The sequence below is a fragment of the Humulus lupulus genome, chromosome 1 (genome assembly GCF_963169125.1).
Source record: "Humulus lupulus chromosome 1, drHumLupu1.1, whole genome shotgun sequence".
In the NCBI taxonomy this organism is placed as follows: domain Eukaryota; kingdom Viridiplantae; phylum Streptophyta; class Magnoliopsida; order Rosales; family Cannabaceae; genus Humulus; species Humulus lupulus.
This window is the reverse complement of record NC_084793.1, coordinates 216804140-216876228: the sequence shown is the minus strand read 5'-3', so window position 1 is coordinate 216876228 and position 72089 is coordinate 216804140. Positions and strand designations below refer to the sequence as shown.

The following is a 72089-nucleotide window of genomic DNA, read 5'->3' as shown; positions in this document are numbered from 1 at the left end:
CCTCGTGTATCACCATGGCCATTGGTTCTCGTGGTTTCACGGATGCGCGGAGGGAGGTGTTGTAGCACTCCCTCGCTTCTCTCTGTTCTCCTTTCATACTAACTACTCCTCCGAGAGTTGGGAACTTGACGAGCAAGTGATATATGGAAGTTATCGCTTTCAATTCTCTCAGGGATGGTCTCCCCAATACCGCATTGAAAGCTGACACACAATCCACAACGACGAAGTTTTCCATGACTGTAGTCTGTCGGGGTTGCTCCCCCATGGTTAGTGCCAATTCGATCATCCCTAGGGGTTGTATCGAGTCCCCCGTGAATCCATATAGGGAAGATTGGCAGGGCTTCAAGTGGCGGATGCCCAGCCCCATCTTTTCCAAGGCGGGGCAATATAGGATATCCACTGAGCTGCCATTGTCCACCAGAACCCGATGCGCCCGCATATTGGCCAACTGAACCGTCAACACCATAGGGTCGTTATGGGGTTAGTGCACCCCCCGTGCATCCTCCTTTGTGAAGGTGATCGAGTCATTTTCTCCCTTGAAGCTTTTCGGGGGTCGTTGTTCCAAACTCATGACACAGGGTGGCGGACTTCGCCTGGCTTCTCTAGCGTACCGATCTCGTCCTTTCCGGGAGTTTCCCCCGAACCTCGGACCTCCGAAAATAGTTCTCACTTCTCCCTGAATCTCTGGAGCTCCTCTTTGCGTCTGAGACATCACTGGTTCATCCTCTGACTTTGGCCTTTCTCTCCTGACATATCGGCCCAGGTGTCCCCTGCGGATGAGCTCCTCAATTTATTCTTTCAAATGAATACACTCTACTGTGGTGTGACCAATATCCTTGTGGTATTGACAGTATCTACTAGGATCCCTCTTGGACCGGTCTTTTCTCATTGGCGGGGGCTTCTTGAAGGGAACCCGCTTTTCGTTGGTGAGGTAGATATGCTCCCTTGTATCCGTCAGGTTCGTATAGAAAGTATAAGTTGTTTGCCTATGGTCACTTCCCCGCTTGGGCTTTCTATGTTGATCATCCCTCGACCCCTCGTACGCCCTCTTCTTCTTTGCTCCATTCGACCCTTCATTAGTTGGGGGCTTTGCAGTGGACTCGCCTTTTAAGTTCGCATGGCCATCCTCTACACGAATATACTTCTGCGCTCTCTCATAGAAGTCATCTAGGTCAGTGACTTCCTTTTTGAGCATATTATCCCGTAATTTGCTTCATGGACGCACCCCTGTGGTGATGGCCATTTTTAGCTCCCTGCGGGTCAAGCTCCCCACTTTGGCTGCTTCCATGTTAAACCTGTGGATGTAGCTTTTTAGACTCTCATTTTTGCCCTGTTTTACATTGGCGAGGGTGGTGCCAGGCATTGTATAATCACGCACGGCATGATGTTGTTGGAGAAATTCATCTAAAAACTACTGCCAAGACCTGATGGATCCCGGTCGAAGTCTTTTAAATCATTTGTACGTGGGTCCTTTCAACGTGACTGCGAAACAGTGGCATCTAGCCCCGCTACTAATCCCCCTTAACTTCATCAAGTCATTGAATGCGTCCAGATGGTATTTGGGGTCTGTGCTTCCTTCATACGGGGTCATATAAGGCTCCTTGAAGTTGGCTGGGAGTCGGATGGCTTGGATTTCTTTGGTGAAGGGCGATTCATGGTTGAACTCCTCCTCAAGGCTTTGTCCTCCAGACGCGGTGACAATCTTACTCCGCAGGCTCCTCATCTCTGTATCGAGGTCTTGCCTCCTCTTCTTCAATGAGTCTCTCAACATGGACGGGTTAACATCTTCCTTTCCTTTGTCGTCCCGGGGGACAGTAGGAGGGGTAGTCCTCTTATCCGCCCTCTTCTTGTTGAGCTCTTCTTGTAGATCTGAGGGCGTCCTCTTTGAGGTGACCTCGATGTCATTGCGAGAGCCAACATTTTTCCCTTGCATTGGCCTCTGGGGTGGCCTCGATGGTCCGGGATGCTCATGCGGCTTCTCCCTGGGGGTATTACTGGTGGAGTGTTTGGTCCTCCCATCGTCTGCCGAGACAGTGGTTTCCTAACCTTTCTCTTTCCTCTTGGGTAGGGTCACGTTTGACTTACCTTGCAACAGACCATTCAGCACCTCTTGCATGTTCTCCAGGGTGGTCTCCAGCCTTTGGTTCTTACGGTGCAGCTCACAAATCTCCTCTTCATAGAAATGAGATTTAGAACTCGAGCTCACGGAATGGACCTGGGGATGTTTATCATGTCTACGCGTCGAGGGGCCCAGGTCCTGCCGGTCGGAGTTCGGTACCTGAGGTGGTTTGGGAGGCAGGAACTCGTTGGCATTCCCGGGTGGTGCGGTAGTTGTCCTTGGAGGATTCTCACCGGGCGAGATGGTCGGTGATGAGACGTCCCTATCATCCTCGTGAACCTCAGGGTCCCTTGGGGGCTCCATATCCCTGGGTGGAGGTGGATCCTTCATGGAGACCTTCAGCTGAACTCCATTAAGGCGGATTTCCACCTCCCGTGGCTCCCTGAGTCGCTTTGAACGCCTCGGCATTTCTTCCTGCTGGGAGTAATGATAGAACAGTAGCTTGGTGCTTAGCTTCCCACAGACGACGCCAAACTGTTGACGGTAAGAACTTGTCAACGATTAAAGGTTAGAAAACTTAGATTTCTATACTACGGAAAGCATAGAATCAAATGGAAAGAACTTGAATCAACAGAAAAAACCAGAGCAACAATGAAACAAGGATCATGTATTTCTTAAGTCTCTTTCATAAAATCTGTTTTCCCACCCTTTAACCAGAGCGGTTGGAGCCTATTTATTGGTGGGCTCTATTGGCCCCTGATACAAACAAGTCCCAGGAGACAAGGACGTACGCGGGTACTCTGATAGTGTAGTGGCTCAGGGCGTAGTGGTGTCTACCCTAATAATGCCAGAGTCGTGGCCTAGGACATAGTACTGTCGGCTCTGGTGTATGGTCGGGGGTGTTCAAGTGGTACCACTACTCTTCGTACAGGTCTGTACTGCCACTACTCCTTAGATGCAGATGACAGGGTCGTGCCTCTATTCTCTTCATAACCGTACGCCCCGTGTCAGTACACGTGTCGTGTACCCGGTCGTCCTCATCAATCCCTGTTTGATGCCTAATGTTCGCTTGGCGCACCCATTAAGTGTCTCTAAGTGCTCCTCGTGCCAATGTCAAGGAGGCTTCAACCTATATGTGTCATGAGAAGCCAAGGCGCTAGGAGTCGAGGCTGGCCTATGTAGGTCACATGGAGGTGAGGCTGAAGACACGGGCGGTGCAACGAGGCCACACCCTTGCATAGCGAGGGTGTCTCCCATAGCGAGGTTGAAGACACGGACAGTACAACGAGGCCACACCCTCGAATAGCGAGGGTCTCTCGCATAGCTAGGCTGCCCCTCTTCTCTCGTGTGCAGGTGAGGAGGGGCTCGATGCTTAAGGGGACGGGGCGTACGCAGATGGCCAGCCGGGGACCCTCACATAGCGAGGGTGGCGTTCAGATTGGCAAGCGGCCGAGGTCCCTCGCATAGCGAGGGTGGCCCTCTTAGCCCAATTCCCTCAACATCGTGTGACATCCTTGTCCCCTTGTGCGGGCAATAAGTAGCCTTTAGGATGTCTCGTAGTGTAGAGGTTCACTTATGAATAGAATTCACAAGGGAAGAATTCCCACATTCACAGTCATTATGGACCAGTATTTAAGTTAGCTCATTTCTATTAGATAAGGACACTACTATTATTTCTAGGTCTTTGGAAAGGTTACAGAAGGCGATGAGTATACAGTTGGAATTTAGTACATTTGATTATCTTCAGACTGATGGTAAATCAGAGAAAGAGTTATCATGTATGGGAGGGGCACCTTATGAGATGTTGTATGATAGAGAATGTATCACCCATTCATTGGAATGAGATGGGTGAGGTGCTATTTGGATCCTAAGGTAGTTCAAGTAACCATTGAGGTTATTGAAAAGATTAGAGCTTAGGTGCTCGCTTCTCATAGTAAAGGGAAAAGTTATGATAATCTGAAATGCAGGAACATGGAGTTCTAGGTGGAAGACTGTATCTTCCTTAGAATATCACAAAGGAAAAAGAGGTGAGGAAATAAGGGCAAGTTGAGCCCTAGATTAGTACTATCGTTTGAATTCTGGATAGGACCGGTCAGCTTTCCTTTGAATTGGCCTTATCTTTGGCATTGTCAGCAGTATACATTGTATTTTGTATTTTCATGTTGAGGAAACATGTGTGAGATGAGACTCATGTGTTGATTTATGAGAATCTAGAGATTGAGGCTAAGTTATCCTATGAGGAATAGCCAGTTCAGATTTTAACAAAAAGAACAAGGTTCTAAGAAGCAATGCTATACTTTTATTTAAGGTATGATACAGAAACAGTGAGGTCGAGGGAGTGACATGGGAACTGGAATTTGATATGCGAAATTTATATTCCAGGCGGTTCAGATAAATTTCGAGGATGAAATTTCTGTAAGGAAGGGTTAGTTGTAATGACCCAAATTTCTTAATAAGGCTTAGGACCATGATTAGGATGTTGGGAAGGCCATGATTGAGTTATTATGCCATTAAATGATTACATGCATGATTATGTGAGTTATATTATTATATGATGATAAATGCATGCATATGGATCCACTTTTCATTATAAGGATGATTTTGCCCTTGGGGGCTGTTAAGGAAATAAATTGGGCTTGGGAGCATTTTGGTCATTTGACCTTAGGTTATATTTAAAATGGAAGGCTGTAGAGAATAAGGCTGAAGCAAAAACAGAGTGGTCTTCTTCCTCTTCCCCGATCCTTCCTTTTCTCTCTTTTCCTTTGGATTTTGAAGCTTAGATTGAGGGTTCAAGCTTAGGAATTAAGGTTTGAGGTTCTAGGATTTTGTTCAGCCATTGAAGGGGATGCAAACCAGGGTTTTAGGTAAGAATTCTGCCATTAATTTGTTGGTTTTTGCTCTATTTTAAGTTAGTTTTTGAGCTACAAGTTTTGATTATAGAAGTGGTTGTTTGAGGTGATTTTAAATCGTTTAAAGCTTGGGTTTTGTGGTTAAACTAGTGGATATGATGTGTTGATGGTTGGTTTTGATTTTGGGTTGGTTTAGTGGAGGTTTGATTAAGGTTCTTGGCTAGTTTTAATGGAGAAAATGGAAAGGGGGCTCTGTTTGTGGCGTCAAGTTGCGACTTGGCTAGGCAAGTCGCAACCCGCCCTAGTGCCCAGGCTGAGTGTGCTCTCTGACTTGGGGCGTGTCGCGACTTGTCCCTTCCTTTTGTGCCAAGGAGGAGTTTTCAAGGGCTTAAGCTTGGGGGTTCAATTCCTAAAGCTCAAGATCGAATCTACTAACCGTTTTATTACGATTCACGGTCCCGGGAGCGAGGTTTTAGATTATAAACCTTTTATTATTGATTTTATTGATGGGATTCCATATTTGGTTATGACTAGGTGACCGCTAAGGGACCAAAGGATTGATCATTCTCAAAGGTTTTTCTTTTATTATTTCACGCTCGAACTAGAGGTAAGAAAACTGCACCCATTATGTGACATGCATGGTTAATAATGAAGCATGTTGAGTGTTTTATATGTGGACATTGATTGCATATTAAATGCTTAGTAATCATGCTTATCTATGAATGGTACTGACTTATTAGTCAGAATCGGCAATGGTGTCAGTATTGACTGTGAAGCTGTGACTTATTAGTCAAGTTCGGCAGTAGTATTGAGCACTGGTCGTATGGGATTGATTGATGAGTCAAGAACGGTTTTAGCATGTTTAATGCAAGCCAAAAATATTAGATCTAATTGACATAAGCATTATCAACAGAAGCATGAAATGCTTGACTGACCTTAAGTTTAATGAAAAATGAAAGCGCTTGTCTAGTCTAAAGGCTAGTTATTTAGAGCCAGAGCCAACCTACACATCACATGACTAGGAGGGTATGGGACCTCAGAGATAAACTTATCAGTCATCTATACAAAGATAGACTTATCAGTCATCTATACAAAGATAGACTTATCAGTCATCTACACAGAGATAGACTTATCAGTCATCTATACAGAGATAGACTTACTGGTCATCTACACAGAGATACACTTATCAGTCATCTATACAGAGATAGACTTATCAGACATCTACACAGGGAGAAACTTATTAGTCATCTATACAGAGACACTTATTAGTCATCTACGTCAAAGAGACTTATTAGTCATCTACCTCAAAGCGAGAGACTTATTAGTCATCTACTCAGACCACAGGACTCCACAAACATTTATTTGTACCTGCTTGCATGCATGAGTAGGTTATTATTGCTAGGCATGCCTATTACGATTCACCGACATGTTATTACCTGTTCATGAGCATATTGAGTTTTCTTGCTGAGCCTCAGCTCACGGGTGCTATGTGGTGCAGGTAAAGGCAAAAGAAAGCTAGACCATCCTTGAGTTGGAGAGCTTAGGTGACGATGTGTACATATGTGGCTGCCAAACCACCACGGCCGAGGATTTATAGAGGAACTAGAGTTAAACCCTATTTTTCCGCTTAGGTCGATTGGTTGTAAATCTTTTATTGTAATTAACCTTTAAAATATATTTTCGAGATCCCAATGTATATAGTAAACATTTTAATGAAACGTTGTATCTTAACCAAAAAAATTAACCCTAAACCGTAATCGCACTTAGTTGCACGATTATGGCCAAATGGCTCGGTTAGCGAGTTTAGCGTTGTTTAAAATACACAATGTAAAGGTCCCTGGCTAGTAGGGTGTTACAATGCAGATCTTTATGTACAGGAAATTGTGAGACTTCATGGAGTACCGAAGTCAATTGTTTTTTATAGAGACCAAAAATTCACATGTAAGTTCGAGGAAGGATTACAGAAAGCAATGGGTACTAAGTTGAAATTTAGTACAGCATTCCACCCCAATACAGATTTTGGAAGACATGCTTATAGTGTGTGTGTGTTGGATTTCAGTGGATCATGGAGCAAGTACCTTCCATTGACAGAGTTCTCGTATAATAATAGTTATCAGTTGACCATCGAAGTAGCACCATACGAGATGCTCTATGAAAGGAAATGCAGATCATTGATTCATTGGGATGAGATGGGCAGAAGTAAGTATTTAGGTCCGGAGGCAATATCAGAAACAAACGAAGCTATTGCCAAGATAAGAGCTCTCATGATTGCCTCATGGGATCGTTAAAAGATCTATGTTGATCCGAAGCTTAAGCACGTTGAGTTCCAAGTGGGAATTCATGCATTCCTCCGTGTTTCACCTATGAAAGGAATTAAGAGATTTTGCAAGAAAGGAAAGTTAAGTCCTCGATTTGTTGGACCATTCGATATTTTTGAGAGAATTGGGAAAGTGGCTTATAGGTTAGGCATGCTTCCAACTTTTTTAAGACTGAATAACGTTTTTCATGTGTCTATGTTACGCAAGTATGTTTCAAACCCCTCTCACATTCTTTGTTATGAGGAATTCGATATGCAACCAGACCTATCATATGAAGAAAATCCAACAAAGATTCTTGATAAGAAGGACAAAGTATTACGAAATAAGACGATCGAGTTAGTCAAGGTCCTTTGGAAAAATGACTCTACCAAAGACGCAACATGGGAGTTGAAATCATATATGGAGCAATACCCAAAGTTGTTTAGGTAAATTTCGAGGACAAAATTTATTTATAGGAGAGGATAGTTGTAAAATCTGCTTCTACTTGTAAGGGTATTATGGTAAATTGTATGATATTATGTGTTTAATTATATGAACTATGATATGCATGAATTATGATGTATGTTTATCTATGTGTTATGCCAAGCAATCCACACATTAGTTTCTTCAAGTATTATGGGCCAAAGTGTGATAGAAGTTTATTTATGGGGATCAAAGAAGAATTATGGGTTTTATGATAGGAAGTGTAATTATGAAAAGTTAAAACTATTAGTTTTTTTTGGCAATTACAATAAGGGTCTTGAGTAATTATTAAGGAAAGGTTAGAGGTTGGGGACAGTAATATAATTTGATTTTATACGATTACAATCAAATTAAATAAAAAATAATAATAAAAGAATAGTTTAGATGTCGTACAAAATCTTCAGACATATGGGTTAGCGATATACGAAAGGAAGACAAACCAAGAACAATTCTCTCGTTCTTGATCTGAGACTTAAAGCCTAAGATTTTGGAGGAGATTATCAATCTTAGTTATCGAAGGGCTAGGAGATCTCTTAGACAACAAGGATTTAAGTTTCTGTGGCTGGAGTTTGGTCTGTAAGTATTCAAACGCTACTGTTTAAAGTGTTTATCGAATCTAGGTTTTGAATTTTTGAGACTGTTTTAATTGTTTATGGGATTATGTCCCTGGGGTTTGATCTGTAAGTATTCAAACCCTAGCGCGACCACACTACCTGGATGAATAGCCCTAGTGCTTTGTGAGTGCGACCGCGCCAGTAGCCCAGAAACACGTGCTTTGGGATTTTTATGCATCCTTTTAGAGATAAATTTGTTCCTTGTTGGAGCTTTATGTAGTAGAGTTTTATGAATTCCGAAAGAGTATTGTGGGGATGACTTAGATTTATAAAGAATATGAGTGTATCTTAATATGGTTTGGTTTGGTTGGAGGTTTTAAACTTTGATGTTATGTGTCATGTTTAGGCTCGCTAAGGATCCTTGAAGAGACGCATTAGGGTATGTGGCTCGTTGTTGCTTTTGAGGTAAGAAGAGTGGACACCTGAACACAGGGTGTACGCTTAACATACTTTATGGTATATTTTGTATTTTATATGATATGTTTATGTTAATGTATGAAAATGCTCGTGAATGATTATGTTTAATAAGCTTATAAGTAATTTTGGTTATGTGTTTTGTATGTGTGTGCGATAACTACCTGGCATGCTTACATTTTAAAATGCATGTTGTTGTACCCTAAAATTAGCACAAGTTCAATTACTCAGCTCGGGGTACAACTGGTAGATAGCTATGTGGAAAAATAGCCAAGTAGGATATTTGGTTAACGATGATGTGAGCAAGCTCGAGACTCAGTTCAATTCGTACATGATACACGAGTTATTATTAGACCGCCTCTCAGGATGACAATTGAGTTCGAGACTTATAATGACCAGATCAAACTTTGGACGCTCTGAGTTTACTGCGAGCTAGGGTTCAGATAGACTCTGAACATGGGCTCGGGTGAGATATTCAGCTCATGGAAACTTGGATAAAGCGCACACTGAAGGATCCTAAGAGATTCGAAGGCTCCTTATGTGCTCATTAATGTCCAGGTTGTATCGTATATTTATCATTTATTATCCGAGATAGCAGGAGTATATTCTATTCTGTTATCAAATCATATCTCAATATAAATGGGAATAATCTGTATTAAGTGTATACCTTATTTATTCATGCAGTTACCCAAACCTGTCTAGGAATTCCTCTATAAATATCAAGAATAAAGGACAAGGAAGGAGACGACCATTTTTTGTATTACTAAAACTCTGCAGAAATTAAGAGAGAAAAGTAATAATATTGACTCGCGGACTAGGTAGATTTTAACGACTGCACCACATAAAAATTGTGTGTGTTCGAGAGGGTTATTATTATTAAATTACAGTTTATAATTTAGCACTAATTTACCTATTTGATTTCTTAATATATTGTTGGCAAAAATCGGCGTCAACAGTTTGGTGCTTTCATTGAGAGGAAATTTGTGCTTCACAAGTTTCAGTTGACATTCATCAAGGTGTTCACTTGATCGATGCATGATAATAAGATTGAACATTCTGGTGGGTAGGAAGCCCATCATACCGTTGTTCCCACTGAAAGGGGCCCAGATGTTCAACAATGTCCTGGGAAACAACCGATGGGTCAGGACAACGCTGGGATTTTAGCGTCACTCCCACAAAATCCTAATCTAGGATACTTGACTACCATCGAGATGGAAAATGCCCAGTTAAGGAGCCGTCTCGCTAGGGCAAACAGACAGATCGAGGAGGTCTTGGCTCGGTTACCCCCCCTCTTGCAACCGAGGTTAATGTCGTAAAGAAGAAAAGTGAGTCTCATAAGTCCCACAGGAATAACTGGTTTAAACCTAATCATTATGTCAGAAACGCCACTCCAAGTTCTATGCCTTCAAAGCAAAACCACTGGAGTGCTCAGCCCACCGGTCATCGCAGAGGTCATCATCAGCATGTCAGTCGATCGGTCAGGACTACAACCCCCAGCTCTGTGCCTTCTTCATAGATTCCCATAAATACCCACAATAACCCACGGGGAGGGGCTGGGACAAGCTCATGAAGGCAAAGTGCTCCAGCGAATCCTCCTGTGCCACGATCAGAACCTCAGGCATAGAGAACTAGGGACATTGGAATGGAGCTGAGGCGAGCTTATTTAATTCATCCTGATGGAATGAGGATAGCCTCGCAAATAAGGCATCCTCTGTCACCGATAAGACATCCAACTCCACCTCACCCACAACGAAATGCTTCAGCTCGTGGGAGCAGTAGGAGAAATCCTCCCCCGTCTGTAAATACTTACGCTCCACGGATGCGTGCTGAGAATCCAGGTCCTCGATCTCAACCGCGAGTTGTAAGTTTTGCAAATGCAAGTTACTAGATGGAGAGCCAGCATGAAGGCAGGTCCAAGAGCGACCTGAGAAATCACTTGAGCTCAGCACAAAGTCCTCGATATGATCTGCAGCTCGACCTACGCGATTTGAACTCACAAAGAAGGTATCCAGCTTAGAATGAGGATGTTAGTTATACTCGACATGAGGGAGGTCCGTTGTGTGCGACAATGGGAATGTCCCGCCTAACCATGGTCGAACTTGGAGGGACAACAACCCATCAAACGTGTAAAATAGGATGGGAGCTGTTGAATAGCCCTCAGCTAACCTAGGGACCAAGGACCAAACCCTTGAGAGACTGGCTTTGATGGAGGAACAAATGAAAAGACTCTTATCTGGAAAGGGAATGGACTTTGCAACTTAGATGAGGAGCTCGAACCTTTTGCTCAGAACATTGCAGCGACTACATATCCTATTGGCTTTAGGATGCTAAACATGCGGACATTTGATGGAAACACAAATCCATCTGATCAGCTCGGGATGTTCAACACAATGATGATGGCCCACAATGTCAGGCTCGATCTAAGATGTATTATGTTCCCTGCAACTCTGGTCAGACCTGCGAGGCAGTGGTTTAAACAATATATGAAGCATTCGATAATCTCGTGGAAGAAATTTTCTTCCGAGTTTAAAAGAGCATTTCAAGCTTCATAGACATCTCATGTTGAAGTTGATTCATTGGCCAATGTAAACCAGCAACCTAGTGAAATAGTGAAAGCATACCTGAGCAGATTCGCCAATGTTATAGCACAGGCTAGGAATGCTGATGATAGCTCCAAGCTCATGGAAATGAGAACAGTAATCCTGGTAGGAGGCGACCTGCGACAAGAACTCCAATGAAAAGGAGTTAAAAGCGTAGATGAATTTTTGGCCCGAGCTCAGGAGTGGATAAACCTTGAAGAGGTAGAGCTACTATCGTAGGAACCAGCCACGTCCCTATCCAACCCATTGGAGTGGTGACGGGTGTTGCAGCTATGGCCCAACCCGTTACCCAGAATAACCAAGCACGAAATAACAAGAGGAAAGGGAATGGTGAGGACGACTAGAACAAGACGAAGAAGAACAATTCTAAGGAAAAATTCAAGCTCGTTTATGCCACCTACACCAACCTAACAGACACCCGAGAGCATATCTTCCTGGCTAATTCTAATCGCCTCCCGTGGAAGAAGCCAGAACCTTTAAGGCATCAAAGGGCGAAGAGAGATCCTTCAAAGTTTTTCCAACTCCACAATGACATCGGTCATAACACTGATGATTGCCGGTAGTTGAAGGATGAAATTGAGACTCTCATTCGGGCTGGACCATTATCCCAGTATGCCTGAAATCGAGTAGTTCCCAATCAACCTACCGGGCAGAATCCTCAGCCAGTTCCAAAAGCTCCGACAAGTCAACCTGGAGCTCAAACAAATCAGGTCGACCCACCCCCGATAGTAGGAGGAGATATAACCTGCTTACCCTAAAAATAGCTACTGATGACGTGGCAAGAATTTCTCCTACCCAATTGACACGTGGCAGAAGTACTGCTCGACTATCGACCAGAAGCACACCACTTCGTCAGGGTTAATTTTTAGATACGACCAGGCTGGTCGTATAACCTGATTTATTTCCTTCTTAAACTGTAATCTTATAATAATTGCATTGAATATTTCCTCATTATTATCTTGATACGCGATTATTAAGGAAAGATAGGGCACGTTGGCATATGTAACCCTCCTTGAGCCTATAAATATACATGAAATAGCTCAAGGAAGGGACTTTTGATTCCTGAATATTTTTGCTAAGATAGAGAAAAAGGGAGATCTATAGTGCAATTATCCATCATTTTATTGTATTTCTTCCAAAGTTTGTGAAACTCAAGAACCCTAGTTCTTTGATCATTGCTTTGAGATTCAATCTTAATAATAGCACTAAGTGGACGTAGGTCATTACCATCTTTTGGGGCCGAACCACTATAAATTCTTGGTGTTTTCTTCTCTTCCATTAAATCATCTTTCTTATCTGTCATTTTATCCTTTGTTGTATATTTGACTCCGTGTCGTTGGCCAAATTGTGGGTCAACATAACCACTATTACCGGAGGACCTCATTTGGCAGGCACGAGCAGCAAGGCCCAAAAGAGGTATATTAATGAGTTGAAAACTCATAATGGTGTGGAGTTTGTCCCGGAGCAGTGGTTATCGAAACAACAATTGTTGGAAAAACAACCAATCATTTTCACGGAAGAGGATGCTAGCCACGTTCAATTCCTGCACAATGACTCGCTGGTGGTAACCGTGCAGCTCGTTAACCAAAGAGTACGGAGAATACTGGTGGATAACGGAAGTTCCGTAAATGTGCATTTCAGGTCCACCCTAGAAAAGATGGGATTGTCCATAACCGATTTGAAGGCGACCACAATGAATTTGTATGGGTTTTCGTGTGAAGGTGTGGCAGCCATATGGACAATCAGACTAGTGGTAACATTGAGAGAAGAGTCACGAATTGTCTCTAAAATACTCGAGTTCATGGTAATCGATTGTCTGGCCGCATATAACGCGATTTTGGGTCGACCTGAACTGATGGCATTTGAAGCCATCACTTCGATCCGACACATGGCAATGAAATTCCCCTCAACCTTAGGGTTATGCACAGTAAGAGGAGACCAGCTCACCACCAGAGAATGCTATATGAAGGGAAAATCACAACCCCAGCAACAAGCGATGCTCGTAAGTAAGGGAGGTGAGGAGTCCCAGGTAATGAAAGTCACCCGTGGGATGGAAGAACCTCGAGAAGAAGATGGCAAGGTTGCCTAAAGGGATGACATTGATCCGTAGGTAGGCGAAGACAGGTCTGAGCTTAAAGTAATAGAATAGCTCGAGGAAATAAACACCGACCCAAAAGAACCTTCAAGAGTTGTAAAAGCTGGAGAAAATCTTGAAGTCGAAAGGAAGAAGGAATTGGTCGAGTTTCTACGAAAGAACCTGGATGTTTTTGCCTGGTCGCACGAGAATATGGTGGGAATCAGTCCGAGTATAATAATGCATACTTTAAACGTGGACAAGAATGTGCCTGCAAAGTCCCAAAAATAGAGGCTTTTGGGGATAGTACGATCAAAAGTGTTAGAATAAGAAGTAGCTCGCCTACTTAAATGCGGGTTTATCAGGGAACCAAAATACCAGATCTGGGTTGCTAACCCCGTGCTGGTCCCGAAGCCAAACGGGAAGGTGAGAACCTGTATTGATTTCTCTGACCCTAGCAAGGCTTGTCCCAGGGATTGTTTCCCACTACCAAGAATTGATCAGTTGGTAGATGCCACGGCCGATCACGAGCTCATGTCTTTCATGGACGTGTACTCTGGATATAACCAAATTGTGATGAAACCTGCAGACCAAGAGCATACCAGTTTCATGACTGAGCATAACGTATATTACTACAAAGTTATGCCATTCGGGCAGAAAAATGCCAGAGCTACATACCAATGGTTGGTCAACAAATTGTTTGCTAACCAGATTGGGAAAAACATGGAGGTGTATATCGGTGATATGCCCGTCAAGTCAAAGACTGCTAATAACCATGTATCCGACCTGGAAGAATGTTTTGGCATATTGAGGAAGTACGACATGAAGCTGAGTCCCCAAAACTGAACTTTTAGAGTTGCATCAGGAAAATTTTTGGGTTTTAAAGTCAACACAAGGGGGATAGAGGCGAATCCAAAAAAAACCAGGGCATTACTAGAAATGTCTTTGCCCAAGTCGCATAAGGAAGTACAAAGCCTAACTGGAAAGGTAACGGATCTAAACCGTTTCATTTCAAAATCCACTGACAAGTGTCTACCATTCTACAACTTGCTCAGGGGAAACAAGAAATTTGAATGGACCGAAGAATGCGAACAGGAATTTCATGATCTAAAAACACATCTAGCTAAAACCCCCATACTATCAAAACCGATGTCTAGAGAGTGTCTATTTCTTTACCTGGTCGTGATAAAAAATGCAGTCCATGCCGTTTATTTCGAGAAGAAAATCGGGCGCAGAAACCCGTATATTATGTAAGTAAGAGGATTCTCAGAGCTAAATCACAGTACCCAATGATAGAGAAGCTTGTATTCTGTCTCATTTTGGCTTCAATGAAGCTCAGGCCATACTTCTAGCCCCATTTTATTCACGTCTTAACCGACCAATCTTTAAGGTAGGTGTTGCAAAAGCCTAAAATGTTGGGATGTCTTTTAAAATGGGCCATCAAACTTAGACAGTTTGAGATATTATACATGCCATGAACAGCAATCAAGAGCCAAGCCCTTGCTGACTTTGTGGTTGAGTGCACTGGTTTTCAAGATGAGCTGATAAGGGAGTCAGTGTAGGAATTATGGAAAATCTTCGTTGATGGGTTGTCAAATGAAAATGGATCAGGAGCTAGGATAATCTTAATCTCACCTGAAGGACATCGGTTCCATACAACTCTCAAGTTCGGGTTTGAAGCATCCAACAACGAAGCGAAGTATGAGGCCTTATTGGCAGGGCTAAGGGTGGCGAAATAGCTGAAGGAGAAAGCCATCCAATATTATAGTGATTCCCAACTCGTGATAAACCAAATATTGGGGGAATACCAAGCTCGAGGCATCTAGATGGCGGCCTACCTGGCTAAGGTAAAGGGTGAATTGTCTAAGTTCGAGTTTAGCTCCATTAAGCAGGCACCCCGCGAGAAAAATTCCAACACGGGTGCTCTGGCTCGACTCACTACCACCAAAGATGTTGATACATTGAATGTAGTTCTAGTGGAGTTCTTGGAAAGCCCGAGTATAACGGGAAAATTGGTGGAGGTCAGAATGATTGACATAAAACCGACCTGGATGACTCCTATAATGGAATACCTCGCGACCGAAAGGCTACCTGATGATAAGAAAGATGCGAGAAAGCTATTGTATCAAGCTCCACGGTATGTAATTGTTGAAGGAATCCTATATCGGTGAGGGCATTTGTTGCCCCTCCTCGATGGGTTTTCCCCGAGGAAGCAAAAACTATTTTACAAGAAATACACGAAGGCTTCTGTGGAGATCATGCTGGGGGGCAAAACCTAGCTCTAAAGGTACTAAGACAGGGCTATTTTTGGCCCACTTTAACAAAGGACTCGATCTCGTATGTGCAAAAGTGCGCAAATGCCAGCATTTCTCCATAGTTGCCCAAGCTACTCTAGTTAAGCTAACCATCATTTCATCCCCTTGGCCATTTATAGCATGGGGAATTGACTTGATAGGTTCCCTGGCAATGGAAAAAGGAGGGGTTCATTATGCAGTAGTGGCAATTGATTATTTCACAAAGTGGATAGAGGCTGAACCTTTGGCAACCATCACCTCGAAGAGAGTCCTGGATTTTTTTGTGAAGAATATCATATGTCTATTTGGACACCCTAAAAAGATTGTGTCAGACAACGAAACTCAGTTCGATAGTGATCTCTTCACAGACTTTTGTGAAAAATATGGCATAACCAAGAGTTTCTCGTCGGTAGCATACCCACAAGCCAATTGGCAGGTCGAGGCTATAAATAAGACCCTGAAGGCAAGCTTGAAGAAAAAATTAGATGAAGCCAAGGGATTATGGCCCGAGCAGCTCCCACAAGTAATCTGGGCCTATCAGACCTCGCATAGAACCTCCACGGGACATACCCCCTTTTCCATAACCTTTGGAAGTGAGGGTATGCTTCTAATTGAGGCAATGGTAATGACTCACAGACAAAAGACATCTAATCAAGATCATAACAATGAGCTACTTAGTGCATCCCTCGATCTGATCGAAGAAAAACGAGAGGCATCACAATTACAGCTCGCCCATTATCAACAAAAGATCACTCATTATTTCAATTCAAAGGTTAAGGGACACAGACTCGGATTAGGCGATCTGGTTCTCTAAAGGGTCTTTTTGGCAAATAAATATCCCAAGGATGGTGTGTTAGGGCCGAACTGGGAAGGGTTGTATCAGATCGTAGAGGTCTTGCATTAAGGAACTCTCAAGCTAGCCTAGCTAAGTGGGGAAATAGTCCCACAGACCTGGAATGCCCTACATTTAAAAAAAAGTATTATCAATAGTATTACTATAATGTCCTGGATAACCAAGATCATTACACTGTGTGTTTATAAAGGTGCAAGACTTGCTAATCAGTCATTTAGTTAAAAATGTGACAATAAAACCATAATCGAACTAGGGTTAAAAGATTTTGGTCATAAAAGATAAATTTCATTTAAATAAATGTTTGATACATGGGATCCCAGAAACAGGGTTAGAGAACAGTTTACAAAATTTCAAAGGCTATGTACAACCACAAGCCACTCTAATGGAAAAATAGGCATTTTCGGTTCTCCTATCCCTGTACCATCCCTCGGCAGTGGCGGCCGAGGAGCTGACTATCTACATTCCACCCCCAGAGCTCTCTAATTCAGGGTTGGTCCAGCTTACTCTTGTCTTTACCTACACACGTAGCACCCATGAGCCAAGGCATAGCAAGAAAAACATAATACAGAGCATAACCAATAATAGTAATCAAATAATTGACAAAACATTAACCAGATACTCAACAGACCCATAGCGTTCACATAATCAGTGATATCAACCAATAAATCAACATTCTATTATCCAGATATTCATCATGCCATAATCATCATAAATTAACACCAGTAAACATGTCATACAATATCTAGGGTCAATGCCCTTACACCGCACCTTCTGTTTATCCCACTTACTCCAGCTCACTTAGGTCAAGCTCAGTGATTATATAGTTACCTCGCTCCCAATTGTCGACCTGCGTCCTGTGCGCAAATATCAATTCCGGCACTCTCAGACTGTTTATTTCATGCTCACATGACATAACACAATCATACAGCGTTGTATACAAGTATAGGGAACCCTTAGTCCCAACATAGCCACACAAATGGGTGCAGTTTTCTTACCTTTGATTCCGAGCGGAGAAACGAACTGATTCTGAGCACGGTCATTAGCCTCGAGCCTCGGTGATAAACCTAGTCACAAGGGCCATTAATATCTATCAACTTCCAATCAGAAATAAAATACCTAGGGAACAAAACTAGCCTCTGGGACCTCAATTTCTACTAAACCGGGTAGTAGAACTTATTTAGAGCACCTACGTTCAAACCCCCGAACCCTAACAATACTTAAAACAGTACCAAGAGCAAACTTCCCAGGCGGGTCGTGACTTGGCTCAGCAAGTCGTGACTTGCCCCAAGTCAGAGAGCAAACTCCCAAGTCAAAGGGGAGGCAGGTCGCGACTTGGCCAAGCAAGTCTCGGCGTGCCTCAAAGTCAGAGAGCTAACTAGGCCAGAAGGGCCACACACGCCGTGGTACCCCCAGGCTGGGTTGCGGTGCACTCTACGAACCCAGAGAAAACCTAGGTTTTCTCCTCCTTCTCCCAACCAAGAACACTCAAACTTACCCAGAATTTTACCCAACAACTTTTCCCAATTCAATCATCAATCAAGCTAGGAATTTTAGGAATAAACCACCTATCTTTATCCTCAAAACCTCAGCAATAAACTTGAAGTCACCAATCAAATTCATCAGCTATTAACATCGCAAGAACTTGGTCTAATTCCATCATCCAATTCAAGTTCAAGAGTCGAAACTTACCTAGACAACCCAGCAGAAAAAATCATAATTGAAAGCCAGAATTCTTACCTCAATATAGTAGTCTTCTCCTCTCAATTTCCAGCTCCAACACCCAGTTAAATTCCCCTTCAATTCCCTTTTGTTTTCCTCCAAAAATTCCCAGCCCAAGCTTAGCATACTCTCACCTTGAAGAAAAGCTTCAATATCCCAAATGGAAGCTAAGGAGAGAGATACGTGGGAGAAAGAGATGAGCTGAGAGAGAGAGAGAGAGAAAGTTTTCCCTTTTTCCTTCTTCAATATTTCCACTGCCCTCCATAATAATCTAACAAAATCTGATTATATCCTATACCAACAAAAAGACCATTTTACCCCTCCAAATAAAACTAACAATTTACCTTAATCTAGGGGTATAATAGTCATTTGCTCCCAATTCCTACTAATTCCTCGAGTGTTCCTAATATTTACCACTTAAATCTCATCATCAAATTAATCACCAATTATTTACCCAATGTCTAATAATCCCCAATACATTTCCTAAATTCCTGAAAATACCCCCAGGCTCCCCGGAGCCGGGTTTAAATCCCTGTCGTGACTATTTTTTCAAATCGCTCACTAGGACTGTCTCGAGCCATATGCTGCAAATATATCCTCATAATAATGTGGTCTCATCAATTTATCACATATAATCGCATTTATGCCCTCAACGAGCCAAAATTACAAATATGCCCCTATAAGCTAAACAGGGCCCACATGCATATTAAAACTCATAAACATGCATTTCACATATCCATATAATCATATCATCATGCATATCACAAAATCATGCATTTAATCATTTAATTCACACATAAACCAATTATGCCCTCCCGACACACTAATTAAGGCCCTTAAACCTTATTGGTCATTTTGGGTCGTTACAACTATCCTCTCCTACTGAGAATTTCGTCCTCAAAATTTACCTGAATAACTCGGGATACTGATCCTGCATTGCTGACTCAAGCTCCCAGGTCACTTCCTCGACCCTGCTATTCCTCCATAATACTTTAATGAGAGCAATCGTCTTATTCCGTAGAACCTTATCTTTCCGGTCTAAGATCTGAACCGATCGCTCCTCATAAGACAAATATGTCTGCAATTCCAAGTCCTCTTACTTCAACACATTCTTTGTATCTGAGACATACTTCTGAAGCATAGAAACATGGAATATGTCATGAACTCCTAATAATGACAGTGGCAAAGCTAACCTATAAGCCACCTGTCTGATCCTCTCCAGGATCTCAAAAGGTCCAATGAATCTAGGGCTCAGCTTGCCCTTCTTCCCAAACCTCCTCACCCCTTGCAGTGGTAAAACTCACAAAAACACGTGGTCCTTAACCTGGAACTCCTCGTCCCTACGCTTAGGATCAGTGTAGCTTTTCTGTCTGCTCTGTGAAGCAAGCATTCTAGCTCGGATCTTCTCAATAGCCTCATTAGTCTTCTGAACCATGTTCGGTCCAAAGTACTTCCTCTCACCCATCTCATCCCAATGAATGGGCGATCTACATCTCCTCCTATATAACATCTCATATGGAGCCACTCCAATCGTTGATTGATAACTGTTGTTGTATGAAAACTCAATCAACGGGAGATACTTACTCCAAGATCCCTCAAAGTCTATCACACATGCCCTAAGCATATCCTCCAACACCTGGATCATCCTCTCAGACTATCAGTCAGTCTGAGGATGAAAGGTTGTGCTTGTAATGCCCCGAAATCCCTAATGCGGTTTAATGGCTGGATTAGTAGGTCGGGAGGGCCATAATTGTTTAATTATGCCATTAACTTATAATATGCATGTTTATGTGAATTATATTATAATATGATGTTATATGCATGCATGTAGGTCCACATTTGATTATTAGGGTGTTTTGGTAATTTGGCCTGTTTAGGGCATATTTGTGTATTTTGGTGCATATTGTGAGTTATGAATGAGATCCCATTATTATGGATATATATTCGAGCTATTCGGCATGAGACGGTCTTATATTGTGAATTAGCGGTTTTGTCATAACGGGGTCATTTATTGGGATATTGAATAATGGGAATGTTTATTTGATAATAAATTAGGAGTTATTGAGATCAAGAGGAAATTCTGGAAGTTTTGACTATAATGTCCCCGGGGGTGTTTTCGGGACCCCGAGCATTAGGTTTTATTTGAGGTTACTTAAACTTGAAATAGCTTGTCAGATAGAACCATACATTAGAAAACACTTTCTCTCTTCCCGTTAGCTCCTTTTACCGTTCGAGGCATTTTTGAAGAAATCTTGAGTTATAGGAGTCGGAATCAAGCAAGGATTTAGGCATAGCGATCCTAGGAAAGATTAGAAGCTTCTTGACCGAAGGATTTGATGAGAAACAACCCAATCAAAGGTAATCTAAGCTTTATGTTTTGAGTTTTAAGAGTTTCTAAGCTTTGAATTGGATTTTGTGAATCGTTGAGTTTTTGGTTCGTTTGAGCCTCATGATTTGATGGTTTTGGATCATTGGGATGTTTGGGAACTTTGATTTTTGGATGTGGAAGTGTTTAGGTATGTTTTTGGAGGGTTTGGGATGAAGAAGATCGAGTTCTTGGCTAGTTCTGGGTGGGGGGCCGCGGACCTATTCTTGGGCGCCACGGCCCAAGCTCGAAGAAGCAGCTGGTGGGGTTTGGCCTGTGTTGGGTACCGCGGCCCTGAGTAAGGGGTGTCGTGGCCCTTGCTCCTGCTGTGGCTGGGGTCTACGGCTCAAGGTGCTAGGGTCACGGCTCTTGGGTGAATTTGAGGCCGTTTGAGTGTTTTGACCTCGGGAACATGGTTCTAGGCCTCGAGAAGTTTCCTACTACCCGGATTAGTGGGGATTGATGTCCCGGAGGCTAGATCTTGGTTTGGGAACCTTTGTTATTCATTTTATTGATGGTGTCCCATATTTGGTTATGACTAGGTGACCGCTAAAGGCTTAAAGGTTGATCATTCTAAAGGGTCGTTCTTTTATTCATTTTAGCTCGAATCAGAGGTGAGAAAACTGCACCCTGTGTATATGACATGCAGGATTGTTGTTGAGGAATGTTGGTTGATAAATGTGGAAATTGATTGCATATTAAATGCTTAGCAGAGCTTGCTTACTTGTGTATGGCACTGATTAGTCAGGGACGGCACTGGTCGCATATTACTGACCTGAGAGTCAGAAACGACATAAGCGTCCTGAACGCAGGGCCGATTAAAGATTAGATCTAATCAATAACAGCGTTGAATGACTCTAGGAGCATTAATGCTAGACCGACCCTAAGGTCGATGAAACTTATAAGCACTTGCCTAGTCTATGACTAGTTACTCTGAGCTAGGGCCTAGGTGACAGCTTGTCACATGGATAGGGAGCGGAATCCCATGGTTGTGACTCTATGGTCACGAGGAAGGTTATGTTGGTGACTAGTTCATCAAGCACCTATCCTGTTTAAGCTAGTGAAAGGTTCATTTATTAGTAAATCTCCGGTGACCTTATCGTCACATGGCTAGAGGGAACGGAACCAACCTTAGTGAATTTTGCGACTGTCACTCATCTGTTTTAGACTAAAAGTCCTGAATGATTATTATGATCATTGTTGATATTATATTCATGCTATATTGTGTTTTCTTCCTAGGCTTTGGCTCATGGGTGCTATGTGGTGCAGGTAAAGGGAAAGAGAAGCTCACCCAGCCTTGAGTGGACAGCTTAGGTGGTGATGTGTACATATGCAGCCGCTTGACCACCAAGGCCAAGGAGTTCTCAGAGGAACTAGGGGGTTTACCCTATTTTTGCCGCTTAGGTCGGCGGGTTGTAAATTTAAACAGTAATGACCATTTTGAGTTGTAAATAACTTGTAAATGTTTTTGATGGGCCCATGAACAGTTTTATGTATTAAATAAAATATATCCTTTCTTTTTTATTGGTTTTCCACCTTAGCCTGTTAATAATACCTAGAAGCACGTTTTTAACCAAAGAACTTGGGTAGCGAGTTAAATTTTCGGTTCACCGTTCACCGTAACTGTTCTTGGGTAACCAAGGCGTTACAGTGTTGAAATTCAGCTAAGTCCCCATAGCCTTCTACAAACTACCCCCAAAACTTGGAGGTAAAGATAGGATCCCAGTCTGACACTATAGACTTAGGAACCCCATGGAGACGTACAATTTCCTTCACATACAACTGTGCATATTGATCCACCGTATAAGTTGTCTTCACTAGAAGAAAGTGAGCTGACTTGGTGTATCTATCAACTATCACCCACACCGAGTCATGAAGCCCCACTGTCCTAGGTAAACCTTCCACAAAGTCCATTGTAATATCCTCCCACTTCCACTCAGGAATACCCAAAGATTGTAGCAACCCTGTTGGTCGCTGATGCTTAGCTTTCACCTGTTGACAGGTCAAACACTTGGCCACGTACTCTACCATATCCTTCTTCATCCCAGGCCACCAATAGAACGTCTGTAAATCCCGATACATCTTCATGGTGCTCGGATGAAGTGAGTATGGCACAGTATGGGATTCATCTAGTATCTCTCGTCTAATCCCCACATCAGTCGGAACACAAATTCGACCCTGATACCGTAGCAAACCAACCTCAGAAATAGAATAGTCCTTAGCTGCTCCCGCTAAGACATTCTCTCTAACCTCCTGTAACTGTGAATCAACCAGATGATCCTCCTTAATCCGCTCCATTAGGGTCGACTCCAAAGTAATGTTGTACAACTGGCCCACCACCAACTCTATCCTCGCTCTGGACATCTCATCAGCCAACTCTTTCAATACCTGAGTGGAACTAAATAACTGACCCGGGCCTCTTTGGCTCAATGCCTCTGCCACTACATTGGCATTCCCTGGGTGGTAAAGAATATCACAGTCATATTCTTTTACCAACTCCATCCAACGTCTCTGCCTCATGTTCAGGTCCTTCTGGGTGAAGAAGTACTTCGAACTCTTATGATCGGTGTATATCTCGCACTTCTCCCAATACAGATAATGTCACCACACCTTCAGTGCGAGTACCACAGCAGCCAATTCGAAATCATGGGTAGGATATCGCTGCTCATATTCCTTTGGCTGTCGTGATGCATAAGCTATAACCTTCCCGTTATGCATCAACACAAAGCCCAAACCCAACCTCGACGCATCAAAATATACCACAAACTTTCCTTCCTCTAAAGGAAGACTCAGCATCGGCGCAGTAATAATTCGTCGCTTCAATTCTTGAAAATTGTTCGCACACTTGTCTGACCAGACGAACTTCAAATTCTTCCATGTCAATTTTTTCATCGGTGCAACAATCTTCAAAAACCCTTCCACAAACCGTCTGTAGTAACCTGCTAACCCGAGGAAACTCTGAACCTCTGAGGCGCTCCTTGGCCTCGGCCAATCTCTCACTGCCTCCACCTTAGATGGGTCCACCTTAATCCCGTCTTCACCAACTATGTGTCCAAGGATTTTCACTTTTGGTAGCCAAAACTCACACTTCTTAAACTTGGCTTATAATTGGTGTTCTCTTAACCTTTCCAAGACCTGTCGTAGATGTTGCTCGTGCTCTGCCTCTGAACTGGAGTACACTAAGATGTTGTTGATGAAGACAATTACAAACTGGTCCAAGAAGTCCTTGAACACCCTGTTCATTAAGTCCATGAAGGCTACTGGGGCATTGGTCAAACCAAATGACATGACCAGAAACTCATAGTGCCCATACCTCGTTCGAAAGGCCGTCTTCGGTATATCCTCGTCCTTGATCCTCAGTTGGTGATAACCAAATTGAAGATCAATCTTTGAGAATACCATCTTTCCCTGCAGCTGATCAAACAAGTTATCAATCCTTGGCAGATGGTACTTATTCTTGATAGTCAACTTGTTCAATTCTCTGTAGTCTATACACATCCTCAGAGTCCCATACTTTTTCTTCACAAAAAAAACCGGAGCACCCCACGGCGAGTAGCTAGGCCTGATAAACCCTAAATCCAGAAGCTCGTGTAGTTGTATCTTCAATTCTTTCAGTTCTGTCGATGCCATTCTATATGGTGCCCTCGACATTGGCTTTGTCCCCGGTGCCAACTCGATGACGAACTGAATCTCCCTGTGCGGCAGCAACCCTGGTAGATCCTCAGGGAATACATCCAAGAATTCACAAACCAATCTAGTCTCTCATAGCCCCGTTGGCAAAACTCTAGTAGTATCCACCACACTAGCCAAAAAACCTATACATCCTCCCTTTATTAAGTCCCTGACTCTCAGTGTTGATATCATGGGTATGCGGGGTCCACATACCGCACCTACGAAAACAAAGGGATCCTCTCCCTCCAGTTCAAAGGTCACCATCTTCTTCCTACAATCAATAGTAGCTTCGTATCTACCAGCCAATCCATCCCCAAAATCATGTCAAAATCCTCCATACCCAACTCAATCAAGTCTATTGATAGCTCCCTACCATCAACCATCACTGGCAGTGCTCTAATCCACCTCCTAGAAACTACCAATTGCTCTGTAGGCAATATAGTCCTAAACCCCGCAGTACAGTACTCACTAGGTCTACACAATCTATCAATTACCTTACTAGAAACAAATGAATGTGTAGCACCAGAGTCAATCAATATAGTAAAAGGAGATCCAGTGCTAGAAAGCTGACTTGTCACAATCGAGGGACTAGCCTCGGCCTTTGCCTGCGTAAGGTGAACACTCGAGCTGGAGTCAAGTTGTCCACCTTCCCTGCTTCCCTTTTATTCAATGTTGGGCAGTCCTTCTTGAGGTGTCCGACCACCCCACACACATAATAGGCCTTGGCCTGACATTCGCCCGGATGGCGTCTTCTGCACCTTGTGCACTCTGGGTAGCTCCTCCATATGTCACTGCCTCCGTGAAGACCGCCCTAAACACCCCGATCCCTCCTATCAGGACCAGCAGCAGTCGAAGTGTCAGGGGTCTTCCTCTTCACATCACTGGGGCCTCCGCCCCTACCAGACCCTGAATATGGAGGCACCACTCTGCGAACCTCCCGTCTCATAGCATTCTCCCTCCAGATCTTGCTCTTCGCTTCCTCAGCGGTAAGAGAACAGCCTGGGCATAAGTCGTCCCCCCAGGTATTGTAATTCTCACATTTCGGGCTATCATAGCCTGAAGCCCTCTGATAAATATGCCATGCCTAGCTACATCGGTAGGCACAAGATCTGGTGCGAACTTTGCAATTCTATCGAACTTCATAGCATACTCTACAACTTTCATGTTGCCCTGAACTAACCCCAAAAATTCATTAATCTTCACTGCCCTGACGGCAATGTTGTAATACTTCTGATTGAACAAATCCTTGAATCCATCCCAACCCAAAGAAGTAACATCTCTAGTCTGTGATGCCACTTCCCACCAAATGCGAGCATCCTCTCTCAGCATATATGTTGTACAGGCCACCCTGTCATGACCCTCTACCCTCATGAAGTCCAGGATAGCGGTAATCATACTCATCCATTGTTCGGCCTTTAGTGGATCTGATCCTCCCTCAAAAGTTGGAGTATGTTGTTTCCTAAACCGCTCTTACAATGGCTCCCACCTATTCCCAACTTCCAATGGATGAACAACTGGTACCACTGCAGGTGGCACAATAGATGCAACACTCCCTGATGGAGCCTGCTGTCTCAGAAGACAGATCTGCTCTTCCTGCCTTTGAAGTCAGGCTTGCATGTCTGCCATAATTTGTTGCTAGTTCTCATGGACTGGCGGAGGGTTCTGGCCCTGGTCATCATCCCTAGCCTCGGACCCAGAGCCAGCTAGTCGTATAGATCGCCTTGGACGCATAGCTATCCAAGTTAATATGCAATCAACGACTTGGTGGTGAGACTATAATGACAAGGTAACAATCTTTCCACGAATCACCATTGGAACACAACCAATCATAAGCAATCAAGATATAACAGTTTATTCAAATATCCATCCACATGCAACAGCAATGCTAATAAGCATTCCTCGATATCATCACACAGCAGTCAAGGACCAAGCCCTATCAGTATCTCATGCCCCTTATTAATCAAACAGATAACAACATTCATATTTCTTTCCAATCACTTAAGCATATAAACACGAATACACAATTACCAAGCCCTGAGTCGAGCTTGTCTTTAGCGACGAATGTACATGTCCAGCCAATCTTCAGGAACCCTTAAACCTAGACCGCTCTGATACCAAGTTGTAACGCTTTGGATAATCAAGACCGTTACACTATGTGTTTATAAAGGTGCAAGACTTACTAATCGATTCATTTAGTTAAAAATGTGACACTAAATCCATAATCGAACTAGGGTTAAAATATTTTGGTCATAAAAGATAAATTTCATTTAAATAAATGTTTGATACACAAGATCCCAAAAACAGGGTTAAAGAACAGTTTACGAAATTTCAAAGGCTATGTACAACCATAAGCCACTCTAATGGAAAAATAGGCATTTTAGGTTCTCCTGTCCCTCTACCATCCCTCAGCCGTGGCGGCCGAGCAACCGACTATCTACATTCTGCCCCCAGAGCTCTCCAATTCAGGGTTGGTCCAGCTTACTCTTGCCTTTACCTGCACCACATAGCACCCGTGAGCCACGGCCAAGCAAGAAAACCATAATACACAACATAACCAATAACACTAATCAAATAATTCACAAAATATTAACCAGATACTCAGCAGACCACAACGTTCACATAATCAGTGATATCGACCAACAAATCAACATTCTATCATCTAGATATTCATCATGCCATAATCATCAGAAATTAACACCAGTAAACATGTCATACAATATCTAGGGTCGATGCCCTTACGCCGCACCCTCTGTTTATCCCACTGACTCCGCCTCACTTAGGCCGAGCTCAGTGATTATATAGTTAACCTCAGCTACCAATGGCCAAGCCGCATCCTGTTTGCAAATATCAATTCCGGCACTCTTAGGTCGTTTATTTCATGCTCACATGGCATAACACAATCATACAACATTATATACAAGTATAGGGAACCCTTAGTCCCAACATAGCCACAAAAATGAGTGTAGTTTTCTTACCTTTGATTCCGAGTGGAAAAACGAACTGATTCCGAGCACGGTCCTTAGCCTCGAGCCTCGGCGATAAACCTAGTCACAAGGGCCATTAATATCTATCAACTTCCAATCAGAAATAAAATACCTAAGGAATAAAACTAGCCTCCTGGACCTCAATTTCTACTAAACCAGGTAGTAGAAATTGTCCCGAGCACCTAGGTTCGAACCCCTGAGCCCTAACAACACTTAAAATAGTACCAAGACCAAACTTCCCAGGCGGGTCGTGACTTGGCTCAGCAAGTCGCAACTTGCCCGAAGTCAAAGAGCAAACTCCTAAGCCAAAGGGGAGGTATGCCGCGACTTGGCCAAGCAAGTTGCGACGCCCCCAAGCTAGGTCGCGGCATGCCCTGCGAACCCAGAGAAAACCTGGGTTTTCTCATCCTTCTCCCAACCAAGAACACTCAAACTTACCCAGAATTTTACCCAACAACTGTCCCCAATTCAATCATCAATTAAGCTACGAATTTTAAGAATAAACCACCTATCTTAATCCTCAAAACCTCAGCAATAAACTTGAAGTCACCAATCAAATTCATCAGGTATTAAGATTCCAAGAACTTGGTCTAATTCCATCATCCAATTCAAGTTCAAGAGTCCAAACTTACGTAGACAACCCAGCAGAAAAAATCATAATTAAAAGCCAGAATTCTTACCTCAATATAGCAGTCTTCTCCTCTGAATTTCCAGCTCCAACACCCAGCTAAATTCCCCTTCAATTCCTTTCTGTTTTCCTCCAAAAAATCCCAGTCCAAGCTTAGCATATGCTCTCACCTTGAAGAAAAGCTTCTATATCCCAAATGGAAGCTAAGGAGAGAGATACGTGGGAGAGAGAGATGAGCTGAGAGAGAGAGAGAGAGAGAGAAAGTTTTCCCTTTTTCCTTCTTCAATATCTCCACTGCCTTCCATAATAATCTAACAAAATCTGATTATATCCTTTACTAACAAAAAGACCATTTTACCCCTTCAAACAAAGCTAACCTTTAACTTAATCTAGGGGTATAATAGTCATTTGCTCCCAATTCCTACTAATTCCTCGAGTGTTCCTAATATTTACCACTTAAATCCCATCATCTAATTAATCACCAATTATTTACCCAATGTCTAAAAATCCCCAATACATTTCTTAAATTCCTGAAAATACCCCCAGGCTCCCCTGAGTCGGGTATAAATCCTCGTCGTGACTATTTCGCCAAATCGCTCACTAAGACCGTCTCGAGCGATATGCTATAAATATATCCACATAATAATGTGGTCTCATCAATTTATCACATATAATCCCATTTATGCCCTCAACGGGCCAAAATTACAAATATGCCCCTATAAGCTAAATAGGGCCCACATGCATATTAATACACATAAACATGCATTTTACATATCCATATAATCATATCATCATGCATATCATATAATCATGCATTTAATCATTTAATTCACACATAAACCAATTATGCCCTCCCGGCACACTAATCAAGGCCCTTAAACCTTATTGGTCATTTTGGGTCGTTACAATTACCGTTTATGTAAGGCTTATTTATAAATGCCATTTCAATTCAATAAGAGTTGGATTATTAAATAAGAACTTCTTATTTTTTATTATTACGAGCTCACGTTGTAAAAGCAACCAAGAACGTTTATATGTTCTGGTTCCTTGGGGGGCACATAACCGAAGAGAGTATTTGAGAAAGTTCAACTTACTTGGATAAGGATTAAAAACTAGTGTTTGGAGAATTTGATTATTCAGCGGCTTTAAAAAAAAAGGCTCGAATTTACAATAAACCTAACGCGAACTAAGTTTGAGAAATCTCTAAAACCCTTGATATAACCAGGTCTGAAGCCTGATTCTTGATAGGTACAATGTTATTAAGCTTACAAAAAAAACCCTGGATATAACCAGGTTCGAGGCCTGATTCCTAACGGGTATAAAGCTAGTAAGCCTATTAAAATCCCTGGACATAACCAGATCCGAGGCCTGATTCTTAACAGGTATGACGCAAATAAGCAAGCAAAATCCTGGATACAACTAAGATATCGATAAAATCTATCTTGATCTAAAAGTCAATACCTAAGATTTTGAATGTACAAGAATCTAAGGATTTGTAAACATGAGAAAATAATAGACTAAGGGAAACACAAATAGATCACAAGTTAGATGTATATTCAAAAGTATATTGTCATCTCGGGGAGAAAAAACCTCAACCTAAGCCTGAAGGAAATAGTTTTGGTCCCAAGGAACTGTTACAAAAGTTTAAAAAAGGGTTTATACCTTTTTAGACCCTGTGTTTTACCTCATTACCTGTTTGACCCTGTGTTTTGATAAATTATTTTTTGGACCTTGTGTTTTGTAAAATGGTTCAAATAGGCCCCTAAACCTGATTTTGATGAACAAAAAATTGAATATAACAACACAGTTTCTGGGCAGAATGACTGTATTTTTGTTCTGAGTTGTCAGTTTGATGAATTATTTGCGATTTTAGTTCAAAAAACTTTGATCCAAAATGGGTTTAGGGGTCTATTTGAACTATTTTAGAAAACACAGGGTCCAAAAAGTAATTTTTCAAAACACAGGGTCCAAACAGGTAATGAGACAAAACACAAGGTCTAAAAAAGTATAAACCCTTTAAAAAATTATAATAAAAAGGGTGAAAAATAAAATCACTGAGCTCCGTCAGCTCACTCAAGAAAAGTCACCTCCTCGCCATCCCCCTCAGCAACTCCAGAAGCTTCGCCAGCCTCTGATGGTTTCTGTGAGAACCGAATCTTGAACCAAGCAAAATATGGGTCCCACAACTCGGGTAGCATGAAAGAGAAGTTCCTATCCTGGTAGAAGGCCCAACAATGGTAAAGCATCTCCTCCATTTGATTCGATGACTCTACAGCTTCCTCCTTGGCCTTAGCCTCGACCTCAATCAGCTTCTTCTTGAGTTCTTCATTTTCTGCCTAAAGCTGATCCACACGAAGGCTCGCCTCCACAACTTGATCCTGGAAAGCGGACAAGGCAGTTTTGTAGACCGCTCGCCCTCCTCATAAGAAACCAGGGCAGCTTTAGCGGTCTATTTTCTCTCTTGAGTGGCGCCCAGGGTAGCTCGGAGTTCCTTATCCCAGGCTTTAAGGCAAGCTACTCCTCGAAATTGGGCCAGGATAGACTGCAGAAGAATGAAGCTAGTCAAGTTTAAAAAAAACTAAAGAAAAAGAAAAGGTTAGGAGAGTGAAAAAAACTCACAGTAAGGTTCATCCCCATGGCAGATTTGAGGACGTCCTCAGGACTGCACTCCTCTATAGCCCTGAAATCTCTAGCTCTTGCTCTATAGGCGTGGCCAACCATGTGGCTTGCCGTCTCATACACAATACCCCGAAAGGCCTCAGGGATCTTTTCTAGGTCGTGTGGCTTGACCAGTATCTGGGTAGTGGGAGCCTCACCTTGGATCACTTAAGGATTTGAGGGAGGTGTGTGTCGGGAGGAGGAGGAGGAGGAGCTTGTTGAACAGTATCCGTTGTTACTGGAGCTTGGGGAAGTTCTTTTTGTGGTTGCTCTCGGGCGGAGCAGGCACCCTTGTCCTTAGCTGGAGATTTGGTGGTACCCCCCTTCTTCGGAGTTGTTTTCTTTGTCACCCTAGGCCTCTTCACCATGGGACCAACTCCGATCCCGCCAGCCTTAAAAGTACCCCTCAAATCCAGGGCTCTTGGCAACTCCATCTCTTCACCTAAAAAAGAGCAAGCAGAGGATTCAGTTTACAGAGGTAATTATTCAAAAGTGTTATAAACACAAGAAGAAGAGCAGAGACCCTACCCTCTGGGCTAGGGGAGGAATATATTACGATCAGCTCGGGGGTATTGACCAGGTTAGGCACAACCTATAACTCTTGGATTAATGGAGGTAGGGGAGAATCTAAAGTTATGACCTCCTGGATCCTAGGGGTTCAGGTACTTCCTCAGGGCTGGACTCATCTACGTACTGCCTAAAACTAAAGGCATACAAACCCTGACGCAGGAAAGGCCAGGACCTATGGTTTGTCCCATACTCCTCAAAAATGGTGGACCTAAAATGAATAGTGTTGTCAACTATGATGGTACCTTTGTGGTAGCTGTGATTATAGCGTACCACCGAATGGTCCACTCACTGGAGGAGGGTTGTGTTTAGGTCTAGGTCAGTGGGGTGACGACTAACGAGTTGGTTAGGGTTGAATCAAATTATCCTATAACTGGCAACAGCCCAATCTAACTCTCTGTAAGGGTATGGGTTACCTTGGCCGGAGGGGTTGGCTCTACCCCGGACGCGGCTCGCTCAGGATCGGGCCCCTGATTATCTTTAGGAGCTTTCCTTTTACGCACCAACGGTGCCACATTTTCTTCCTCCTCGGAATCCTCATTAGCTGGCAAGGCCTCTTTAGAAGGGGGGAGCTTGGGGGTGATGGGAAGAGGAGCTCGGGTCCTCAGAGCTAACATCGGCCTTTGTTGATCAGATTGCAAGCCACCATGGTGGAGTCATTCACAATCAGGCAATAGTCTTTCTCCCTGGGAGGAAGACTAGACAAGGTCAGTAACCTTTCCCCTTCTGGTTGGGACTGGCCTTGAGGCAGAAGAAGTACATGATGTATGTCGGAGTGGGGACCTCCCACTTGTGCCTCATAATCAAATATTTTAACCCTGCCAAAAGCCTGTATGAGTTTGGGGGGAGCTAAATGGAGCCAGTTTGATGTAGTTCAGAAATTCTGCGAAATACTGGTCCAATGGGAGGAAGGCACTGGCCTTCAAGTGCTCATCACTCCAAGCCCCGTAGTCATCTTGGAGAGGGGCACAACTCCACTCTCCCTCCAACACAGGTCAGGAAATAAGGCTATCAGATCCCATCTCTATCCTATGAATCAGTAGGATTTTGTTAACTTTTCCCTGAGTCGTTATCCAGGAGACTATGTGCTCGGCCACAAAGAATGCGTCGAGGTCAACCATAATTTCTCTCTCCACCACAGGACCAAAATGAGGGATGGGGGAGTCAGAGGTGACATGCTTGCCTTTATCGATGTTTTGAGTAGAGGAGCTCGCAACATTCTTCTTTGTGGGTGCCATGATTCAGATCGCCTGATGACAAAGCGGCCTATTAGTAGGAAACCTAAGATGATTTCTAGCTACGGTTGTGGAGGTACGGAAGTCCAAAGGTTTAAGTGGTTTACTTTCAGGATTTGAAAAATTATACGAGCTAAGTTGTGCCCTAGCCTCAACGAGTGGTCCTAGGCCATGTGCTTCAATTTCTTAAAATTCCCTGATACTTTGGGATTCGTGTGTCAGATTCTTCAGACCCACAACTTTCCTTTTGAAAGCAGTTTAATGCAAAAACGCCTAAGCAATCGTAACCTTTAAGCTACCTAGGATTAAATCTAAAACCCCTTCGGCTTCTACACTCCAAACAGGTATTCAAACCGATTTACCATTAGGATTTTCATTCAAAAACCCATAAAGTTTGCCCAATTTTATGAAAACCTTGTTTTTAAATAAGCCTAATATCGCTCATTTAGCCTAAATTGAATCCTATCACCTATTTACACATAGATGTATCCTAAACGACATTGGGCAAAGGATGTTTTTCACGGTATAAAGGAAAAAAAAAACTCACTAGAAAACAAGGAGTTGAAAAATTAAAACCAGGTGAGGAAATACTTACAGTTGATATGATTAGCTCAGAGAAGTGTCGATACGTCCACAGGAAATTTCTTGAAAACCTCTGATAATCTGAAGGGCAACGGAGGGTTTTTTGGAGAAGTTGGAAAAGAAAAAGGGAAACTTGGTTTTTTGAAAAGGAAATTTTTTAAATGCAAAGGTGGTGAGGTTTCAGGTCTGATCACCTATTTATACGTAAACGGCAGGAATTAATTCGGACCATCCGATTGGGTTAGCTCGAGATCAAAAGGCCAAGATTAAATGAACCTTACGACGACAAAAAGTTGACAGGACAGTTGTCACAGCCCTCGAAACCCGAACGGACGCCAATTGCAGGCAACCATGTGTTCAGCAATTGAGTAGTGGGTAGGCACGATTTTACATGGCAGAAGCCTAAAAGCCCATACTGTGCATGTCAAAAAGTGATGACATCAAGCACAAGCAGGAGCTTGGGGGCAAATGTTGTACCCTAAAATTAGCATGAGTTTAATTACTCAGCTCGGGGTACAGCTGGCAGATGGATATGTGGAAAAATAGCCAAGTAGGATATTTGGTTAAAAGTGATGTGAGCAAGCTCGAGACTCAGTTCAGTTCGTACATGATACACGGGTTATTATCAGACCGCCTCTAAGGATGACACTTGAGTTCGAGACTTATAATGACCAGATACAACTTTGGGTGCTCTGAGTTTACTATGAGCTAGGGTTCAGATAGACTCTGAACACGAGCTCGGGTGAGATATTCAACTCGTGGAAACCTTGATAAAGTGCACACTGAAGGATCCCAAGAGAATCGGAGGATCCTTATGTGCTCATTAATGCCCAGGTTGTATCGTTATATTTATCATTTATTATCCGAGATAGCAGAAGTATATTCTATTTTGTTATCAAATCATATCCTAATGTAAATGGGAATAATTTGTATTAAATGTATACCTTATTTATTCACGCGGTTACCCAAACCTATCTAGGAAATTCCTCTATAAATATCAGGAATAAAGGACAGGGAAGGGGACGGCCATTTTTTGTACTACTAAAACTCTGCAGAAATTAAGTGAGAAAAGTAATAATATTGACTCGTGTACTAGGTGGATTTTAACCACTGAACCATGTAAAAGTTGTGTGTGTTCGAGAGGGTGTTTATTATTTCATTATGGTATATAATTTAGTGCTAATTTACCTGTTTGATTTCTTAATATACTGTTGGCGAAAAACTGTGTGATAGTCAGAATCTTGTGATCCGCAGGGGGAAAGACCGGGTATAAAAAGTTGTGCAATCCCACATCGCCTAGGGAAAGTCAAGTGAGATGATTCTAAGACTGTGTAGGTATAGGACTACACAATTGAAGAGGGCTTAAATGGATTGATGGGTACTACCTATGCCAACAAGATGCATCTTCTTTTCAGTAACCCATCACTTGAGAACTCCAAAGTTAAGTGTGCTTGACCTGGACTAATCTGATGATGGGTGACCTCCTGGGAAGTTTTCCCAAGAAGCGTGTGAAGTGAGGAAAAAGTACGCTAGAAAGACTCGTGTTGGTTTGCAGGGTCAGTCATCATTCCAGGAAGCATTTATACTGATGTGGGGCGTTAGATAGTCAGAATCCCGTGATTCGCAGGGGGAAAGACCAGGTATAAAAAGTTGTACAATCCCACATCGCCTAGGGCATAAGTGGATTGATGGGTACTACCTATGCCAACAATATGCATCTTCTTTTCGGTAGCCCATCACTTGAGAACTCCAAAACTAAGCGTGCTTGACCTGGAGTAGTCTCATGATGGGTGACCTATTGGGAAGTTTTCCCGAGAAGCGTGCGAGTGAGGACAAAGCACGTTGGAAAGACTCTTGTTGGTTTGCAGGGCCAATCTTCATTCTAGGAAGCATCCATACTGACGTGGGGCATTACAAACTACGTCAACGCATGTCTACGTTACAAAACTGCATGCTTATGATATGTTGAAATTGCATGCTTGCGTTATACGACACTTGTCCAACTCAACTTGGGCTACGTTATTTCATGATTTATGTTATATTTATCTTTATTTTTATTGATTTGAACTCTTGGTTAAGGTTATGGGGTTGTGTTCTACACATCTCTTCTTGTTGGGCTTTGGCTCATGGGTACTCTGTGCTGCAGGTAAAGGCAAAGATGTGGTTTCAACACAATAAGTTGGAGAGCTTTGGCGGAGAGCGTACATGTCAAGGGTTTAACGACCACAAGGGATCGGGCCTACTAATTGGGAAATTTATTGATTATTTTTAGAATGATGTTTTAGTTTTACTAACTAGATTTAAAGTTTGTTTATTTTACTTTATTTATGATAACTAAGAAGCTCCGGAGTTTCATTCTTTTATACATTTGGTTTGTATTTATGATGGATTTTCTATAAATAATAGAGTATTTTTATTTCAAAACACAATTATGGTAATAGTCAGTTAACGCTTCAAGAAATGGGAGTGTTACAATTCTCCTTACTAATCTTTAGCTCACCCCATTTTTCCTCTCCATAGGCAAGATTTGATTATGCAATGGCATGGTGAGCAGGGACCGTTCCAAGAAAATGTATGTGCTTTGTGAGGGGATAACATGGACGACGACGATCATAAGAACACCATAATTTATTATCAATTTTATGTTGGGACATATTTTATGTAATTGCATATTTTGGCATTATCTTTTATGAAACTCAGCATCATTTATGAAGACTACTTTCTTTTGCATTTAAAATATTTATTCAAATAATATATCCTAGTTAAATTAGGGTGTTATAAAATACGCTTGAAATGGCCCATGGGCCGATTCCAAACCTTTAACTTTGTAATTCTCTACATAAACCCCAAGGTTATGATTGGATTAAGATCACTAATGTAGTTTAGCTCTAATCACAGAGCCTTTAATCCCCCAAGCCCCTATTAATAGGGTTGGGTTTCCATTTGTAAAGGATCTGAACTTTGGTACGTGCATGTGCTAAAACACTGCCAAAATCCCAAGAGAATTTGAACCTTGCAAGTTCTTCTCCCTAATATAATGAACTCATGGAGTAGGCTTAATTAATAACCTAAACCACGTAAAATTCACTATGTTCTTCCTGTTTCTAGCTGCCATTTAACAATTGTTCTGACCAAAAACTTAGTCGACAATGTCTATTTACTAAATATATGTATTCAGCATCTTTTTCAAAAACATTCTAGTGTCTTTAATGGTAGTCAAGAGGAATAAACCTGACTCATTAGTTAGCTAAGTTTTATATTTTCAACTTTTTTTTCTTTTTTCTTTTTTTGATCTCTTCACCATGCTCAACTTTAAATACAAAAAATCTAGTTAAAATTTTAACTTTTCATTAAATATATATTGATTGTACAGTATTTTAGTAATGGAGCATGATATAACAAATAAAATAGTAACTTCCTAGGAAATTTGAGTTTGTATGCTTTATGTAAATATGCCACTTAGTTGAAAGGTTGTAAAATGGTGTCTATTTTTCATAAACTTTCTAAACCACTCATGTCTTAAACGAGTTGTACAAGCATAACATACAAATTTGACAGCTCAGCGACATAATTTCATGCATTTAAAGAAAACATGAAAATATGCATTCTCTTTATTTATGAAAATAATGCATTTATTTGAATGCTTGAAACTGTTTTCATGATAGACCATAAAAGGTAGGGAACTTCTGTTACTGCTATAATTCTAAAAAATCTTGTCTTAATGAACAACGTTCTTGTGTACTACAAACATAACCTAGGTCTGTGGATTCTAACATATGAAAAGCAAAAGAGAGTTTTTTAAACATTTTCTAGAAAATACATTATTGTTATTCTTGAATTTGTTAAGAAATTACATCATAGAAAACCTTTTAGAATACTTGATTTGGTTAAAGCACGAGCTCACCTCCTACTCCAACTTCTATTCGGGGATGAGCAAGAAACATCACCACCATCTCTAGCCCCAGCAATCAGGCTTCAAGAAGCAATCAGTAAACATCGCTAGGATCAATTAAGTGAGTTATCCCAAAAGACACGAGGGGACTACTCAGAAGGCAACGCAATAGACTTACACTTGCAAGGCCAGTGATCACAATAGAAAATCCAGCTTGCACGATCATCTCTCTTCATCCAACCAAAATGATCCAACTAAAATGTTTGTAGCAATAACAACATACCAAGGGAATTACAAACTTTCTTGGCCATACATGGCAAAACCTAGCTCGCAGGTAAGGGAAAATCTCGAATAAGCCCAATCTCGAACCTTAAGAACTAGTCTTTGAAGAGGTGCACCCCAAAATTGACAAGATCCGAGCATTTCATAAACTCGACCAACTACACTTTGAATCTGCATTCATCTAATCTACTATGACCAAAGAACACTTGGAAAAAATCATCATCTTCGGGTCGAAGCAAGTCTCTAGGACCTTGCAGCTTCTAATGTGTACAAAGATCCATACACAACCTAGAGTGCAAAGAACGACCTTACCTGTAGATTAGTATTTTATTGACATGCTCAATTGTTTTGCCTTCTAGCTCACACCAAGCAGTAACAAGCTACACTCAACCTTAATGGTCTTCTACCAAATTCAGAAATGGTCATCTTCTAGCCCAAAGAAAACCCATTACAATTGGCTATGCAAGCTGTGCTGGCTGATCACATAGTTGTTCAACATACATATTATGTCATGCATTCAGCTACTCTCACGGATTTTACTCTATGATCATGTATCTGTACCTTCGTTGCTCTAGTCTATCAAACACACTCCCTTTGTTAAGATGTTAAGGGTTTGCGCATTATCATTGCAATTTTTACTTTGAGAGCCTCCACCTCCTCTGTTATGGCGAGTAATTTGCAGAAGAAAAAAAAACAAAACAAAAAACAAGTTGGGAATCAAGTTGCCTAGTGCTACAAAGATTGGAGACTTACGATACAAATTGGTGTTTATTGAACAACCATGTTAGAAGAAATATGGATAATGTTTTACTCAAGAGAAAACCACCTTACAGACTGCAACCATGTGTGAACATCATTTGAAAGTATCAATGCTAAGAAAGAGTAGGTAAGACTTCGAGTGCATACCACAAAAGAAAATATCCCAATGGTTGGTCCAAATAATATGTGGCGTCCAAAAAAAGCTTAACTAATATCTCAAGGGTACACGAACACAGTACACATAAAACCATAATTTGAATCTACATCGCACACTCACGCACCAAACCATTCGAACTAGCCTTATAGTTCAATTAATTAGTTATAAAGTAACAGAGGTTTTCTGTAACAGACCTGGTGAGTTGTTGTAACAAGATTTCACTCGGTTCATGTGTGAATCTTAAGTGTTTGCATTATCACCTTAATAAATCAATGATGTTCATTCTTTCAGTTTTCTTCTATTTTTCTGTAATTTGTAATATCCAGTGGTCGAGGCTTATCTCGACATTAGTCCATGCAAATTAGCAAAAGATTGAATTCTTCCTTAGTTTTTGAAAGGAAGAGTTACTATAACCCTACAAAAAGCAAAACAATGCTATAAAATATTAACCAGCCATATAGAGAATGCACATCAGTCAACCTTCATATATTTTCTCATAAAACAGCAAGCTAGCTTCAGCAGCAAAAACCTCTTTTTCTGAGACCCCATGCACTTGAGAATCTGAAATACAGAACCAGAAAACAGAATCAGGCTCTTGTGGTTCATCGAACTCTTTTTTACAGGGGCCAGTCCTCACGCTTCTGTAAATTGTGTAATGACCGCTACCAGCCCCTCCAAAGTGCTCCACCACCGAAACTAAACGATACAAACTACTTGGTGGGACCGATTGGTGAATCATTGAGACCTATGTTGACAATAAGATTAGGCAAAAGCCAAATTATGGTGAAATGTATCAGAAAATTTCAACTAATGTTATACAAAATCACATTTCTACGCAAAATGATTTTTCCCAAGTTACAAGTGACTATCAAGCCAAAATATAACAATATTCAAAAACTTAATAAACTAACCTGGTTGTATGAATGTGTCTCCTTTTCCACATGCGTGGTTTCTGAACAGCATCCAATTTGGTCAATATTGGACTCCTCTATGCGTATGTCCTGTGTATCTTTAGAATAGAAACTTTCTTTTGTTTTATCTTTACTATTAAGATTTCTTGTATCATGTTGTATGTTAAAATTTCCAGTAAGAAAACTTGGTTGTTTATAATGTGGCTGCATTTTCCCTCTTTGAAAAATTTCTTGTCGACTCTTTATTGCCACTCCACTAGTCATGAATGAGAAAAGATCCAAAATCATGGGAAAGGATATATGACCCTACAACAGTAAAATGAAAACCCATTAAGACAATTTTTTGAAGTCTTAAGCAATGATTGTAAACATATACGAGGTAGTTTATAACATCTACCATAAAGCCAAAACACATATAACATGTGCAAAAACCATATAACATATGCAACTTAATCCTAAAAAGATGCTTAAGAAACTAAAATTGATTTGAGTCAGAAGTCGGCACATCTTGAAAATCACATTACAAATACTTGGCTGTGAAGGCAAAGAGTATTTAAAAACTTTTCAATCACATATAATCAATGACCAATTTTTTTTTTAAAATGCAGCAATTTATAAGTGTTTCCTGGATTTCATGGAAAACTGTTCCGGAACCTTCTATTTTTTGGGGCTTACAAGTGTTAGAAATCTTAGGAATCAAGATAACTGAAAATTGCATTACCTGAAGTTTAAAGGATTCGCCGAACACATTAAAGGAAACACGCTTTAGATGAATGCACAAAATCTGCAAGCAGAATCAGACAGGCCAATCTTTTATATAAGAAAGACTTAAGAAGTACCTAATTACAAGTTTGTTAGTCAGAAATAATGAGTTTTACTCTCACTTTAGAAATGGAAAGCTCCCAGTTTTTTTTTTTTTAAATGAACTTTATAAGAAAATCTAACATTGGGTTTCAATAAGCTGCTTGAAAAAGTTCCAATCTTTTTTTAAATACCTAGAAATCCTCCAAACTCACTTAGTGGACCAAAGTTTGAAACTAGGGTTCCCTGTCTAATCTTATAATATTTAGAACACTAATAATTGCTATGCAGATGCCATGAGAGACTCAAACCTCAGACCTTGTGGGAGCAAATCACTCAGGTCTAACAGTGTGTGCCACCCCACTTGGCTCCCAGGTCATATGACGGTAACCAAAAGAAAACAATATATGCTCTAATATTATTTTGTTCAATTCTAGTTAAGATTTTCCTAATAAAACAATAACATTGACGAAAAAATTTCCAAGACTTCACTAGGGCTTCCTACACCATGCAGTTCATTCAACGTCTGTCCCAACAGAATGACAGATCAGTTTGCTTGTTTTTGCATTGATTGCAATATTCAATTTACAAATGGGACAAAATCCGCCTTCCTTATTAGCCATTTCTTCCACACTCATAATAGTCCAACAGCCACCCTAAACCACTGACTCCTTCACAGCAATACGCCTACAAGAATTCACATGTCTATGACTCCAGGGGATGGCAATAGCTACATTGGACGTATAAGCAGAGTCGGTCCCAAGTACAGGTAGAGGAAGCCCAGGCCTAGGCCATCAAAAAAATTTTAAATAATATAATTTATCAATAAATTAGAAAAATATCAGTTTTATATATACCTAAACAAAAATTTATTTCCATTAGAGGCCCCACAATTATGTTTTGTCTTGGACTTTTGATTTCTTAGGGCTGACACTGGTTTAAGAACACCACTACACATACATACCTTCGGAGAACGAGCAATACTTATTTGCTTCAGTGTATGAGAAAACTTATTTGACCATGGAAATGCATCTTGAGGAAGAAATTTTCGGCAGTCACAAAAATCTTGCTCAGAGCATGTCCTAAGTTTCTCGATCTCTGTCTGTAAAACAATGCACAAGCACAAAGTATACAATGATATCGTAGCAGTCCAGTGATTTTTAGTAAGAAAGTGCAAGAAACTTTAGAGTCAACTTTAGGCCACCAAAAGCAAATCAGGGATGGCCAATAAAGCTTTTTTTCAGAATTTAAACAATATCATAATATGCAATTAAGTGGATTGAGAGTTGAGACAAGACTATGTCATTTTATGATTGGCAGTGAGAAATAACTGGTCAAACTTGGGAAGTACCTCATCTGATCCTATGGCGGATAAGAACCTAATTCCCGCAATATGCCAACAACTGGAACAGCGGTAATTTTCGACTTGTTCGGCCACTGTGAACTGCTTCAGGCAATCTTCCAAGCTACATCCAACCATCTGATAATGTATATAAAAGCATAAGAGAAAAGGTATAAGAGTTTAGCAATTTTCAGAAATAAGACACCTTTGTTTGTTCTATAGGAAGCAGCTACTACAATTGAGGTCCAAGAAATAGGCTTAAAAATACGCACTATCATAGAGTTGAACCTTCAGTAACATACTATGTTGGCACCAGTAGCAAGCACTGGAGAAAGAGCCAAGCTGTGAAAAGATTCAAAGTTCAACGAGATCTGCAAAATGAACAAAATTAAAAAAGGCACGGCATTACAACAATTACTAGTGAAACTATATAGAAAAGTAGTCAGCCCATTTATAATAAATATTAAATAAATAAAAGCTCCAAAAGACCACAACCAAAATAACATAATAGACCATGAGATAGTGGATTTGCAAAATAACTTCATGAAGATCACATTACAATACAAAATTGGTTAAAAAGAAAAAGAGAAAAACATTATGGAGTCAACTTTAGCTATTCACAAGTTTCATAGTGGCTAGAGTCTCGCACTCTAATATGTCTATTTTCTACATGCAACGCATGTCAGGCATTGCAAAAATGTAAACAGAGATATAACTCATTACCCATATAGGCAGTTCATTGTAATAACTAATAAGTACTATATTAAGCAATAAGAACCTGAGATGAACAGCTTTGGCAAGTTAAGATGCTACCAAGAATCCCATTAAATGGTCCAATGAAACTCTGTGTCCACCTTTTCTGCTTATTCAGACCCTCCCTCCTCTTTGGAGTAATAATCCTACAACTTGAGGAACAAGATTCAAACAAAGAACAGTAACTTGGATCATAACAATCTGCAAATTCTTCTCTTAAAGAAGACAGAAGATGAAGGAACGCTTCTGCGGCATCCTACAAATTTACAGAATCACAAATCATTATCAAATAATAGTGTGCATACAGTAATGGAATTATTAAAAAACAATTGCAAAGCTCGACCTGCTGAGCGGTGAGATTAAAATTAGGAATGTATTGAGCCATCGAAAGCATCACTTTCCGGGGATTGAGTACCACTCTTCTTTCACCAATTGCACATAAATCTAAAATGATGGAGCAGTAAGTAATAAGGCCAAAACAAGTTGAAACCTCTTTCATATTATTTACAATACAATGAAGGATATGTAACAATACGCCCATCACAAAAATTGCAGCAAGAAAAACTGTCATTTACATACATAGTTAACCACTAAACAAAATGATTACACAACAGATATAAAACAGACAGTATAATGCCGGAGCATTCAGCTACATATTTAATTATATATAATTATATAGTTTCAGGACAGCCATAATTAGAATAATCTCAACAGAATAACTACCGTGGAAGTGAAAAATTCCATCCAATAGGAATAACTTTCAAAATTCAAAGTTCACATAAATTGCAAGTTACCTTGTAACAATAGAGCCAAAGAAACTGCAAGCGGCAAACTATCAACCAATTCCTCGTCATTAGCCGACCGTTCAATTTCCTCTATGGCTTTATGCAGAAAAATATGGAAGCGGGAACAGCTTGCTAGAGCCTGCTCATTTTTCCACATTCAAATGATCAGTAAAGTCTACACTACATCAGATCAGAATTCTCAAGAGTCTAGCCAAAACGAACACAAAATAATAAAACAACAAAAACCCAATATTTTAAAACAATTAGTTCTCAGTCTCAACTTTCTTTCTTTCTCCTTTCTTTATTTCCCATCTTTTCCTCTGTTTTCTCAGCAGCCAATGGAAAAAGTAACAAATCCAAGTATTAATTCATACCTGTAAAATCACATTAAGAAAACAATTGTTTCCAAGATTCTTCAACCCGGGAACTAACCGCAAGTTCTGAGGATTTTCGCCCTTAGGCAACAGCCACTGGGAAGAACTCAACTTGCCCAGTTTGCCGTCCCTTAAAGCCAATACAAAACCAGCAACACCGAAAAGCCCAGCTACAGATATTTGAAACCCAGAAGCTGAAACCCAGTTCGAACGTGAAATCGTCCGAATCCCATGCTTGAAAAGGTGAATAAAATCGTTTAGCTTAACCTCTCCTTGCATTTTCATTATATCTCAGCCCTTCCCGAAAGAAGAACTATAGAAATGAAGCAAAAGTAATAAAAATTAGATGGATTAAGAGCATTTTAGAATTGGTACAGAAGTAACTAGCTAGCTTTGCCTAAGATGGGGACTCTCGTGGGCTCTACCTACTCCAAAACCCTCCACAGTAGGAGTAGAGTCTAGGAGAAATGTTCTACTTTTTCTTTTTCTTTTCTTTTTTGCTTTGCAAGGCTCCGTTCCATGTCTTTTATTCTTGTTTGTGTCGCAACTGTGATTTATTAATGGGAACATGTAACTATGTTTTTCAAAGTTTGTTAACATCTGATTTTAATAATGCTCGTATATTTTTTTGTATTTTAAAATCGTGCATATTTAGAATTCTAAACTCAAATTTGATATATAAAATTTTGTCAATTTAATCAAATTGCTGTCAATTATGTAAGTTACAAATTTAGATTTAATTACACAATTACATATAACTGATGACAGTTTGATCATATTGACAAAATTTTATTTATCAAATCTGAGTTTAGGGTACCAAATATGTACGATTTTAAAATACAGGGTACCATATGAGTATTATTGAAAACAGAGGATACCAAAATGATATTTTGCAAAAACATCAAGTATCAAATAAGTATATTCCATTTATTAACTGCTTCAAAAAAATATTGTAATTTATTAATTTGTTATTTTAAAATGGGTTTATATACTTGTTTAAATGAAATAATAACTACATTTTTTTTCAAGCCGAACTATTATTATTACTATTACATGTATTTTCTCAATTTTTCACTATATTAGTGCTTTAATGGTTAATCATTTGAAAATTGCGTTTTTAGAAAGTATAATTCTAAATAAAAATTTGAATTTAGTGTCTAAAAATATTTTTTTGAAAATGTAATTGAATGAATGTCTTTTAGTTTTAAAAAACCAATGATCCGTAGAAAATTTAAAAATATAAAACTGAATGTGTAATTAATATAAAATAATTATTTTAATTTGTTAACCATATTTGTTTGATTATAATATATTTTTTTTTACTTTTAGTATAACAATAATTCAAGTGTAATAATATTATTTTTATTATTTATTAATAGTAATTATTTTTTTGCTATAATCTTTTGTTGACGCCGTTTTTCGTGAACTTAAATAGGAACGTAATTAAACAATAAAATATTGGAGGAAATAGACAAAGATGAATACAAGAGGTTTTTCACGTGGTTCAAGAGTTAAATCTGTCTAGTCCACGAGTCTATGTTATTAGAATTTGGGAGTTTTCTGGAAACTTCTCAAAGAATAGTAGCTTAGAGTTTTCTCTCCAGAAATCAAAAATCGATCATTTACAAATGGAGTCTCCTTCTCTATTTATAGAGGAGGTTGCAGAATTTATTCCCACATATCTCGGGAAGATATTCTGCAAATCAATTAATATAATGCTATTTAATGCATTATTTCCTACATACATGGAAACGTCTCATAAAATGTGGGATCGGATAACAGATTAAATAATATCCCTTAAACAATGGGATTGTACAACAATAAATATGTTCACATATAAATGATTAACTCATATACGAGATTCATCAAATCTCTGAGACTAACAGTCGATCATGAGCTCGCCGCCTAACTTTGCCTATGCTCGAAACAAATAGATATTGACGATGTCGCCACATTCGAACTCACACATTCCGAGCTTGAACTAGTCCGGAAGGCAAGGAATGGTTCAGGGATATATCCAAGTGTCACACCATGCTATTTGCGAGCTCGGAGCATTTTTGAGGCTACATACCCCCTCGCCCTTTGAGGTCGCCGTTTATAGAAATGGTTTAACTGAAAGGACGTACGACGACCATGTCATTTCGAGCTTACACGTAACGAGCCTAGATTTCGGGATCACAATCTCATGCCCAAAATCTAGGTGTAACATTTTGCCCCCTCAAAAGTATCAATTCGAATCCCATGAGAAGGAAACTTTTGAAATGTCTTCCTTGGAAACTGTACCATTAATTGCACTCGAGTGTGGACACGCGTCAGCCAGGGATTGAATGGTCAGAGTACTTGAGTATCTTTTGCACCATGTGCACGTCCGTCCGTCTGCCAACTTTATGTCGCCATCACTTCCGTTGTACCTGTCCGTCGGATCAGATACGAAATCTAGCTAACGACTCAGATTAACTCGACCTTTGACATCCCTTGGGACCTATAAATACAACCCCATCACCTTCCTCATTTCACTTTCTTGCCTTGAGTTTTCATAGGAAAAAGAAGAAAAACCAGAACCAAAGTTCTCTCTGTTCTTGCATGTTTTCCTAAACGAGAAGACAAAACAACGCTAGCTTGTTCGAATCCGTGAAATCATTCTTGCAACCACTCCTTCGGTCATCAATCTCTCTGTATCCACCAGCTTCATTGTGTAAGTATTTGTTCTTGACCCCATACATACATATATATATTCTGTTTTTCCATGCATGTTTGTATTGTTGTTGCACTGTAGGCACATTTACTAGTTTAGTACTAGAATGTTTAAGCCGATACTACTTATCTTTGAGGTTCATCTGATATTACGGGTTCCAAACCCAATTTTTGCGTAAAAGATGCTGTTGACCCAGATTTTGGTCAACTGACACGGAGTCAGAATATGCTTGATGTGAATGAATGTATTGAGAATAACGTAATGACAAAAAGTAATAAGAACACGATATTTTTATAGTGGTTCGACCCCAGGATCTGGTAATAACCTACATCCACTTAGACTGTTATTGATATAAGAATCAAAGGAGTGATCAAAGAACAAGGGTTCAATGAGTTTCACTAACCTCTGAAGAACAATACAATATTCCAAGGAGAATTACTCTAATCTCAAATAATTCAAAAGCCAAAGTCCCTTCCTTGAGCTATTTTTTCCTGTTTATAGGTTCAAGGGGGATTACATGATTTTGTTGCCAATATTATCTCCTAAATAATTGGATATTCAGGAGATTATGTGAGTTAAATTCGGGATCTACAAAGATCTTTACAATAATATGACATTGCATGCGGAACTATCGACCAGACTGGTCGCAGGTAAGACTGGGCTGCTTACTGTTTCTAGTGCATCCTCTGGTCGATACCCTAGCAGAGCTCTTCCAGGTGTCAGCCACGTGTCCAGGGATCACTTGCCACGTCATCAATGCTAATTTTTTGGATAACATTTGCCCCCCAAGTTTATTTATCACGAGCAATAAATAAACTTTTGAGCGAACGACTCTTCGGCAACCCCACCATACGTGTCAGAACCCTTCGTGTGTTCTTGGAAAAAGTAACCTACTTCTGTCTAATCATGACTTTTCAGTTCCCCAGTAATAATGTGACGGCCATTCCGCTTCCCCATACTTCGAAAAAGGGAAACTGATGATTACACCTTTTTAATGCCACAGACAAACTTATATAATACCTTCAAAATCTTCCTTCTCTTTTTACGCACGCCATTGTCTTCTCAAGAAACCCTAAAAACCAGAGTTTTAACCTTCTCCAGAGACCGTTCTTCTGCATTTTCAAGACTCAGTCCGAGAGTTCCTTGATCTCCGAAGACCCTTTTTCCATCTCCACGATCATTTTCTTAGTAAGTTTTCAAATTCTTATGCTTCAAATTTTCATGATGCATGCTCCTGTATGTTGACTATTTGAGTTCATCTGCTTCTGGTTTGAGACGCTTGTGAGTAGAATGTTTTGTAGGTAAAAAAGGGTTACGAGTTAGTTTAATAGTCAGGATCATACTTTTAGGACGTAAAATTGAAGTAAAAATTCGATCTTTAGGCTAGCTGGAAAATAGGTTTTTCCCGCCCTAAGGGGAGTTGAAAAAGCTTTCTTGAAAAACTTTTTACTTTCACCCTTTGATCCGTCTTTCAAACTGTTCGTGCGGAAAATTTAGCTTTTTGTTAGAATGCTATTGTATAAAAGCTTGGCTTTTATACTCGACCAGCGTTATTCTAAAAGGCCTTTAAAAATTCTTTATCCTCACCTCCCCATTCTTCTGTTTGCAGACATTGATGCTAGATTTGTGGGGAGGTGAATGGCCCATCGACGACGATCTTCTCACCCAGCTGCTCGAAGGCGAAGAACAACCGGCCGACCAAGTCCACGAGATTCCCTTCTCACGATCCTCTTCCAGACCTCGTCCTTCTCCTCCTCAAATGGCCCGTTCCAAATCCGTAGGCAAGAAAAGACCTGAGTCTGACGATAGTCCAAACCTTTCTGCCTAGCCTGATTCGCAGGCTAGGGCTCCCTCAACCAGCGGTCGAGACAATCCTGTTCCTGACCCTAACATCCAAATTAGAGCCCGCCCCCGCCATCAGAATCTGCCTGATGTCGAGTGGTATATTTCCCCGACCAGTGTAGTGACCCTTCGGATGGTTGCTAACTATTTCAGGAAGTATCCCCTCACAGGGGTTTCCATCAAAATTCATGCCACAAAACAAAGGACTAACCTCCCCGGAGGTATATACAGCGCCTGGTCTCGGTATCACATAGAGGCGGGGGCTTTCCTCCCTCTACATCCTTTTTACCAGGGGGTGGCTAATTATTTCGATGTCGCCCCCTTCCAAATTACTCCAAACGGATATAGAATGATGGCCGCACTCTATATCCTATACAAACTCAAAAAATGGCCAGAACCTACTCCCCACGAGGTCAATTATCTTTTCGACCTTAAATCCAACCTGCAACAATATGGGACGGGTTTCTTCCACCTCTGTCACCAGGGGACAAATCGGACGTTCCTGAGTGACACTACACACATTTCTAACATGGGGCAGTACAGTAAGGAATACTTCCTTACTCCGGACATAACCAGCAACAACCTGGCCTTCACCCGAGGAGGTAAGTACCATCTTTGACTGGTCGATACTTTTAATCAAGGAGTTTCCTTTAATTTTTCTCAAACTGTACTTTGTCTTTCAGGCCCATGGTTACGTCCGACCCCAACAACATACATGGTGTTGAGGTCCAATAGACTGGCTAGGATGACAGACGCAGAAAAAAGTGTCAAGTCCCTGGTTACTGATGAAAACCTGAGGCTGTCTGGCCTCCTGGCTCCTCGCCATGAAACAAGAGGGTTCGTGTAGCCGATGCCACTACCGAGGGGGTTCCCGAGCAGCAACCTCCTGCGTCCCCTCCTCAAAGGAGGCCAACGGGGGTTACAATCAGGGAGCCCACGGGCAATCCTTCTGCAGAAAGGCCTTCTGCTCCCCAAGGCAAGGGGAAACAAAAGGCCAAAGAGCCAGTTGTGGACCTGGGGGAATCCTCTGATGAAAATGGTAAAGTTATTTTGCTTTTAAATAGCTTGCCAATTCCCTGTCATTTGTTTGACAGGGATGGCAACTTTACATATACTCCAAATCTAGGGCCAGACTTCTTCATGCCAGATAGTGAGTGTGTGACTAATAGAGTCAATAGTATAGCGACCAATAGTTGTAGCTCGGGTACTAACTTTGTGACCTTTTTTTCCGTTGAATAAAGAGTTTTCATCTGTATTTATCTTACCCTCTGTATGTTTTTACTTGTATGCAGATATGGCCACTCCCAACGTCTTCGACCTATACAATGCTGAGGAGGAAGAGGAAGTTCCTCAGCTTCGGCGAAAGTCGTCAAGGAGACAGGCCGGCGAAACAAGCCAGAGACCGGCCAAGAAGAGTCGAATAGAAGACGCTCCCAAGGACGTGCCAGCTGGGCAAACTTCTACTCATCCTTCGGCTCCTGCTGAGAAGCAGACTCCTCCTCCCCCGCAAAACCCTCCGGCTGCGCCCACCAAGGAACAAGACAAGCGGGAAGAAGCTCTTGGGGCCAAACTCTCGAGCCATGCCTTACGAGCAGCTAAAGATCGCCTCGCGCACATCGCGAAGAACGACCGCGTCAAAAATGCACTGGTCGAGGCAGAGAGTATGGCAGTCGACCAAATCCTGAACAGGACTCTGAACGAAATAGCCAGCGTAAGTGCCTCTTTATCTCTTAGGCCTTAGTCTTTTATTCTTTATAATAGGTTCTAACTTTATCTTTTGTCCTCAGGCTTTGCTGTCTGCAACTGCTGCTCGTACCCGCACCCAAGCCACCATTGAACAAGCTCGGGCAAAGGCCATCGAGAGGTACCAGGTGAAGGCAGGCGAGGAACTTTCGGCTGCAGAGGCCAGGCACGCAAAGGAGTTGGAGGCGCTGGCTCAGCAGAGGGATGCCGCGGTGACAAAGCTATCAGAGGCTGAAGCTACGAAGGCAGCTATAATAAAGCAGAGGGAGGAGTATCAAGATGTCAGCCGCACCCAGTATTGCGAAGTCAAGAGATTGGAAGAGGAGTATAAGTCCAAAGACGAGTCCATTGCTACTCTTGAGGGCAAAGTAAAGCAGCTGGAGCTTGACAACTCCAAGAATCTGGAAAGATATAAGAGGACGACGCTCCGGTGTTTTTACAGTTTCTGGAAACACAATCAGGGTGCTGACTTCAGCTATCTTTCAGAAGATGTCAGGACTGCTGAGCTGGCTCGCTGCACTGCTCAACTGGATGAAGAGGAGGCAAGAGCCAGGGTCCCTGCTTCCCCAAGTATTGCTGGCGTAGAGGAAGAAGGAGTTGTTGAGGATGCTGCCAACCAGAATGCTGATAAAGACCCTCCTGCTCTCAATGCCTCTTGAGCTTTTTTAATATTTTTTCTTTCTTTTGATTATACGACCCATGGGTCGTGATGTAAAGACAATTCCTTTTTTGAATTTGCTGCATGGGCAGCAAACCTTTTCTTTTATTTGAACATTTACATCCAAGCAATGATGCTTGCGGTGTAAGAGATTACATCATGATGCTATAACATTTTTATTTATTATAACATTTGTTTGTATGACCGAACTTAGCATAGTACTTTGGCTTGATTTAACAAAATATAAATTTTGAAAAATACTCTAAGTACCTTAGCATGCTTTCACTCATTTTGTTCATGTGTTTACATACCTCATGGTATGCTTTGCTATCGATGTGCCTTATATGCCCCCCAAGTGATCGAGGAGCTTTAGGTCCTTGGTCACTTACCTTGACCACGACCTGTTCGAACATTTCCGTTCGGGAGAAAAAGTAATACTTATAATACAGCAAAACAACACACGTGATGAACAAATACTTGTAAATATAAATTCACAAAGGTTGGCAAGAATGACTGGCTGCGCACAGTCCCTTATAATCTCGTATTAATAATGGACTAAACATGTCTTTACGAGTGATTCTAAAATAGAATCTTACATATACAAGCGATTAGCCATACAGCGTGGCTAACCCTCTTTGCTAAACTTGTAAAAAGTAAAATTTAATACAAGCCAGTCCTTTAAAAAGGACTGTTCACTGATAGTACTTGCGCAGGTGTTCTCCATTCCAATAACGTGGAACGAGATCTCCATTCAAGCGTGCAAGTTTGTAAGTGCCCGGATGAAGGACTTCTTCAATCTGGTAAGGTCCTTCCCAATTAGGTCCGAGTACTCCAGCAGTGGGGTCGCGGGTGTTTAAGAAAACTTGTCGTAGCACCAAATCTCCGACATTGAATTTTCTTTCTTTAACTTTGGAGTTAAAGTACCGGACGACTTTTTGCTGGTACGCAGCAACTCGGAGTTGGGCTTTCTCCCGTATCTCATCAATCGAGTCTAGGGATTCCATCATCAGTTGGCTGTTCTAGTCTTGGTCGTATGTTAATCGTCGATGTGAGGGGGGATCTAATTCGACAGGCAACATCGCCTCATATCCGTAGGCTAAGGAAAATGGGGTATGTCCTGTCGCTGTTCGGTGAGACGTTCTATACGACCAGAGGACTTCAGGCAACTACTCTGGCCACGCTCCCTTAGCTTCTTCAAGTCTCTTCTTCAGGGTATCTTTAAGAGTTTTATTCATGGCTTCGACCTGCCCATTCGCTTGGGGGTGTGCAACTGAAGAAAAGCTTTTGATAACTCCATGTCTTTCGCAGAAATCGGTGAATAAGTCGCTGTCAAATTGGGTTTCGTTGTATGAAACTATCTTTCTAGGCAAGCCATATCGACAGACAATGTTCTTGATAACAAAGTCAAGAACTTTCTTGGTCGTGATGGTAGCGAGCGGTTCAGCTTCGGCCCATTTGGTGAAGTAATCGACTGCTATGACTGCGTACTTTACTCCGCCCTTCCTTGTAGGTAGGGATCCAATCAAATCTATCCCCCATACTGCAAAAGGCCACGGACTTTGCATCTGTTTTAATTCGTTCGGAGCTGCTCGTGGAATCTTGGAGAACCTTTGACATTTATCACATCTTCGTACAAACTCCATCGAATCCTCGTTCATAGTTGGCCAGAAGTAGCCTTGCCTTAGAATCTTCTTTGCCAAACTCTGCCCCCCAGCGTGATCCCCACAGAAGTCTTCATGCACCTCTTTCATGAGTTCCTTAGCTTTTTCCGGTGTAACGCATCTGAGTAGTGGCAAGGAATATCCTCTTCGGTACATAACACCATCGACCACTATGTACCTAGCAGCTCGCCTTTGTAGAGTTCTGGCTTTGTTTCTATCCGTTGGTAGCGTACCGTTTGTCAGATACTCCAAATAAGGTGCCATCCATGTATCCTCCATTCGAATCTCCATACTGGATTCGACCACTTGTATGCTTGGCTTACTGAGTCTTTCCACCGGCATAATGTTCAAAGTGTCAGCATCCTTCGCGCTCGCGAGTTTGGCTAAGGCATCTGCGTTTGAATTCTGATCCCGCGGAATTTGCTGAAGGGTGTACTCCATAAATTGGGCTAGCAAGTCTTTTGTTTTATTCAAGTAGGCCACCATTTTTAAGCCTCGTGCTTGATATTCTCCTAGAACTTGATTCACCACCAGCTGTGAATCACTGTAAATATCAAGCGTTTTTATGCTCATATCTTTCGCCATCCTCAATCCAGCGAGGAGTGCTTCGTATTCGGCTTCATTATTTGACGCAGTGAAGTCAAACCTAATAGCGTAGTGAAATCAATGCCCTTCTGGCATTATCAATATCACTCCTGCTCCAACGTGGGATTCGTTGGATGACCCATCCGTGAATAACTTCCACGAAGGAGCTTTGTCTTGAGGCTCAGGCGCTTTAGGCTGTTCGCACTGTTCGCTGTCTGGGAGTTCGGTGAACTTTGCAATAAGGTTGGCCAAGACTTGTCCCTTGGCTGCTGCTCGCGGTGAATAAGTTATATCGAACTTCCCTAATTCGACTGCCCATTTTAATAATCGCCCAGCCGCCTCTGGTTTTTGGAGGACTTGTCGAAGGGGCTGGTCGGTTAGAACTGTAATAGGATGGGCTTGAAAGTAGGGGCGCAACTTTCTAGAGGCCAGGATTAGGCAATATGCTAACCTCTCGATTGGTGGATATCTCAATTCTGCCCCGATCAGTCTCTTGCTGACACAATAGACTGCCTTTTGTACGCCTTTATCCTCTCGCACTAGTACCGCACTAGCAGCAACTTCAGTAATCGCCAGGTAAATAAACAAAGTTTCTCCTTCGATCGGCTTTGATAAGATGGGAGGTCGTGCCATATGGGCTTTCAAGGCTTGGAATGCTTACTCGCAGTCTCTTGTCCATTCAAACTTCTTATTTCCCCTAAGTAGATTGAAAAAAGGGACGCATTTGTCTGTTGATTTCGAAATAAATCTACTTAGGGATGCGATTCTCCTGGTTAAACTTTGTACATCTTTGATCCTTTCTGGCGACTTCATATCGATAAGGGCTTTTATCTTGTCGGGGTTGGCCTCGATTCCTCTTGAATTTACAATAAACCCCAAAAACTTCCCTGATCCAACTCCGAAGGAACATTTGAGGGGATTTAACTTCATCTGATATTTGTTCAATACATCAAAGCACTTTTGTAAATCCCTTACATGTCCTTCTGCCTTCTTAGACTTTACCAGCATGTCGTCCACGTATACCTCCATGTTTACTCCGATCAGCTCCTTAAACATGTGGTTGACTAGCCGTTGGTAAGTCGCACCTGCGTTTTTCAGTCCGAAGGGCATTACTTTGTAACAGTATAAGCCCGTATCGGTCCGAAAGCTAGTGTGATCCTCGTCAGGGGGGTGCATGCTAATCTGGTTGTAGCCCGAATATGCATCCATGAACGAGAGGATCTCGTGCCCTGCAGTTGCATCGACCAGCTGATCGATCCTTGGGAGTGGGAAGCAGTCTTTTGGGCAGGCTTTATTGAGGTCTGTAAAATCCACGCAGGTCCGCCACTTGCCGTTAGGCTTGGGAACCAGCACTGGATTGGAGACCCACGATGGATAAAATGCCACCCTGATGAACCCATTCTCCTTTAATCTTTCAACTTCCTCTTTTAAGGCTCTCGATCTATCCTTATCGAGCAGCCTTCTCTTTTGTTGTACGGGTGAAAAGGTCTTGTCTATATTCAGGACATGGCTGATAACTACAGGATCTATCCCAGCCATGTCTTTATGCGACCAAGCGAAAACCTCCTGGTTCTTTCGCAAAAATTCCACCAGTGCGTGCTTTGTGGTAGGCTCTAAGTTTTTCCCAACCTTTACGACTCTGGTCGAGTCTTCTTTGTCGAGTTGGACCTCCTCCAGGTCCTCGACGGGTCCAACGTTTTCTTCAAAATCCCCAAAGCGAGGATCTAAGTCTCTATCCTCAATTTGGGCAACACCCTATTTGGTGACTTCATCACCGGATTGGCCTTGTGTATCAACTGCCATCTGCAACCTATCTGAGGTAGTGCTCTTCGACGTTCCATTCTTCGCCTTTGTGATTGAGGCGTTGTAGCACTCCCTAGCTTCCCTCTGGTTTCCCAACACGCGTCCTACCCCCGCGTCTGTTGGGAACTTCATGGCCAAGTGCCACATAGAGATGACGGCCCGTAGATCAACCAGTATAGGCCTTCCAATAATGGCATTGTACACCGAAGGACAATCGACCACTAGAAAAGTGGTGAGTAATGTCCTTGTTGCAGGCGCTGTACCCATCGTCACTGGCAGTTTGATCAATCCGGCGGGGGCGAGTCCTTCTCCAGAGAAGTCGTATATCGTTTGGTTGCAGGGCTCCAAGTCCTTAACGGAAAATTTCATGCGTTCCAGTGTTGATTTATACAGGATATTCACTGAACTTCCTGTATCGACCAGTACTCTCTTCACCATCATGTTGGCCAACTGGATGTCCACGACCAGCAGATCGGAATGTGGGAACCGGACGTGTTGGGCATTGCCATCAGAGAAGGTTATCTCACCTTCCTATGACCGAGCCTTTTTTGGTGCACGGTCCTCCACAGTCATCATCTCGATGTCCTAGTCGTGGCGCAGAGTCTGAGCATATCGTTCCCTGGCCTTTCCGCTATTTCCCGCGAGGTGCGGGCCTCCACAGATGGTTAAGAGTGTGCCAATCACGGGGGCAGGCTGTAAGGGTGGCGAGCGTTGGCGTGTGGGCGCCTGCTCATTGCTACCCGGAGCTTCTCGTTGGGAATTTCCCAAGGCCCGTACATATCTTCTCAAGTGTCCTTGTCTAATAAGGAACTCGATTTCGTCTTTCAACTGGTTGCATTCGTTGGTGTCATGTCCGTAGTCGTTATGATAACGACAAAACTTGATAGTGTCCTTTTTCGAAATATCCTTTCGAATGGGGCCAGGTTTTTTATAAGGCACACTAGAACTTGTGGCCTGATAAACCTCTCCCTGAGACTCAACGAGGGCCATGTAGTTAGTGAACCGAGGTTCATAACGATTACCCTTGGCTCGTTTATTGTCGGAGGTGGAAGGCTCGTTATACGGCCGTTTTCCACCATTCTTGCCATTGCCGTTCCCGTTGCCTTTGCCGTTGCCATTAGGCTTGGACCCATTGGCGGCTTTGGCGGGTTCAGAAGCCTTCTTATCCTTGCCTGGGGGCTTTCCATCGTTGGCAATGGCTTCTTCGATCTTGATGTAGCGATCAGCCCGGTCCAAAAATTCCTGGGTAGTTCTTACTCCTTCCTTTCGGAGACTTTTCCAGAGGGGAGAACGACGTTTAACCCCTGCGGTTATGGCCATCATTTTGCCTTCGTTCCCCACCGTTTTCGCTCCAGCCGCCACTCGCATAAAGCGCTGGATGTAGTCCTTTACTGATTCTCCATCCTGCTGGAAAATTTCAACCAGCTGGTTTGCTTCGGTCAGATGCACACGACCTGCATAGAACTGTCCATAAAATTCCCTTACGAACATTTCCCAGGAAACTATGCTTGCGGGAGGGAAATTAAAAAACCATTCCTGCGCGGCTTCAGAAAGTGTTGCAGGGAAGATCCTGCACCGAGCGTCTTCGGACACTTTCTGAATGTCCAATTGTATTTCAAACTTATTGACATGAGACACTGGGTCTCCATACCCGTCAAAGTTTGGAAGTGTAGGCATTTTGAACTTGCTTGGAGTTTCGGCATTAGCTATCCTTTGTACGAAAGGAGTGCCTTTCCTCCTATCGTGGTCGATATAAGATGTCCTTCCCCCGACCAGCTGCTGCACTGCTTGGTTGAGGGCATCTATTTGGGCCTGTACAGCGGCAGGAATCGCTGTGGCATCTGTTGCTGGGGGGACGTTCTCGCCATGCCGCTCCCGGCGATCGTTGAGTACGTCTCTCAAATCCTCATCTCTTCTCCGCTGCTCACTACCCCCGAGCCGGTTGAAGACATTATTTTGTCTGGGCTGCCCCCCAGCATCCCGTCTATCGGGTTGGTCATCTTGAGGTACCTGGCTCCTGCCTTTACCTCTTTCTTCATTCCTTCGGGCAGCGTTTCCCTTGCCTGAGTCGGCCTCATTATACCCATGGCCATCTCTGAACCTTGATTGGCTATGGTGGGATTGACTGTTCCCTCAATTTCCGTCCCTGGCTGAAACGTTCTGAACGTTAGAGGGCGGCCTGCACTGGTCGTGGTGTCCCCGTGCATTATTATGCCGTGGGGAACCCCTAACCGCAGAGCCTAACTATGAGTCCCTCCTGTTACCAGGGGGATACTGACCTCTGTTTGGTAGGCTTGGCTCATCGCCCCTATGGCATCTAGGACTATGAGGCTGATGCTCGGCCCTATTCTGCCTCTGTTGCGGGGGATTGCTGCGACCAGCTTGGGATGGTGGCTGCGCCTCAGGGTCTAGTGGGACATCGTCATGGGGCACCTGAGGCTGCTCGGGCCTTTGCGGACTCAAAGGCTGGATTGGTGGGCTGGGATTAGGACCCCTCTGGGGTGGCCCATTGACAGGTTGGTCAGGCTGCAAAATAGGTGCGGCCTGATTCCTTGCTAGTTGCAAGGCCGCCTCAAGGGTACTCTTCAGCATTGCATCATCCATCTCTTCCTCCTCAAAGTCCAGATGTGGCTCATCCTCTGCCACGCTCGCAGGGGGAGGAGGAGGTGGGTTTGATGGCGCAGCAGCGGCCGCCTATCCAGCTTTCCTTCCAGTTTTCGCCATTGATTTTCTCAACAATGATAAATCAAGCTCTCAATGAAAGCACCAGAATGTTGACCCAGATTTTGGTCAACTGACACGGAGTCAGAATATTCTTGATGTGAATGAATGTATTGAGAAGAACGTAATGACAAAAAGTAATAAGAACACGATATTTTTATAGTGGTTCGGCCCCAGGATCTGGTAATAACCTACGTCCACTTAGACTATTATTGTAACGACCCAAATTCACTAATAAGGCTTAAGGGCCTTGATTAGTGTGTCAGGAGGGCATTACTGGAGTAATTGTGATTTAATGAGTAATTATATGTTTAATGATGCTTGTATGATAATTGATTATATTATATGATGATATGATATATATATATGTTTGAAATATATGTGAGAACCACATTATGATGTGGATAATTCTACAGCCGGCGACTCGAGGCGATCCTAGGGTTAGGTAGCAGGAAAAGTCACAACGGGGCATTATAATTGACTTTGGACAAGTCAGGGGTATGTTAGGTATCGGGTAGTGATTTAGACTATCGGGTGATAAAAATAAATAATTGGAGATATATCTGAGGTTAGGATGTCTAGGCGGGATTATTGGGGGATTTTACCGTTTTGGCCTCGGGGACGTTTCCGGCACCCCGAGCCTTGGGATTAACTTAAAGGATAAGTTAGACTTAAGGAAGTCTTTAGAAGAAAACACAAACCGACTAAGTATACTTCTCTCAGCTCACTTACACGCTCAAAGGAAACCAAAGGAAGGAAAAACATAGAAAAACAAAGGAAAAACTACTGAGTTTGAGAGGGAACTGCTGGGATTGAGCTGTGTCTTTGGGAATTGAAGGAAGTAATCTGGAGGATTAGCTCAGGAACTGATCAAGGTCTGAGATAGAGCTAAGGTAAGTTTTGAATTTTCGTTTTTGGGGTTAGGAACTTAAAGAAATGACTGAGTTTTAAATGGTTATGGTTTTGACATTCAAGGTGGAAATTGAGGCTAGGGACTTTGAAGATAGGTCAGGGGATTCTTGGAAAATCGATTCTACAACTGAGGTAAGGTTTAAATTACAGTTTGATGGTTGAATTTGAGAGTTATCATGGCTGGTTTTGAGTTCTATGGGTTGAAATTTCAGAAGTTGGAATTGGGGTTTTGGTGAGTCTTAGGCTGGATTTTTGGTTGGATTGTGTTGTCTAAATCATTCTTATGTTGTTATTATTAATTGGTTTTGGTTTGGGGGCTTTGGGATAGCTTTAGGTGAGGTTTGGAGATTGAAAATGGTGATTTTTTCTGGGTTCGAAGGGTCGGGCCGCGGCATGGTTCTTGGTGAGCCGCGGCCCTTCAAGGGGTGTTGCATGCTGAGAAAGAAGGGCGGGCCGCGGCATGGTCCAAGCAATGCCGCGGCCCTTACCTGTTTTTGTGCCTGGGATGGCTCTGTTTGGGGGCCATGCCGCGGCATGGGTGGCCTATGCCGGGGCGCTTAAGGGATTTTGGGATTTTGAGATTTTAGGCTTGGAAATTTAACCTAAGGTGCTCGGGGTTGAGTCTTTTACTATATTTGGTGAAGTTCAATGTTCCGAGTACTAGAACTTGGCTTGGGAACTCATTTAAGGTTGTTAATGGTGTCTTCCTTCATGGTTGTGACTAGGTACTGAGCTAGGGCTTGAGGATCGGATCGCGCTCAAGGAGTATCGCCCGTAACTAACTCATTTGAAAGCTAAAGGTAAGAAAACCGCACCCGAATATATGGTTGTGAATGGGACTAAGTGCTCCCGAGAGTTGTATTGTGTCATCGTTGGTATTATGCCAAGGGACATGTATAAGCGGTCTAAGAGTACCGTTCATAATTTTAGCGCACGGGGCGCGAATTGGCCACCGGGAGCCAGAAACATTAGGATAACAGAGGGAGCAGCCTGTGGGCGCTAGCCCTGGTTATCGTCTGTGCATTATGTTTTATGAGATGAAATCCTTAGTAGGTGGTATGCTTGAATGATGATATACTTGGAATTTATGAGATGCTATATGAGTAAATGACTTGATTGCTAATTGTTAATGCTCTGTCATTGCTGTGTTTTCTTGCTGGGCCTTGGCTCACGGGTGCTTCGTGGTGCAGGTAAGGGCAAGGGCAAGCTGGACCAAGCCTGAGGTGGAGAGCTCCGAGGTGTAATGTACATAGCCAGCCGTTCGATCACCATGGTCGAGGAGTGTGTCAGGACAGAGACTACCTAACTGCTCATTTTGCCTTAGTACGGCCGCTAATGTATTTAAACCTTGTAAATTTTGTAAATGACCTTTGAAACTGTCATTTTCGGGATCCCATGTAATGAAACAATGTTTAGTAATGAAAATGTAACTTTTGAGACCAAAACACTTTTAACCCTAGTTCCTCTACTGTTTCAGTAACACGTTTTACTTTAACGACTTGGTTAGCAAGTCTGGCACTTTATAAACACACAGTGTAACGGTCTTGGCTATCCAGGGCGTTACAATTATTGATATAAGAATCAAAGGAGTGATCAAAGAACAAGGGTTCAATTAGTTTCACTAACCTCTGAAGAACAATACAATATTCCAAGGAGAATTACTCTAATCTCAAATAATTCAAAAGTCAAAGTCCCTTCCTTGAGCCATTTTTTCCTATTTATAGGCTCAAGGGGGATTACATGATTTTGTTGCCAATATTCTCTCCTAAATAATCGGATATTCAGGAGATTGTGTGAGTTAAATTCGGGATCTACAAAGATCTTTACAGTAATATGACATTGCATGCGGAACTATCGACCAGACTAGTCGCAGGTAAGACTGGGCTGCTTACTGTTTCTAGTGCATCCTCTGGTCGATACCCTAGCAGAGCTCTTCCAGGTGTCAGCCACGTGTCCAGGGATCACTTGCCACGCCATCAATGCTAATTTTTTGGATAACAGATGCAAATATGGCTCTTTTACTATGTTATTTAGATTTCGGATAACATATCGTGTAGACCAAGAAATGGGGTATGGAATTAGGGTTTTTAAATTGCACGTTTCCCAAAAATATCACTTTTTTAAGTAACCACCAACTTTTTCCCTGAAAATCCGAGATTCTAAAAAATAAATCCACTTTTTCCCCTTCACGTCAAGTACACACTCAGGGCTCGACTCTTTCAATAGCTCAAGTTTCTTCCGAGCCTGATTCCGTTCTTTTGATCGAGCTTATTCCATGGTTTCGAACATTTGACCTCGGACCATCTTGATTTTTATCATTAATTTCTTATGTGCTTGGCCCTCACCCTTTTTCTTTCTTGCTAGATGTCGCGGAATTTGGAAAAATGGTGGGGGTCAGTACTCGCGATTCCTTACTCACCGACAACTTCGAGCCCAGAGTTGCCCTTTACTCGGAATCAGCGACTGATTCGTGAGCACGAAGTGATGTGTGAGCAAGAGGATACTCGAGTTCACTTTCGATGCCAAATCGACAAGGTCGAAGAGAGAAAGAGGAAAAAAATTTGAGTCGCGATCTATCCAAACCCGGACCCCGAGCCCAGACCAATTCCTCTCGACCCCAAGCTCAAAGTCATTGTTGCCTTCAAGTCGTGTGACCTCAGTTTCACACTGATGGAGGATTCATCAAATCATCCCTCCACTTCGAAACCTACTTCCATTCCTACGTTTAGGGGAGAAATGTTCGAGGCAGAACATTATTGGAGCTCGGTTTCTTCATTGGGACAGATCTCCAACATCCTAGCTCGCCATGGCCTAGGATTGTCCGGCTCGCTGAGGTGTCGAACTCCGACCTCCAATGAACGAAGTTGTTACGCCCCGGGAGACGACCGCCATGATAATAAATTGAAGCTCGCGGCCTGGAGTCGCGAGAATATGAAGGCAGGGGCTCTATTTCCCTTGAAGTCCTTTTTTAAGGACTTTCTAGAATTTGTTGGGCTCGCGCTCTTTCAACTCCAGACCAACTCATACAGGGTCTTGTCAGCCCTGAGGTCGCTATACCTCGAGCTGAAGTGGGAAGGGCCTTCGCCAAGAGAGATTCTATATCTCTTTTGCTTGAAAAGAAACCCCTCCCGAGCTCGGGGAGGAGATGGCTTCTACTACCTTTCGAGTTACCCCAGGGAGAAGAATATCTTCGAGGACATACCCAACCATCCTCCTAACGTCAAGCAGGCGTTCTTTTGGACAGACGGCCTGGCTCCCTGTAAATATTATTCATTCAGACAAATCCGTAAGTTTACGATCCTATTTCTTTTCATGCTCGACTTTTTCTTAGGCTCGAATTACTTATAATGTTCCATTCTTCAGCCAAATATCACCTTCCTACCCCCACGGACGCAATGAAGGAGCACATAGAGGCTTTGCTCCAGCTTCCATATGGCAGGCTCTCCCTGTCTTATCTTCTTCATGAAGATAAGCTTCGAGCCTGTGGTCTCCTGGAGAAGGACCAATCAACAGATGATACTGCCTACAAGAAGTATACCAAGTGGGAGTTTGTGCCACTCCCCACTGATAAGCTTCCTCTGAGGCGAAGCTCGAAATCACGACCTCCAACTCAGCGTCGCATGAGTCAGTGTTCGGGGAATGATGCCAACGACGAGGCCTCGAGCTCGAGTGACAGAGGTAAGGTCATTCTTAGCTCGGTCTTGTGGTCTCCTACCCTACTTAAGCATAAACCCAACACCCTGATCTTATGCCCAGATGATAGGAACAAGTTTTATGTATGGTCTTGGGTAGATGATAGGGTCCATAGGTATGATAGTTGGCTAGGGAAATATGACACAATGTATAGTCTGAATGAGGTTTGGGATGGAATAGCTGTCCAATACGGGACAAAAGACTATAGGGACCTTTCGAGGTTGACTTCCACGTATAGGGAAGGGACTCCCCCAGCCTCCTCTGAAGATAGGGGAATTACTTGGTTGCCAAGCACGAGCTCAGGGGAGAGTTCCAGCAGGGTTCCTTGTCACTTGTCTTTAATTCCTTTAATTGTATGCTTTATGGTAATTTTAGCATTTTGAGATCGTTTTCTAATGTGATTTGATCATGCAGGTACTATGGACTCCGACCTCGAGAATATGCTCGCCAGTGGTGAGGGGGCCAAGCATAGCAAGCGCCCGAGAGCCTCACAAAATTCTGTTCGGCCTGCTAAGGTCCCTAAAAGGATCGAGAAGACTCCTCCTCCCCCAGTTCCTATTGTTACGAGCCTAGCCGCGGACCCCACTCCCCAGGTCGACATTCCTACGACAGATGCCCCTCCTTTGGTTCCTGCTATTCAGATTCTGCCAACGCTCGGCTCAGTTCCGAAGAAGCCAGCGATCAATTAGGGAAGCCTGTTGTCGATTTCTACTCATTCTGATGAGTATATTATCGACAACGCTGCCGGGACTCACGGGGCCACCCTTGGATCAGAAGTCCTTTCTCGAGTAGGCCAAAGAATCAGCAGTCTTGGGGCTCCTCAATGGCAGTTCCTGGTCAATGCTCGGGACTCTAATGTCCTTTATGACAAAAGTACCGAGCTCATCTCCTCGGTAACTTCTCTCACTTCATTATTTGTTATAATTTTATTTGGTGCATGCTCTAACTTGATTTGTTTGTGTGTTAGGCTCTTACTGTAGTTGATTAGCTAAATTATAAGCTGAACAATGAGGTTCACACGAGCATGTCCTATGCTAAGGAGTTGAAGGATCTCCAGCTCAAGCTCGCTGACGAGTTTAAGGCCGCAAGGTCAAAGCTGGAGGCTGAGATCGAGAAGGTGAAGGCCGAGCTCAAAAAGAAGAGCTTCAGGGTTGAGGAGCTTGAGAAGCTGAATGCCAAGCTCGAGGAGGAGAAAAAGGCCACCTTCAAGATAATAGAGGGTGAAAAGGCTCATCTTCTCGAAGAATTCAAGCAGAGGAAGGATCGGGTGGTCGACTTGGCTATGTACAGGATCTGGGCTAGCAATGTCGATCTCGACTCAAGCTTCTTAGGCTCTTTTGAGGACGATTTTCTGGCCAAATGGCAAGCTCGGCTGGAGGTAGAGGAAGCTGCTTGGGGGAAGGCTAAGGAGGATGCTGAGAAGGCTAAGGAGAGTGCTCCCGCCTCCTAAACCTCGATCATGGGCTGCATCCCTCTTAACCTTTTGTAATAGTTTACAGCATTTGTTATTCATGCCTTTGAGGCTAAAACATTTTACAGCTCGTAAGAGAGCTACTTTTGATATTTTTAATACCATGTTTGTCTTAATTTTATATTTTTTCTTTACATCTCTCTGATCGAAATATTTTAAGCAATTTTTATATTAAAAGTCTGCTTTATGTTTTTTTATCCATGCAAACACATGTTGGATTTAGACTTGAGTTTCCATGCATTCTCGCATAGTTTGCTAGATATATCTGTATCCAATCTCATTATTTGTCAAGGTCAGAACTTACTTTTACCATGCACTTCGAAAGTACTTATATGGCGTGTAAGATAGGTAGTTTAGTTATATCCTGCCTTTCTAGTTTCTTTTCCTCGTCCTCGGGTAGCTCCCCAAAGTTGTGAGGTTGAAACTTTTGTTGCAAAATACTCCGGCCTCGGTATTGACTTAGCTCGCAGTAGGTTAATTTTTTCCCACTTGTGTCGATTGATTTTAGCTGGTTTGTTCCAAACTTATTTAGCTCGTATCTGGTTTGTAATCCTTACACTTGTAATAATCTAGTTTCGTCCAAACTATTTTAGCTCGTATCTGGTTATATCCAGACACTTTTATCTTTAATAATTTTGTTATGTCCAAATTATCTTAGCTTGCGCATTTGGTTATATCCAAACACTTTATTTTTAATAATCTGGTTATGTCCAAATTATCTTTGATCGCGCATTTGGTTATATCCAAACACTTTATTTTTAATAATCTAGTTATGTCCAAATTATCTTTGCTCGCGCATTTGGTTACATCCAAACACTTTATTTTTAGAATACACTTTTAGCTTTTATGTCGGGTTAATGGTCCAAACATTTGTTTGTTTTCGTGTATGCTATGCTTGAGTTATTCATTTTTTCAAACTTATGGTATATATACCAGTGATGCCCCCTTAATATCCTATGGTGTGACCATAGGTTATTAAATTAAGAGAGTTTGCAAAAAATACAACATATTGAAACAAAAATGAACTTTATTCAAAATTGAAAAACTTATCAACAAAAACTTTGTAAAGATGAACAAGCATGGTTACAGGGAGACATCATTCCTACACTATTGATAGTAAGGTCGTAGATGTTCGTCATTCCATGCTCATGGTACCAATTCTCTATTTAATCTCGCCAATTTGTAAACGCCAGGTCGAATAACTGATTCGATTTGGTAAGGTCCTTCCCAATTGGGCCCGAGCACGCCAGCGGCTGGGTCCCTCATAACTAGGAACACACGCCTTAACACCAAGTCTCCCACTCTGAATTTCCTGTTCCGAACCTTTTTATTAAAATATCGGGCAGCTTGTTGTTGATATGATGCGTTCTTCAGTTGAGCTTCATCTTGTCTTTCTTCAATAAGGTCCAGACTTACTTCAAGCTGGGATTGGTTCGAGGCTTGATTATAAGCATGGCTACAAATAGTGGGTATTTCGACCTCGATTGGTAACATGGCCTTTCATCCATATGCCAGAGAAAAAGGGGTATGTCCTGTTGAAGTGCGAGTCGTAGTTCGATATGCCCACAAGACTTGGGGCAACTCCTCGGGCCATTTTCCCTTATCTTCTTCCAATTTCTTTTTCATAGAACTCTTGAGAGTCTTACTCACAGCTTCAACTTGGCAGTTTGCTTAAGGATGGGCAACAGAGGAGAAGCTCTTCATTATCCCGTTTTTCTCACAAAAATTGGTAAATAATTCACTGTCGAATTGGATACCATTATCTGATACTATTTTCCTTGGCATTCCATATCGGCAGATGATGTTTTTTACCACAAAGTCCAAGACTTTTTTCGAGGTAATCGTTGCCAGAGGTTCGGCCTCGGTCCATTTTGTGAAATAATCGACCGCGACTATTGCATACTTAACTCCACCTTCGCCGATCAACAATGAGACTATGAGATCAATTCCCCACACCGTAAATGGCCATGGGGAGGTCATCATAGTTAGCTCAGATGGAGGAGCTCACGAAATTGTAGCAAATCGCTGGCGTTTATCGCATTTTTTTGACATACTCGAATGTGTCTACCTTGATAGTGGGCCAGAAGTATCCTTGCCTTATTATATTTCTTTGTTAGACTATGCCCCAATGTGGTCTCCACAAAATCCTTCATGAATTTCTTCTAGGATTTTCTTGGCTTCGGGTGGAGTCACACATCAGAGTAACGACATAGAATATTCTCTCTGATATAACCTTCCTTCCACAATAGTGTATCTGGGAATCTGATACATCAGTTTCCAAGCCTTGTTCTGTTCTGCTGGGAGAATGTCGGTTTCGAGGTAATCAACTATTGGGGTCATCCAAGTTGGTTTGGAGTTAATCATGCAGACATCTTCCTGTTCAGGCTCGCTAATACTGGGTGTCGACAAGTGCTCAATTGGCACAACATTCAGCGCATCGACCTCGCCGGATGTGGCGAGTCGGGCCAGGGCGTCCACATTTGAGTTTTTCTCTCGGGGAACCTGCTTTATCGCATAGAACTCGAAATTTTTGAGTGTTGCTTTCGCTTTTTCTAAATATGCAGCCATCTTTGTTCCACGAGCATGGTATTCCCCTAAGATTTGGTTGACCACCAACTGCGAGTCACTATAGCAATGTATCGCTTTAGCCCTGAGCTCCTTGGCTATTCGAAGTCCTGCCAATAGAGCTTCGTATTCAGCCTCATTGTTAGACGCTTCAAAGCCAAACCTCAAGGCAGAGTGAAATCGACTTCCAGTTGGAGTGATCAATATGATTCCTGCCCCTGATCCATTTTCGTTGGAAGATCCATCGACATAAAGTTTCCACAGCTCGCGGGCTGGGGTTATAACTTCATCGTTAGATACTCCTGTACATTCCACAATGAAGTCTGCCAGAGCATGCTCTTTTATGGTCATTCTAGGATGACAAGTGATCTCGAATTGTCCGAGCTCAACAACCCATCTTAATAATCGACCCGAGGCTTTTGGCTTTGACAAGACTTTCCGTAATGGTTGGTCAGTTAGCACATGGATGGGGTGTGCTTGGAAGTAAGGTCAGAGCTTTTCGAGATGAGTGAATTAGGCTAAGAGCCAACTTCTCCATTAACGGGTATCTCGATTCTGCCCCCAGTAACCTCTTGCTGACATAGTACACTGGTTTTTGTACCTTTTGATCTTCTCGGATGAGCACGACACTGATGGCGTGCTCGGTTGTAGCGAGATATAGGTACAAGATTTCTCATGTGATAGGCTTCGACAAGATGGGAGGTTCTGCGAGGTGTGTTCTTTAGCTCTTGAAATGCAAGCTCGCATTCCTCTGTCCACTCGAACTTTTTGCCCCCTCTCAAAAGGTTGAAAAATGGAAGACAGTGGTCTGTAGATTTCGAGATGAATTTACTTAATGCCACCATCCGTCCAGTTAAGCTATGGACATCTTTATGCTTTTGACGTGAGGGCATGTCAATTAGAGCCTGGATCTTGTCAGGATTAACCTCTATTCCTCGTGCATTAACTATGAAGCCCAGAAACTTTCCCGACGATACTCTAAAAGAGCATTTTTGTGGGTTGAGTTTAATGTTGTATTTTCGTAACACGGCGAAGCATTCTTTGAGGTCGTCCACATGGTTCTTGTTATGTTTAGATTTGACTAACATATCATCAACATACACTTCCATGTTGTTACCTATCTGCTTGGAGAACATCCTGTTTACAAGCCTCTGGTACGCGCTCCAGCATATTTGAGCCCGAAAGGCATGACATTGTAACAGTACAACCCTTTATCTATTACAAAACTCGTACGCTCTTGGTCCGGTGCATGCATGGCGATCTGGTTATATCCAGAGTAGGAATCCATGAATGACATAAGACCATGCCCAGTTGTGGCATCTACGAGCTGATCGATCCAAGGTAGGGGAAAACAATCCTTAGGGCATGCCTTGTTGAGATCGAAATAGTCGATGCAAGTTCGCCATGTTCCGTTAGGTTTCAGAACCAAGACCGGGTTGGCGACCCAATCAGGGTAGAAGGCATCTCGTATAAACCGGTTCACCTTTAATCTGTCGACTTCTTCCTTCAAGGCTTTTTTCCTATCATCGTCCAGGAGTCTTCGCTTTTGCTGCTTCGGGGGAAAGCTCTTGTTGATGTTAAGTGCATGGCTAATCGCATTCGGACTTATCCCTACCATGTTTGAATGTGACCATGCGAAAACATACTGGTTCTCCCTCAAGAAGCAAATTAATTGCTACTTTGTCTTTTCTAAAAGGTTTTTCCCTACCTTCACAGTTTTTGGGGGATCGGCTTCTTCAAGCTGGACTTCTTCGAGCTTCTCTAGGGGCTCGAGGTCATCCCTTTCTTCTATTCTAGGATCGATTTCTTCATCTATTTCGAAGATCGTCCCATCCTTATTCTGAATTACAAAGAGTGTTTGTGCACTTGTCTGCTTTTTCCCTCTAACAGAAATGCTATAGCATTCCCTCCCTGCGAGCTGGTCCCTTTTCAGAGTCCCGATGCCACTATAAGTTGGGAACTTGATGGCCAGATGTCTAACAGACGAAACTGCCCCCAACCCTACTAGGGCGGGTCTCCCGAGCAGCACGTTATAGGCCGATGGAAGATCCACCACTACGAACTCCATCATCTTGGTTATCGAGACTGGGTAGTCTCCCAAGGTTACAGGGAGTTTGATGGATCCCATACATGCAATCCTTTATCCTAAAAAGTCGTACAACATAGTTGCATAGGCTTTTAGGTCGTGAAGCGCGAGTCCCATCTTTTCTAAAGTGGCTTTGTAGAGGATATTTACTGAGCTCTCATTATCAATCAGGACTCGGTGTACCCTCTTGTTCATGAGCTGAAGGGTGATGACCAGCGGGTCACTATGAGGGAACTGTACATGAGACACGTCATCCTCAGTAAAAGTTATGGGTTGAGATTCAACCCTTTGTTGTTTTGGAGCTCTGGGTTCAGGTTCATAGGGAGACCCTTCACTAGTTTCCATCTCATTCACGTATCTTTTCTGGGCATTTCTGCCCGACCCTGCAATATGGGGTCCCCCAGAGATGGTTATGACATCTTCTCCATCAATCAGAGGGAGTCGTTCATCTTCCCTTGCTCGGGAGTTGTTATTCTGGGCAGGTGGTGCAGCTGCTGCCCTCTGGCTGGCGGAAGCCTGATTGGGGTTCTGATTTCTACATACTGCCTCAAATATCCTCTCAAGATTAGACCTTCGATCTCATCTTTTAATTGCCTGCATTCATCTATTGTATGTCCGATATCTCTATGGAATCTGCAGTACTTGTTGGAATCTCTTTTTGCCTTTTGGTTTCTCATGGGGTCAGGTCATCTGAAAGGGACCTGGTTTTCATTAGCCAGGTAGATATTCTCCCGAGACTCATTGAGCTTGGTATACACCTTGTATACGGTGAAGTATCTTTCCTTTTTCTTCTTCTTTCCCCCAGCCGCCTCAGGATTATTCCCCTCATTCTTCTTTCTTTTAGAAGGGTTGTCCCCAGGGGGTTTTGAGGTCGTAGGGTCCACCGAGGTCGAGGCAGAGTTTGCGTTTGCTGTTGTAGTTATGGGCTGAGAGGTCATATTCAATGCTGACCTCGCCTCTTCTACATTAACTAACCTTTGAGCTCGTCGATTGAACTCGGCTAAGGACCTTACAGGTTTTCTTTGCATATCTTCCCAGAGAGGACTTCCAGGCATTACTCCAGCCCAGACAGCCATTAAATGGCCACTGTCGTCAATGTCATGAGCTCGAGAGACTTCAAAGTTAAACCTTGTAAGATAACTTTTCAGTGACTCATTTGGCTGCTGTCGGACATTGGTCAAGGTAGACACCTCAGGTCTAATGCCGACCATGGCCTTGAATTGTTTCTTGAAATCTCTTGATAATTAATCCCAAGAAGCAATCAATTGTCTTTTATATTTTTCAAACCAGTGTTTTGCTGGTCCTGTGAGAGAGGCTGGGAACAGCATGCACCTGAGCTCGTAGCCCACATTGCTGGCTCGCATGATTGTGTTGAACGTACTTAAATGACTGTATGGATCTGAATTTCCATCGAATGGCGGGACATGAGGAATTCTAAATCCTTGAGGAAATGGGGTGCTAGAGATATGCGGGGCAAAAGGCTCGAGTTCTTCATCAAACTCCTCGTCCCGTTCCAAGCTACGTTCGTTCTACAAGAGCCTGAATGCTCTTTCCAACTGTTCGATCCTTTCTTGGACTGGATCTACGAGAGATCTGGCCTGAATCAGGGGGAACTGGTTATCGTTGATTACAACTCCAGTTCCATGCCTCGTGCGCGGGGTGCTTGCGCCTGTTGAGATGATCTCTCAAATCTGGATTCGGGGGATTATCATGCCCTCGATTGTGGTTTAGATGATCCCTTGAATCTGGGTGATCTTCTCGATTTCTAGCATTCCTAGGCTCTGGGTTGTATATACTCACAGACCTAGTGTCACCCGAGCCTTTGCTGACATGGCTTGTTGCATGGCTATTTCGAGATGGGTTTCTTGCTGGCCTCCTTGTCTCGATAGTTTGAGATTGAGACACTTGGCTTCTCGCGGGATGGGGACCCCTACGCTCCTTAATAGTTCCACTATTCCCATGTTTTTGTCCAGCTCGCCTTTCCCTGTCGCGATGGGCCGGTTGCGCATCTCACCAAATTGGCGAGGGATGCCTTATTGGCGATGGTGGATGCCTTATTGGAGAAGGTGGCTCCCATCCATTACGGGGCCTAGAAGGCCCTGAATTTGCTCGATCAGGTTCTGAAACATTCTGCGCAGTACTAGGATTTTGGGTCCGAGCCTCTGAGGGGGATCGGTTATTCCCTACTCCGGCTGGTGCCTCTGCAGTTGAGTTGGTAGGACCTTCAGCCCGGTTACCTCTCCGGGGTCTCGGTGGAGCAGGCTGCTCTGCTGGTGGAGGAGGTTGCTCTGCTCTTCGGGTGGCTACATTTTTGTGTGGTCGTCCTCGAGGCCTACGCAGTGGGACGTGAACGTCCCGCGGAGGCGAAGCCTGTGCATCTTGAGGGGGTGGGGCCTGAGCCACATGTGCTTCAGCAGCTAGTCTGGCTAGCTCTTCATTGCATTTCTTAGCTTTTGTCAACTGCTTATGCAGTTGACGATTTTCAAGTTCCACTATCGGGACATATCTCTCGGGATTGTAGTACATGTCCTCGTCGGCTCTGGGAGCAAGTGGTCCCCGAGAGTCAGATGAAGCACTTCTTTCATCGGGATCAAGACTCACCATAGGCTGTTTTCCAGGGCGCCGGGGGTACTTAGCTTTACCTAAGATCTCCTCTTCAGGAATATTGGGATCATTTGCAACCATTTCTAATTCGAGAGGCTTTCTGACTAAACAAATTCACGCACTGTTTAATGGCTCTCAATGAAAACACCAAAATGTTGACGCCGTTTTTCGTGAACTTAAATAGGAGAGCAATTAAATAAGAAAATATTGGAGGAAATAGAAAAAGATGAACACAAGAGGTTTTTTACGTGGTTCAGCAGTTAAATCTACCTAGTCCACGAGTCTATGTTATTAGAACTTGGGAGTTTTCTGGAAACTTTTCAGAGAATAGTTGCCCAGAGTTTTCTTTCCATAAATCATAAATCGATCATTTAAAAATGGAGTCTCCTTCTCTATTTATAGAGGAGGTTGCAGAATTCATTCCCACATATCTCGGGAAGATATTCTGCAAATCAATTAATATAATGCTATTTAATGCATTATTTCCTACATACATGGAAACGTCCCATAAAATGTGGGATCGGATAACAGATTAAATAATATCCCTTAAACAATGAGATTGTACAGCAATAAATATGTTCACATATAACTGATTAACTCAGATACGAGATCCATCAAATCTTCGAGACTAACAATCGATCATGAGCTCGCCGCCTAACTTTGCCTATGCTCGAAACAAATAGATATTGACGATGTCGCCACATTCGAACTCACACATTCTGAGCTCGAACCATTCCGGAAGGCAAGGAATGGTTCAAGGATATATCCAAATGTCACACCATGCTATTTTCGAGCTTGAAGCATTTTCGAGGCTACATACCCCCCCGCCCTTCGAGGTCGCCGTTTACAGAAACGGTTTAACTGAAAAGACGTACGACGACCGTGTCATCTCGAGCTTACACATAATGAGCCTAGATTTCAGGATCACAATCTCATGCCCGAAATCTGGGTGTAACATCTTTATTCGATAAAATATTTTTTTCTTCTAAATTTTCTTTTAACAAATATATTATAAATTAGAATAAAGTTATATAAATGATTATTTTAGCAAATATATATAGTTACAGAGATAACTAAAAATTTTAAATAAAAATAATACCCTATAAAAAAAGGAAGTAAATTGCCTAACATTACAATGGTAAAAAAGAGAAAAAAGAAATCAAAAGAAAGGTGAAGGAGTCAACGTAAGTAAGAGAAAAAATAGTAAAAAAATGAGAGAGAGAAACAAATTAGTAATAGGCTGAAAACTTAAAAACATTGTATTTTAAATCCTTCAATAAGCAAATTAAAAGATGTCTTTAAGATATTTAAAGCTAAAGTAGAGAAATAATGCAACGAGCAAATAAAGATAGTGATATCATATAGATGTGGAAAATATTATGGTAGATACACTGAAGATGGACAAGCACTTGGCCCTTTTGCAAAGTTTCTTAAAGAAAATGGGATTGTTTCCCAATATACCATGTCCGGTACACTCGAGCAAAATAGTGTTGCAGAAAGGAGAAACCAAAAATTAATGGACATGGTGCGGAGTGTGCTTAGCAACAACTCTAATCTTCCTAAATCATTGTGGACTGAAGATCTAAAGACATCCGTGTACATATTAAACTGAGTTCCAACCAAGGCATTCTCTAAAACTCCTTATGAATTATGGAAAGGTTGGAAACCAAGTTTGCAACATGTACGCATTTGGGGATGCCCATCTGAAGTTAGGATATACAATCCACAAGAAAAAAAATCAGACTATAAGTGAATACTTTATTAGATACGTTGAAAGGTCTAAAGGTTACAAGTTTTATTGCCCGTCTCATAGCTCTAGGATTGTGGAATAAGGAATGCAAAATTTCTTGAAAATGTTTTGACTGGTGGGAGTGATCAATCATAGGACTTAGGTTCTAAGAAAGATCCTTCAGAACCCTCCACCTTAAGAGCAAGATTGATTGTGGTTGATAACACCCCTGAAGTCCAAATGGATGTTGAACCACCACAACCAATTGTTGAAGATCCATAAGTCGATGATGAAGTTCAAATGGATCAAGTTGTTCAA

General features: G+C 42.3%; 1 protein-coding gene across 2 annotated transcripts; it reads right to left on the bottom strand.

The window, feature by feature from the left end:
* Positions 1 to 38267: 38267 nt before the first annotated feature.
* LOC133803379 (ubiquitin carboxyl-terminal hydrolase 27) lies at positions 38268 to 43504 on the bottom strand. Of its 2 annotated transcripts, XM_062241417.1 has the most exons (11): positions 43004 to 43504; positions 42639 to 42768; positions 42188 to 42288; positions 41870 to 42100; positions 41394 to 41462; positions 41101 to 41229; positions 40714 to 40851; positions 39670 to 39732; positions 38949 to 39254; positions 38675 to 38782; positions 38268 to 38598 (listed from the first exon to the last, which is right to left on the bottom strand). In XM_062241417.1, exons 1-11 carry the CDS (start codon positions 43286 to 43288, stop codon positions 38509 to 38511), a joined length of 1650 nt encoding a protein of 549 aa, XP_062097401.1. In that variant the 5' UTR covers positions 43289 to 43504; the 3' UTR covers positions 38268 to 38508. The 2 variants fall into 2 exon arrangements, with proteins under 2 accessions (XP_062097401.1, XP_062097393.1); XM_062241409.1 differs by having other exon boundaries at positions 38268 to 38782; positions 43004 to 43503.
* Between the last annotated feature and the right edge of the window lie 28585 nt (positions 43505 to 72089).

Excerpts from the sequence above, each read along its gene's own strand:
- LOC133803379 (XM_062241409.1), bottom strand. The coding sequence starts at position 43,288 with ATGAAAATGCAAGGAGAGGTTAAGCTAAACGATTTTATTCACCTTTTC. Across the intron at positions 42,289-42,638 it reads TTTGGCTCTATTGTTACAAG|ATTTATGTGCAATTGGTGAA; the intron begins GTAACTTGCAAT and ends CCATCATTTTAG. Across the intron at positions 40,852-41,100 it reads CCGCCATAGGATCAGATGAG|ACAGAGATCGAGAAACTTAG; the intron begins GTACTTCCCAAG and ends ATTGTTTTACAG.